At 39.6% G+C, this 62,573-nt stretch overlaps 3 protein-coding genes and 1 pseudogene across 3 annotated transcripts; 2 read left to right on the plus strand and 2 right to left on the minus strand.

Annotated features, from left to right (window-relative positions):
* Positions 1–21,356: 21,356 nt before the first annotated feature.
* Positions 21,357–22,419, minus strand: LOC119693852. Its single transcript, XM_048631285.1, has one exon. The coding sequence runs from the start codon at positions 22,318–22,320 to the stop codon at positions 21,577–21,579; it is 744 nt and encodes a 247-aa protein (XP_048487242.1). The 5' UTR covers positions 22,321–22,419; the 3' UTR covers positions 21,357–21,576.
* A 12,498-nt stretch (positions 22,420–34,917) lies between these two features.
* Positions 34,918–38,477, plus strand: LOC125490828. Its single transcript, XM_048631174.1, has 2 exons — positions 34,918–38,085; positions 38,433–38,477. The coding sequence occupies exons 1-2, from the start codon at positions 34,918–34,920 to the stop codon at positions 38,475–38,477; spliced, it is 3,213 nt and encodes a 1,070-aa protein (XP_048487131.1).
* A 6,716-nt stretch (positions 38,478–45,193) lies between these two features.
* Positions 45,194–46,065, minus strand: LOC125490885 (annotated as a pseudogene).
* Positions 46,066–47,959: 1,894 nt separating this feature from the next.
* LOC119691531 (uncharacterized protein K02A2.6-like) lies at positions 47,960–51,775 on the plus strand. Its single transcript, XM_048631175.1, has 3 exons — positions 47,960–48,529; positions 48,647–50,259; positions 50,728–51,775. The coding sequence occupies exons 1-3, from the start codon at positions 47,960–47,962 to the stop codon at positions 51,773–51,775; spliced, it is 3,231 nt and encodes a 1,076-aa protein (XP_048487132.1).
* The last annotated feature ends 10,798 nt before the right edge of the window (positions 51,776–62,573 follow it).

Below are 62,573 nucleotides of genomic sequence, written 5' to 3' on the forward strand. Positions count from 1 at the left end.
CACTCAATTGGCAAATATATTTTTTATACCAAACCAAAATTAAGGGGTCTTATCATAGGTAAATTAGGCTATGTACCTAATGAACCAATCTGCATATAATATAGTAGAGATAGGTGTCTATTTTTTGGTTCAAATCGGAACGACTCCCGAACACTTGACTAGTGAGAGTTTATTTATTTATTTCATTCTTTATTGCACAAATATATAATAAATGCACAAAGGTGGGCTTAATGCTAAGAGCATTTTCTACCAGCCAACCTACAGGAAGTTCATTTATTACTACGGGACCGTATGCCACGGGTTATTCGAAGATAACTCAACTTAAATGGCTTTGAAGTTTGAAGCAAAGGTACCGGGTTCAGTTCCCGACCAAAACAGTTGATTAATATAAAATAGACAAAGCTATATTGGCTATTTTGTTACTTTATAATATACTAGCTGTTCCCGCCTTAAACAGTTTTCCCGTGGGAATTCCGGGATAAAAAGTAGCCTATTTTCTTTTTCAGGGTCTAGACCATATGTATGCCAAATTTCATTCAAATCCGTTCAGTAGTTTTGGCGTGAAAGAGTAACAGACATTCAGACAGACAGACAGACACAGTTACTTTCGCATTTATAATATTAGTAAGGATAGTTAGGATTAGGATAATCCCTACACGAAACTCAAAACGCTATGCGAAGCTCGCAAGGAAAAGCTCGGCAAACCAAAATCTCGGCAGACCCTAGAACAAAGCTCATTTGAAGCGAACTTAATAAGTACATACCGAAATTAATACATACTTTATACCGGACATCACCAAACGAAACAGGCATATTTTTACTTTTCTGTAACGCTAACATTATGAATAAATTAAACATAATATTATATATTTAATGAACCATTGCAATACCCAGCAACTTGCAATATGAATAATTAAATTGTTCTTTCGAACGTAAAGTTATTTTGTTCGATTGTTATTCGCAACTTTGTATTAATAATATAATTTCTGAAACATTTTCACTTTGTGTAATTATACGTCTCTAAGTTGTAATTAAAATGTTATGAATTTCAAAACGACGAGCAATTGAGTTCTCGAGTTGAGACTGTGAATACGAATACGAATGAATGTGAGATCTAAACATCTAAACAATGCATGGACTTATTTATTTTATAATTTACTTAACTTAGGTATTATATTATATGGGTCAATCTATATGATATGTTCTAAATAAATAATGTGAATACTAGCGGTACCCGCGAGCTTCGCTTCGCTTTTAAAATTTTTCATGTAGAAATTCCACAATAAAAAGTAGCATATGTGTAAGGTTAGTCAGCTAACTCCATATTAAATTTCATTAAAATCGGTTTTCGGTCGGTTTTGACGCGAAGAAGTAACAAACATACACACTCACACACACACATACTCACAAACTTTCGCATTTATAATATTAGTAGGATTAGTGGGATTCTCTCCCTATAACCATTATCATGCCTACATAAGTACATTCAACCTATGGGTACAGTATCGGAAAATTGTTAACCGCAGGAATAAGGGTCAAAATGCAACTGCATAACACGAAGTGGCCAGACCAGATTCTACTAAACACAATTTATACGAAGATATGTCATTTCATATAATTTAGTTTTAAAAACTGAAAATACAGAGTGTTCCATATTTAAGTGCAAATCCGAAGGATAGAGACACAAGTCGTCATTCTAAACAACTTTTGTTAGAAGACTTTTAAATATTTACCTACGTTTTTTTTTTACTACTCAAGTACTTACTTTGTATAAACTTTGTGGGTCACATTATTTTACTATAGTATATAGTGTAGTTTTTTAATGAATATTTCCCAAAGTCGATTATATGTCCTACCGAATAAAGAAAATTTCACATTAATATCTTAGTTGTACGCTGCGATAGCTTCATTCAAAGTTGGGGTAGTCGAAAATGTCCCTAGGTACGTTACGTTACCCTACTTACTGATAAAAAAATCAACAATAAATAAGATATAACAGCTATGTTAAGTAAGAATTGACTTGCCTCCGTTCTTCTCCTAAGACAGAAAGAGCCCCCCCCCCCCTTATCCGAACGGAGAGTACCAACCTAATTTGTAAAAAATTACGTTCATCAGAAAATTTTATATTCATACGATGAATACATTGAATAACATTTGACTTTGAATTAGAATAGCAGACGCAATCCCCAGGATGCAATGCAGACCCCGGGTTCCGTAGCGGGAAATGAGTTCACTCTGACCGACCGCGTCCGTGGTTCGATCCAGCAGGGTCACTCTCTACATCCACGAACGAATGAACGAGAATTTTCACGTAATCTACATGCTTCATCATCAGCCTATAGCAGTCCACTGCTGGACGTAGGCCTCTCCCAAAGCACGCCACTGGATGCGATCTTAAGCTTTCCGCATCCAATCATATCCAGCCACCTTTCGTAAGTCGTCACCCCATCTAGCCGGAGGGCGTCCCACACTACGTTTGCCTAGTCGGTCGAGCCGGCCTCCACTGTCTGCATGCTTAATACAACGAAATAGAGCCGTGGTAAGTGCAGCGACCCAAAGCTTCGGAGTCGATCACGTGATTAAAATGTGAGACTATATTTTGACAATCGATTTAAAAAATAGTGGGTCGTACAATAAGTAATTGGCATTATTTTATGTATCGCTTTAGTACTATAAATAACCATTGATTTGGTACGTAGAAAAAAAATGCATAAACGTGACAGTACAAGATCTTCTTAATATTTCAACTTTATCTCGTTTATTACGTTAATCGCTTTAACTTCATAATGATGGGTCGAGCCTTAATTGTATTTGAAAAGCTATAAAGATTTTTTTCAGAACTCAAAGTGCCAATCAGATTAAGAAATCTTCAGATGGATTAAACATTTTCAATAGGTTCTTATTAGGTCTTCATCTCTGATTACCATTATTATCGGGTGTCGAATATTAAATAGCTTTAGCTTGCCTTTCAGTAAATTAAATTCCATTTCAAGTGATTCGCGTGTAGAATACCTATGGGTGAACTGGTACTTAAATACGTATGGGTGCATTTTCGGTAAAATTATTTCTGCCATGTTATACTACTTAGTTCTATTGAATAGGTATATTGTATATCATCATCATCATCATCAGCCAATAATCATCCACTGCTGGACATAGGCCTCTCCCAAGGAGCGCCACAACACTCGGTCCTCGGCCTTCCTCATCCAACCACTAACCGCCACCCGCCTAAGGTCGTCAGTCCAGCGGGCAGGAGGGCGTCCCACGCTGCGTTTACCTGTTCGTGGTCTCCACTCGAGAACTCGTCTACCCCAACGGTTATCGGTTCTTCGGCAGATATGACCAGCCCACTGCCACTTCAGCTTGCATATTTTGACAGCTATGTCGGTAACCTTAGTCCTCTGACGGATAACCTCATTTCTGATACGATCCATCAGAGAAACCCCAAGCATAGCTCTCTCCATAGCACGCTGAGCGACTTTAAATCGGTGGACCAGTCCTACCGTCAGTGTCCACGTATATTGTATAAGAAACATAATACACTCAGGACTTATTCACTGAACGTGAGATTATTTCCTAACTAAAAATCTTTTTTTTTTTTTTTTTTTTTTAAATCTAAATTCCTAACTAATATTATAAATGCGCAAGTAACTGTGTCTGTCTGTCTGCCTGTCTGTTACTCTTTCACGCCAAAACTACTGAACGGATTTTAATGAAATTTGGTATACATATGGACTAGACCCTGAGAAAGAACATATGATACTTTTATCCCGGAATTGCCACGGGAAAACTTTTTAAGGCGAAGCGAAGCTCGCGGGAACAGCTAGTTTCATATAAGTATTTAAAGAATTAATAATACTTTACACCTATACTTAAAATACCTATACCTGAGAAAAGTACCAACCTTATTTTAACTCTATGTACCGTAGGTACTTTACTTAGCTAAGGGTGAGGTCACACAAGCGTAATTTTGTGAGTCGCGTAATTTCGGTCGCAGAAATTCTGCCCAGCGGAAATTCTGTTGGGCTGCCAAACGGGCGCATTTTTTTTTTAGCTTTCCATCGTTTTTCCTAAGTTTATGGGTGAGGCCACACGAGCGTAATTTTGTGAGTTGTCTCGAGTTGTCGAATTCTGTCGGAATTGTGCGTGTGAGTCGGCAGACTTTGCGTCGCCGTGAATGTGAATCAAAATTCAAATAAGACCCACAACTCACAAAATTACGCTCGTGTGGCCTCACCCTGAGCACAGTACCTACCTCTGACAACAAACTTTCAAAGATAAAAGCAAGGTAGAGCAAAACGGTCGCCATTTATTTTGATTAAAATGTGTCATGTCTCCTCAAGCAGTTTATTCAAATTAACATCTCCCCCAAGAATCTCATAATTGTGCAAATTAATGGAATATCGACAAAGATAAATATATGAGAAGGGCGGGGAGTTTAATTTGATTTATTACTTTTTCAAAAGGCATTGCTGCAATTTGTTCTCATGTTTTAGTCAATCGATCGATACAAACATTCATTTATATAATTATGATCTTTGCATGGATGTAGAAAAAAGGCGGAAGGAATATCGCTAACTAAAAACTGTGGCACCATAAGTAAGTCACTGTCGTTGTTACGTCGAGCCCGATACACACACATTCACACTCAAAGTAAGTCATTTTGCCGCCGCGCGCCAATCACGTCGCACCCACACACTCTTACGTCGACGCCATTGTGGTGCCTCAGTGTTTTAGTACCTAAGCGAGATTCGTACCGCCTTTTTTTCTACATACATCTTTGTATTCTATATTAAATAACTTATTCTCATGAAATCCATTCTTTTTATTAAATCACAAAAAAAAAACAATTAAGTTAAGTAGTTATGATCGGAAGATACATGATATATTATGATATTGATGTCGATTCTGAAGGCAGAAATTCTAATTTTAACGCTGTCAAACTAAACATTTGCTAGCGTAAAATGACATTTACGGAAACAATCATAGAGTCGAATTTTAAACAAAGAAATTAAGGTTTTGACAGCTCTAAATTTAGAATTTCTGCCTTCAGAATCGACATCATTAATGGGATAAATAATCTATTCCTCATAAATACTACGCACGTAACTATTCAATAATATCGATATGAGACTGTGAATGAATTAGTTAGCATATCAGCGGCTGCTACACGGGTTATCGACGTAGATAAACGTCACTATATCGCGATTCGACATATAATACGACGCTGTGATTGGTGAAACGCGCACTAAACGTATAGCGGCAGTAGGCCTGAATGGACTCACTTGTGGGTGTTTATTGCAACTCATTCGATTTTTGAAATATCATCGCTCGATGATTGGGACGACGCGAATGAATCGCTATTGACGGTGACTGGCCAACAATAAACAGGTTCCTGACCTACTTATAAATTATAAAGAAGTGTTTATTTTTCTGCTGTATTCGAAATTTAAAAAGGGGTTCTTTTCGATAGTTTTGGCAACCTGAAAATAAGAATAATAAATCATTTTCACGTATCAGGCACGTTGAAGAAGTAAAAATATACTTAGGATGGACCACACACATATCCACATGATTCGATAACCAAATGTTACTGTCAGCATGAATGGAGCTATCAATCAGTGCGGTCCACCGACTGTCTATTGTTTAACTAATTATACTCATGTCAATAACAGCTTATACATATCTTAAGGTTCAACCACAGACTATACAGCGGCCGCTACACGGGTTCGTTATCGACAACGATAACTCGTTTCATACGCATTTTACCTATCACAGCGCCGTATTATCGTTTATCTACGTCGATAACGAACCCGTGTACAGGCTTCAATTCCAAGTACTTAACTAATTTGTGGGATTAAGATCATATTTTATGCATTGCAATACTTACCTAGATACTATCCAGGTATAGTAAAATATACTTGCCTGAATATCCATAAACAAAATATCTACCCTATGTACTCTTCAAACTCTTGCACCATTCTCATCACAACTCATCACGTCCCCACTGCTGGCGCACGGGACTTCCAATTAGGGAAGGGTTTGGACCTCCACACAAGCAAGCTTGTTATGAGAGAGTTTTCGGGTAAGTGGTCTGTCCGACTGTCACATGTTTTTCAACTTCCACCACTACATCAAATCAAAATGATATCATTAAAATCGGCATCATTGAATCTCCTATGACTACAACACGCGAAATAGATGGTAATATCGTTACATTAATTACCAAATCGAATTCCTAATGCAATGGACATTAAATGAACTTAATGCAGATTGATAGTCCAACAATGCATCACTGTATTCGCCCTCGATATACCTGTGTTCAGTGCTCACTGGGTGTATTGTTCTGTAATACGCTTCTAAATAATTGGGTTATTAACCGTGTTATTCTGAATTAGTTTAGTCGGATGTGGGTTGTAATGTTCTAATTGCATAGTAATACTTACTACGTTGGTGTATGACACAGTGTAATGGGAAGATTTCCGTGAGCACATATAAAAGAATGTATATAACTAATTCATAGATGGTATGTGGCACCTTGTATTGACGGCCGAATGGTATAGTGATAACCTTGACTGCTTTATTTGTACTCGGGTCTTGGTGTTAATTTATGTATATTCTGTGTAGACATATCAGCTGCCCGATCGATACCCATATTAGAGACTCTACCTAGTTTTGGGTCGGATGGCCATGTGTTAGATGTTCCCAAATATTATATTATAGCATAAAATTTTAATTTTAACTACCAATAGCAAATTATTATTTTTTGGTGTGGTTAACTATGTATTTGATTTTATTATTTCGCAAAGATGCCGCTTTATTGCTATACCGTCCTTAGTATGTGATGTGCGAAACGCTATTCTGATTTGACGTTATATTATCTGACGGGGCTAATCCACTGCTTGCTGGGTTGGAAACTCGTAAGTAAAGCGCGCTCCACACTCGCGCCGCGAACGCCCGCGAAAGCGCGAAACGCGAGTGTAGATGTTGTTCGCGCCTTCGCGTTTGCGGTTTACGGCGCTTCCCGTCCGGTGTCGGTTTTTTGGCCCGAGAGTACGCAAAGCCCGAATGCGAATATTTTCATTGAAGTTGCGAACAACACTGCGAAGCATCACGGAAACATCACGTGCTTAGTGTCTGTGAACGAATTAATAAATTTATATTTGCCCTAAGAAAACTACGTAGTACCTCATCATTAGAGACTGCACTAGCTGCTTACCATGGATATGTCGCATCCGTCCTGAACTACGGCCTAATACTATGGGGAAACTCAACTGATGCAAATAAAGCATTTGTAGCACAAAAAAATGCATTCGTGCACTTTGCAAAGCACGAAAACGGCAGTCTTGCAAAAAGTTATTTAAAAAACTAAAAATACTCACATTATGATATGCAGGTATGTACGTACATAAAATATATATATTTTAAGTAAACTATTGTAGGCCTTTTGCATTTTTTTTATAATATATGTTTACATGTCAAAAACTTGCCAGAAAGTGCTGGAAAAATTATGAAAAAGATCTAATTGTATTATTACCACTTTTACGCAAATAGGTAAATGATTTTTACTTTACTTTAAGCTTCGTGAGTGTGGAGGGACACAGTTGTGGGTGAACCGCTGTGTTAATTCACGCCGCGAATTCACGGCGCGAGTGTAGAGCGCGCTCAAGACGTAATTTGATGCCTTCTGACAGCCGTGCGCAGTCACAATAATGAAGCTGTTATAATCGGTTAATATGAGTTTACATCTAGACACGCGGTAGCGTGTCAAGCCAAGTTCGAGAAACAGAACTGGCGAGCCGCACCGTGTGTAATATTACAGGAACCATTTGCAGACACTTTTGACCCCCTCATAAATCAAAAACTGTTTAATATATAAACGAATGAAATTTGGCTCATAATATTGACACTAGCGAGATACATATCTGTTCTAAATTTCATAAGCGTATTTCAAACGGTTATTTAGATATTAATGTCCAAAAAACCTCATTTTTAACATTGACTGACTCACTCACTCACGTATAGATCAAAACTCTTATGATACTATTACTATCATAATATGCGAAAACTATTAAATGGTTTTGAAATGCATTTGCATAATATTAATGTTAACTAGTCTAACATAGCTGTTAATAGAATGGAATGGAATGGGATCGGATCAAATCGGATCGGATCGTATTGGATGGAATCGGATATGTACGGATCGGATGGGATTGGATGGGATTGGATGGGATTGGATGGGATTGGATCAAATCGGATCTGATCTGATTAAATCGGATAGGATAAAATAACACTGACAGGAAAATTATAAGTACCCCGTAAACGTAGGAAAATACAGTAATAATATTGAATATATGATATATGTAGGTTGAGTGAATAATTATCCTTTTTAAAAGTCTAGGGAATTTAAAGTTTTTTTTGATGCATTTTTAAATTTGTCTTTTTAAAAGGACCTACGGCGTTAAGAGGATAATATATGATTATGTAAGAAGATATGATTATGTAATACTGTTACTTATAAATAAATTTCAGGACTGACCATTGAACTTGGCACCCATTTAGATCTCACTTCTTTTGTCGTTGAAGTCAACATTCGGCATTTAGGTAAGTATAATAATATTGAACTTGGACCTCATTTCACATTTATGTTTTTGATTGGATTAAATATACTTAGGGCCTGTTTCAGAATGTCTGGATAATGTCTATTTTTGGGATAAAATTAAGACATTCCGTCACTGTCTAAAACTAGTCAACAGTGCGACAAACTTATCTGTTCCGGTAAGAGCGAATTAATTTGATCGATATCTAATTATTTACTAATGAATTATATACATATCGATATAGATTACATTTATTAAAACCACAAGAGCGAATTACTTCTACTGGCAAGCTTAAAATGATATAAAATTAAGGAATATTAGACATTTACGTGAGCTCTCACCGGAACAGATAAGTTTGTGGCACTGTATGAATATTGTGCACATGTATACTTTAACCTTTGATAATTTTATTTATGCCTATACGATGACATCTGCCGATAGGGCAGGTTTCTTTTTATAATAACTTCATGTCATTTTTCTTAAAACATTACTCTAAACAAGTATTCCATTCGCCATTTCTTCTATTTCATCCAGATCTAACTTTACTTTTATAATAATTTGAAGTACTTTTAACTTTTAGGTCCTACCATCAAATTCAAAGTAAGTAGGTATGGACCTACTTATTCAAATTTCAAACCTAACTTAATTATTGGACACAAACCTGTCCAAATTTGCAGTAGCAATTATTTATGTTAATAAATTTTACATGAAGCGACGCAAATTCGACAAAAGTTGAAAATTTTCGTCCGGCGCTCCCGATAGCAAATATTTAGGTCAATTTGAATTTAAAATCAACAATAGCTTTGTACGGAATAAATTTCAGGAACTTTTCCGCTTGCCACGAAAAGTTGGAAACTAGAGGACAAAAAGAGCAAAAGAATTAAAAAGTTGAGTGTTCCAACACTTTCCGGGTCCTTACTGTCCATCTCTTCACTTCGCCTTAAGTAATGCATTCTTAGATCCTATTTAATACTATAAAGGCGAAAGTTTGTGAGTATGTGTTTGTGATTTTAATGAAATTTGGCATAGAGTTAGCTGACACCCTGGATTAACACATAGAGGCTACTTTTTATCGGGGAATTCCCACGGCATTTTTAAAGGCAAAGCGAAGCTCGCGGGATCAATTAGTAAAAAATGTAGTGCTACGGAGAGCATGGATGTCTAAATAACTAGATACCCTAAACTACATCACACATTATGGCCCACTTCAGAGGCTTAAAACTATAAGCTAGCTGCGATAGATATAAAAAACGACAATGTAATGACGACGAATCTTAGAATGCATCCATTCCATTTATCTCGAGTTTTTTTCATTTGGACTAATACTTTTGATATTTTTAATGTTTTTAGACTTGATCGGTAGATATACTTTAATATACCTACTAAATACGAACCGCTGCAACATGTGTGATGTAGGTACTATAGGTCAAAATACTATCAACATAATATATGATATTTCATTGCATACAAACTAGTTGGAAACTTCGCTACAGGGACCCAAAATTGTTGAACCGAAAACCTGTGTGATGAGATTCCAGCATAAACGTGAATTATGCGCACAGTTGTACTCAACTTTAGTACATAAATAATAATAATGTTTCCTTTAGCATTTTAGTCGAATTGAATTTGTAGTGTGGCGACCGCGACATGACTTCAAGGTCCCAGGACTCTTCTAGTGATGTAATTTACATACAAAATTAAAGTTATTACGTCTTTAAACAAATATCTGCCCAGCCCCCCTACTTTTGAAAGGCAATGTATTGCACCTGTCTTGCGTTGTCAACCTTAAAAAATCATAACTTCTCTTCAAAAGCGTTTTTACAAAGATATAAGCCTTTGGCATAGCAGTCAAGGTCACTAACCACTACACCATTCGGTCGTCTCGACCCCATTCGAACTCCTCGCGATGCATTTATCTCTATAATGATAAAATACAATTTAGAACAAAACAATATTTTGCCCCGAAACAGAAAGAAAGTTTGAATAAGAAGCGAAATTAGTTGGCCCGGGAGAGATGTCGTAAAACCCACGAGTTGGACTATAAATAATTTTACGCTGTAATAAAAATGGCGGGCGAATCTCCGAGTGTTGGTGGAAGTGGCCGTTAGTTGGTCATCTGTAGTCGTAAAATATGACATAAATATAATAGGCCATTATTGAGGTGGGGTCCTCTAATTTAAATACGTATGAATAGGGCATTGGGTTTTGCAAAAAAATTATAATTATTTCAGCCGAAATTAAAGAAAACCCTTTAAAAGTCTTATAATAAATGTTAAATCATTACTTTTAGGCTTACTGACTACTGTAGCCTTTTTTCAACAACCTGTATTGTACTTAGATCTCTTTTTTGTGGATGATTATATTTTTTATAGTCATTGTAGCAATGGCAAGTAAGAATTCGTAGTTTTTTAAAAATACTAGCTGTTCCCGCGCGCTTCGCTTCGCCTTAAAAACATTTCCCGTGGGAATTCCGGGATAAAAATATATTTGTTCTTTTCCAGAGTCTAGACCATATGTATACCAAATTTCATTCAAATCCGTTCAGTAGTTTTGGCGTGAAAGAGTAACAGACAGACAGACAGACACAGTTACTTTCGCATTTATAATATTAGTTAGGATTGGTGTTAGCCCTGCATTTTTAACCCTTTATGAAATCGATACGTCAAGCTATAAATTCTTTTTTTGTTGCCAAACGCAAATGCAGTGAACCATTAACTATGTTTGGTTTTTGACGTGTATTCGGATAGTCGGGGAGTGATGGCTCCAGCGAACGGAATTTTCCGAGTGAATTATTCGATACAGTATTATTTGAATGCGAGTCTGTTCTACAGTTTTGTTATTTTGACAAAAAACTTTATACCTACGTGTTGAATTTCGGTGACGTTCGGGAAATCAGGATTCTATTCTATTCCGTAGACAACCGAATGGCGCAGTGGTTAGTGACCCTGACTACAGAGCCGAAGGTCCCGGGTTCGATTCCCGGCTGGGGCAGATATTTGTTTAAAGACAAATATTGGTACTCGGGTCTTGGGTGTTGATATTTATTTTTAATATGTATGAGAAAGGTCCTATCGTGGGAGTGGTAGATAGGAATCAAACTCAGGGAATACACAAGGTTCACTGTATATTTTAGGTTCTACAGACACGTAAATAGCAGTTGAGGTAGTCTTTTGCGTATAACTAATAATTCGCGAAGGGGATGCAAGCGAGCGTGATCCAGCCGGGAATATGGTTTAGCGCCGACTGCCTGCGCGGGCTCCGCTGGCCGGTGGCGCGAGCGGGAGTGTGCGGGGGTGAAGAGTGAGCGCGCGGGACGCGGTATGCGCAGAGAAGCTGCGCAAGAAACGGCGAGGCGGCGTGGGACGCTAACATTTTAGGCGCGCGATTTAATTTCGCGGTAAAACTAAAGATAGTGATGTTACATCCTCCCCCTCTAATCCGAACTAAGCGCCCTCGCGTTCGGAGTAGCACACTGAGTAACCCTGGTCCTCCCCCTAAACTGATCGTCGTCCTCGACGGTGGTGGGGTGGTCTGCACAGGCGTTCTTGATAAGCCTCCCCCTGAACTAGGACAGGCCTGAGGTCATGGTCGAGCCGAACCCGTGGGTCGTGTTTCCTCACAGGGTTGGTATGAGGCCGGGCGTCGCTGGCGTGGTTCGGTATGACTCGCCTGAACCACGTAGGAGTCTGCCGGTGATGGGTAATATTAGGTGGATGAGTACCTACCTTTATGCCTGGCCTAATGTGGCCGGTAGTGGTACGAAGTCGGACTGCAGTCTCGAACTTGTACTGACGTGAAGGTGCGTCGCCGAAAGCCCAAGCTCCGTGTGCTAAGTTTAGCACTATGCCGGCGGTGATGATGGCGTCCCGCCCCAGCGTCGTGCGGGTGTTTGAATCCGGGAACACGAGGAATGAAACTTCGAAAGATCTGCCTTCTATACTTACCTGTGTTGCACCGACCAACGTTCGTTTCAGCTGTCTCGATCCGTCGGCCAGGTACACGGTGTGGAAAGTGTCTTCGAATTTCACCCCGTTTTTGCACATGATGTCATATAGCATGCTGCTAGCAATGCTATGTGTTGCACCTGTGTCGAGCACGGCTGCACCGAGCGCACCGCCAACTTTGATGTTGACCAGTGGACGCGGGTCGTACTCACCTTGAAATTCGGCGGATAAAAACTCGTGCTCGCCTCCACTGTTTGCTCTATGACCCGGACTATTATTGCCAGCTCTCTCTTTGACGTGACTATGCAGGTTGGTTGTTGGCCTAGTCTGCTTGTTACAGGTCTGGCATCGCGACCTAACAACTCCTAACTGCCCACAGCCGTAGCATCTCAAGGGAGGGTTACCGGGGGTCGATTCTACAGTTTCACGCTCCTTTGTCCGACAGTCATCGACACGATGGCCGAGCCTCCTGCAGTGTGCACAACGCGGCCGTACTCTGGTAGCGCCGTTCGGGCCAGAGGAGGAGGAGGGCGTCGGTAAATTATGTACAGGTAGGTATGTCGGTCTGTCAGTTAAAGGGTTAAAATTATTTGAAAAAGGCACCGCACTTGGCGGGTTAAGACAATTATGGGTCGCGGCCGAGGGATAAACATTTTGTGGAGTATTATTCGAGGGGTTACTAGAATTGCGCACCTCGCGACTCGCCTCTTCAACCGCCCTACATTTACAAATTAATTCGTCAACGCTTGTAGCACCTTCACGGGGAATGCGTTTTCTTATATGTCTACTTAACAGTCCATAAATTATGTCTAGCTTCGTAACTTCTGATAGCTCATACGGAAGCTTCGCAATAAGGGCGCGCAATCGCGATATGAACACTTCTGAACGCACTTCGTTTTGCTCACTTGAAAATATCGCACGGAACACTTTGTAGGCCGGGAGTGGGGTGCCGTACATGGCGCGCAGGCGCTGCAGGGCCGCGGCCCAGCCGGCGACGGAGGCGCGCACGCCGCGCCACCACACGGCGGCGTCGCCCTCCAGCAGCATGGGCAGCCCGCGCAGCGCGTGCTCGTCCGACACGTTGGCACACTCCTTGTACACCTGCACCGCGTCGATGAAGGCGTCCAGCTGGTCCGCGCTGCGGCCGGCTCCGTCGAATCTCGCCGTGCACTTGGCGAACGTCCCCGGCGGTGGCGTCTGGTAGTCAGACGCGGTCGCGCGCGCGGGGGGGCTCGCGGCGCCGGGCCCGCGCCGGGCGGGCGGCGTGCAGGTCCGGGGGTCGCTCGACATCCTCTCCAGAAGGATGCGGTTGGTCTCGGCGGCCTTGGCGATGGTGTCCAGCAGCACGGAGAGCTGCTCCGCGGTCACGCAGGCGGGCGCGTCGAGCGTAGCGGCGGCCGCGGCGGGGGTAGCGCGCGCCGCGGGGGGGCCGCGCGCCGCGTGCTCGTGGGGCGCGCCGGGCGTGGCGGGAGGGCCGTGCACGGTGGTGGAGGCGGCGGGGGCACGCGCCGCGGGCACGCTGAGCGCACCGGGGCGGGTCATCACCGTGGTCTCACCGGTGCGGCTGCGGTCGTCATCGTTGTCGAGGTTGCAACGCCTCGCTCGTCCTTTCTTCGGTGCCATAGTTTTTCACAAAGACACTGGCGCACACTTACTATTCGTATCTCCACTAGTTGGGCGCCACTATGAGAAAGGTCCTATCGTGGGAGTGGTAGATAGGAATCAAACTCAGGGAATACACAAGGTTCACTGTATATTTTAGGTTCTACAGACACGTAAATAGCAGTTGAGGTAGTCTTTTGCGTATAACTAATAATTCGCGAAGGGGATGCAAGCGAGCGTGATCCAGCCGGGAATATGGTTTAGCGCCGACTGCCTGCGCGGGCTCCGCTGGCCGGTGGCGCGAGCGGGAGTGTGCGGGGGTGAAGAGTGAGCGCGCGGGACGCGGTATGCGCAGAGAAGCTGCGCAAGAAACGGCGAGGCGGCGTGGGACGCTAACATTTTAGGCGCGCGATTTAATTTCGCGGTAAAACTAAAGATAGTGATGTTACATATGTATCTATCTATGTATTTGTGTAGATATATCAGCTGTCTGATACCCATAACACAGGCTCTGCCTAGCTTGGGGTCGGATGTCCGTGTGTGAAGATGTCCCCACATATTATATTATTATTATTATTCTCTGTGGGGGTGTAAGTACCTGCACCTGGCTCTCTCGAGTGGAACCTTTGTGCATATCCAAAAGGTCTAAACTGCCTTCCTAAGCTTGGACCATTTTCCCACCACGCTGCCGCTGGTCCACTGCAGGTTGGTGGGTTCACATATCTAGATGTGCTAAATCTATATATGCAGGTTTCCTCACGATGTTTTCCTTCACCATAAGAGCGATGGTATACATTGTACCTACTTAAGTTAAAAGAACTCATTGGTACATGTCAGCGCCGGGAGTCGAACCTGCATCTCTTGCGTGAGAAGCGGGCGCATACTCGACTGAGCTACTACCGCACCGTAATCAGGGTTACCTACATAGTTATAGAAAGTTATAGACAAGGGAAGGCATCCAGTGCCCATTCGCCACTGTGACCTAAAAGATCTATTGAGGTCAGTGTTCCATATATTATATTTCGCAAAATAAATATGTATTGCTGCACTATACAATCTTTGTCGTGTGTCTTTGTGCTTAGTTATTTTTTTTACTCAACCGAAAATAAGAATAGAATTGTGCTTATTATGGCAAAAATATTTATTTTCCAATTTCCAAAAAAACATAGGTAAGTATAGTTAAGTATGTAGCTTATAATTATACTACACGTAACAAAATTAAATCAAAACTAGCTAAGCAATGAAATTAACTTCTAGATTCAGAAGACGGAATACTTTTATCACGTTTTGTCGTGCGCGGCTTGCATCCCATGCTAGGTATGCTGTTTATGAAACCCTTCTCGCGTTGACGGCGGCACAGACATTTAAACTGACGAAACGGTAGCTTTTGAAAGACAAAGCCTTAGTTTAATCTTTTCCTTAATCTCCTTCTAGTCTTAATTAACATCCTTCTGTGTCCGGACTCTTGTGTACGGGAGGTACAGTAGATAAGCCATTGTATCCGTATAAGATGGGTCTTGGATATACCTGCTAGATGGTTTTAAACTCGACACATATTAGGTACATTATGAAACAATTTCGAAAAGTGGGTGCATCGACGCACGCATGCCTGTCCTTCTATATTCCATTTCACGGTGAAATTCATCTGATACAAACAAAAACTACCCTTATTCGAATGTAATAAGGGTTCCGTCAGATGTCTTTCCCCGTGAAACAAGGTATAGGGAGGGCGATATTATAATTTAATTTATTAACTACTGCAAAAACGGTTGATAGGTAATACAAATGATGTCTTTAAACCTAAATGTTTAAGTGAATACATAAACTAAAATATATCATTTTATTTTATATAAGTCATAAATTGGTTTATCATCACATTACTATATTTATTAAGTGTTATTAGACAAATAAATACAGGAAATAGGTACCTCTGGAGTAGCGAAATACTCTTTATTTACATTTTATATTAAAACAGAATTGCATTAGGCATTAGGGTACAAACGTCTTATCGCTTACCCTCCTTCGTCCAGATAATCTTTTACTATCCTAATCCTAACTAATCCTAACTAATCCTAACTAATATTATAAATGCGAAAGTAACTGTGTCTGTCTGTCTGTCTGTCTGTCTGTTACTCTTTCACGCCAAAACTACTGAACGGATTTGAATGAAATTTGGTATACATATGGTCTAGACCCTGGGAAAGAACATAGGCTACTTTTTATCCCGGAATTCCCACGGGAAAACTTTTTAAGGCGAAGCGAAGCGCGCGGGAACAGCTAGTAATATTATAAATGCGAAAGTAACTGTGTCTGTCTGTCTGTCTGTCTGTCTGTCTGTTACTCTTTCACGCCAAAACTACTGAACGGATTTGAATGAAATTTGGTATACATACGGTCTAGACCCTGGGAAAGAACATAGGCTACTTTTTATCCCGGAATTCCCACGGGAAAACTTTTTAAGGCGAAGCAAAGCGCGCGGGAACAGCTATTAATTAATAATTATATTAATTTGTACTAAGTATACCTTTTCAAGTAGCAGTCGGTAGTCATCTAACTGTACATTCTCTACAACTGTCCGTAGTGCATAAATTTCGCTGCGAATTAAGTGAGAGTTAACACAATGAAGACCTTAGTATGCTTCAGATGGCATTTAATTCCTCAGAGGAGTGTCTTTTAGTCCCGCGAAGGCTTTTTAACAGATTAAAAATGATATTTTATTTTAATTCCTTTCTAAGCTCTCTTCGTTTAAACACAAGATATTTCCTACAACCTACGTAGATGACGATTGTTCTCAGTTGATAATAATTATAGTAATAATTTGTAGTTGGTAACGAAATGCTACGATCTAATTTTGCACATTTTCCCACTTCCTAAGTTGGAACTTGGAACTAACTAACTTGCCAAAAGCGAGTACAGCTTAATGTACCTTTACTCTATTCTACAATATTGGGTATTGTTTGTAAGAAATTACCCAGATTATATTGTTAAAAATTACCTATGTACCGAAAGGTACATATTTTTATATTAAAATACGTTTTCCTGTTCCGGTATTGTTAAATATTGATATCGGTCAATATGCAAATTCACAATAACTAGCCAGTCCATTTTCATTCAGCAATCAAACTTAAAATAACAAAATTCCAAATTCAAAAATATTCGACTCTGCCGATTTTTTAACGTCGAAATAAACCGACCGATTGAAAATGGAATTTCATTCACAGTATTGTTGCTTTCCTCGTTATTTCCAAAGATGAAATATTTTAGAGATGTTGACGACTAATGCCGAATTGCAGAAAGGGTCTTTAAGCTAATGTCGACATTAAATCTATGTCTGTCCCTTTCTGTCCGTATACTGTCAAAGCAAGGCAACAATACATTTAATGCCGACATTAACTTAAAGATCCTTTCTGCAACTCAGTGTATGAATACAATAATTACGATTAAAATGGACTGGACAGTCAGACTAGCGTCAATCGCCGTCTGCTCAGCAGGGTTACTCTATCTATACTGACGAAAAACGAACGAACGAAAGCTATCGTGCAATCGGTACGTTCAATACAACGAGTTCGCTCGCGCAGCAGCGCTTCGAAACTTTATGTTTCTTAGATAGATAGATAGAATATTCTTTATTTGTACACACACACATAAAAGAAACTTATATAACTTAAATACCTACTATTAACTATGTACAAAAATGGCGGTCTTATCGCTTAAAGCGATTTTTTCAAGACAACCTTAGGGTGGAAGGATATTTTGATTAAAGAGGGGTCAAGTGTACTAAAGAAAAATAAAGGAGAAATTAAAATAATTATTTAGTTATTATATAAGTCCCTACAAACTAAGTCTTTAAACTTACATGTATTTATACTTATATACCTAAAATAATAATATATATTTTATATTAGACTACATAGACCTACATAAATATAATAATCAGATTTAATAGGATATCTATATGTAAGTCTGAAATAATATAGGTAATAAGAGCTCCGAAAACAAGACAACATGTGCAGTTAAATTCTAAGATAGTGTTCCTTCAGCATTCTTTTAAATGAGGCCAGTGATTGTGCTTTACGGATGTCTAATGGGAGATCATTCCATAAAGTGATCGCCTGTATAGTAAAAGAGTTACTATAAAATTTTGTGGAATGGGGAGGAATATTTAAGCGTAAGTTGTGGGCAGAGCGCAGTGTGCGGTTGTGTGATTCGTACCGGAACTGAAAGCGCTCTTTAAGATAAGCCGGGTATGATGGGTTAAACAGTATTGAATACAAGAGAGAAAGAATGTGGGTATTCCGGCGGAGGCGAATGGGGAGCCACTTGAGCTTGGTGCGAAACTCGGAAACATGGTCATATTTGCGTAAGCCAAATATGAACCGTATGCAAACATTTTGGAGGCGCTCAAGTTTGTTAAGTTGCTCTTCGGTAAGATCGGTGTAACAAGAGTCGGCATAATCTAGAATAGGAAGAAGTAAGGATTGAGAAAGAACAATTTTGGTGGCCGTGGGTAGGAAATTCCGCAATCTCCGGAGTGAGCCTGCAGAAGCGAACACCTTCCGGCTCACCTCGTCGAGCTGATTCTTCCAGGTCATAGCGCTGTCCATGTAAACCCCCAGATTCTTCACACATTTACTCCAATGTATGTGGACTCCGTTAAATACTATTGGAGGCAGGGTATTTAGGTCGACGAGTGACGTAAATCTGGGGCTGCCTAAAACTATGACCTGCGTTTTGGTCGGGTTAACCTTCAGACCGTGATCTTTACTCCATAACAGTATATGTTCAAGGTCAATATTCGTTTTGCGGATCGCAAGTGGTAGGTCTGAAATTGACGCTTGGTTATATATTTGTAGATCATCTGCATAAAGGTGGTAGGAAGAAGAGATATTGTCGGATATACTATTTATGAATATAGCAAAGAGAAGAGGAGACAACACGCCACCTTGCGGGACACCGGCTGTGGTGCTACACCAGACAGAGTTGGACTCTTCGATGCGGATTCGCTGCCGGCGGCCATGCAAGTAAGTATGAAACCAATCAATTACCGTAGGAGATACATTAAGAGAACGTAATACCCCCAATAGGATATCGAAATCCACTGTGTTGAAGGCGTTGCTGAAGTCGAGCAGTGATAGCACAGTCAGCTCACCGTTCTCCATACCCTGGCGAACGTCGTCCGTGATTTGCACCAATGCCGTTACCGTGCTATGACCTGGGCGGAAGCCAGACTGATAAGGATTCATCAGATCATTGCGAACTAGGAATCTGTTCAGCTGATGATGGACTAGACGTTCGAGGACTTTGGAAAGGAAAGGAAGTATGGAGATAGGGCGATAGTCGGAGAAGGATGGGTTGGATTTTTTGGGCAAAGGAGTTACTTGTGCATCTTTCCAAGTGGACGGGAACGTATTAGAGGATATAGAAAAGTTGAGTATGTGGGAAATAACGGGAAGGATAATGTCCAGGATAGGGAGCACCATCTTCCGACTTATGCTATCACTACCGACAGCGTTAGAAGTGATGGCGAGTATACTTCTCTCAACGTCACCATCAGCAAATTGACTAAAGTTGAATTCGGAGAAGTCAGGAGTTGGTTTTGAAGAAAGAGTATTCAATGTTCTATTTTTAGTGGCACTATCCATGGCTACTGATGACGTGAAATGTTGATTAAGAAGATTTAAATCCAAGTCTTTAGGAATAGACTGAGAGCGCGATTTACCAACTCCTAATGACCTGAGGAAGTTCCAGACTTTGGCTGGATCACCATTTTGAACGGACTCATGAATGTGGCGTCGTTGTGCGTCCCTACACACCTTATTGCAGTGATTACGTAAGGCAATATATTTGTCACGATTGGAGTCAGAAGGCTGACGTTTGAACTTTGACTTGGCACAGATCTTGCGGTTAATGATCACTTTAATTTCGTCAGTCAACCAGGGAGCCGGAAGATGCTTCATCCTTACAGCTCTGACGGGTGCATGCACATTGTACAGACGGATAATTAAAGAATTAAAAGCCGAAACTTTTTCATCCACTGTATCGGCATTGAACACCGCGTCCCAAGCTGCACTTTGCGCATCACTGCGAAGATTTTCCAGCACCATTCCACCAAAATTGCGTTGAAGGAGAGTTCTAGGTTTAGCCTTAGGGGGACGAATTTTGTATGATAGATATATCAGATCATGATAGGAAAAGCCATCGGCGCCACATTGGCCGTGCTTAGCAACATGATTTGGAGATGAAACTAGTATTAAATCTAGGAGAGTAGGAATACAGTTAGGAAAATGATGGGTAGCACCGAGGGGGAGAATAGTCATGTTGCTAGCTTGTGTTAAAGACAGGAATGAAGAGGAGCGCACATCCTTCTTCAGCAGGCAGGTGTTGAAGTCACCCATTATAATAACATGATTATAGATAGGGATATAGTCTTCAAGCACTTTCTCAAATGAATTATAATAATTGTTGTACATGGACGGATTGTAATACACGCCCAGCAATGTTTTAGTCTGAGAAAGTGTGACCTCTATAATCAGATGTTCTCCTGCATTGTCCGGCGGTGGCTGAGCAGACATACTCAGAACAGAGTAAGGGATATGGGAGCGTAAATAGATGGCAACTCCTCCACCACGTATACCAATACGGTCATTACGGATGAGAATAAAGCCAGGTAATGAATATGAAGTTGTAGGTAGACATGGTTTTAGCCATGACTCCGAAACAAGAATGGCATGGATATTTTTGGTATCAAATGACGCTAATAGTTCAGAATAGTGAGCCGGAATACTTTGTGCGTTTATGTGAACCACATTGAAATTTTTCGGTACATCAGAAAAAGTTGTGTGAAGAGTGTCGGATAGTGAGGGAATACTATGAAAGCTATCAATACTGTTTAACTCATCATCGGAAGAAGAAAGGCAATCAAAGAGATTTTCACTATCGCTGTTTTCGTTATCAGAACTCATATAATATAGATATGTATATAAATATTATATTGTATGCAATTTAAAATAAATATATATATATATATATATATATATAAAATAATTAATAAATATACTATTTTAAATTATACGGCCAAGTTGGTATCTAAATTAAAATACCATTCCACCTGCCAGTTGTTCAAGAGAAAATTAAAGCAATTTCCGAACGCAACTTACATAATTCCTACAAACACTGACTGACAATACTCTCTATGAAAAAAAATAATAAAATAAATGACACACAGAGAAGAAAACGAAAACAAATTTGACAAATAGATGACATTGACAGTGACACTGACTGACATTTAGACAGAACAACAATGACAACAACGAAAAATATTGAAACACATTTCCTAAAATAAAAACGAAAATTAATTGTTAATAGAGGGTATTCATATTCACACACAAAACACTATAACGAAGTTGCAAAAGTGAACCTTAACTACACAACTACTTCTTGGAAACGACACGCTTCGCTCTGCCAGATGCCACTGGTGCATCCGCGGCTTTGCTGCTGCTAGCCTTAGGCGCCACCACATCGACGTTCTGGCTGGCCGGCGGACAGACCTGGTCCAGCTCGGCCAGCGACACGACGCGATGCTGCTTCCCGTCAGCGCCCAGCACCACCACGCAGCCGTCCCGCGTCCAGCATTGCTTCACGCCGACCCGCTGCCGTGCCGCCATGAATGCTTCGTGACGCGGCCGGGTCAGGAACTCCGACAGTGTGACTCCACTACCCTTCAACTTCGTCTTGGAGTACCAGACCTTGTTGCGCAGAGCCAAGTCTTTAAACTTTACGAGAATGGGTCTTGGCTTGTCTCCTATGCGTCCCATTCTGTGGCTGCGAGCGATATCGTCTAAGCACAGTAACTTAGACTCCTCATAGCGACTTGCAAGAGTCTGGACAGCTGTGTTGGCCACATCCTCCTTCTTGCCCTCGGGGACCCCGTGGATAAGGAGGATCTTCCGGCGACTGCGCATGTCAAGATGATCCATACCCTTGGCCATCATTTCTACTTGCTTATTGAGCATGTTGAATGCTGACATGGTGAAGCACCTGAAAGCTGCGAATTCAGCAGCTAGTCCTGAAGCTGAAGGAGATGCCGGCGACTTTGCAATCTGTGCTTCAAAGGCGGCCATTCTTGCATTTAGCTGACCCATCATATCAGTGATTGTGTCCTTAATATTCTCCATGGTCAGTTTGTGAGGTTATGTTAGTGCAGTTATTGAATAAGTGCAGGAAATGTTGCTTAATGTTGGAGATAATAATTTATGGCAGGTATTAAAACTTATACTCTCCTTTCTTCATAATATAGAGTGACCCCCTAAGGAAGCGTCAAATGTATACAGGGTATTGCAAAATTGGTATACTAAGCCGAAACCTACATGTGCAGCATGGTATATCTAAGCCCGAAACTGAAATCAGAATTTGGAAATTCGCGAAAAAAAAAAAAATTACCATAGTAAAAAAGTCACGTGACCAAAAAAGTTTCTATGGAAAACGAAATTTTTTTTTGGCGAATTTTCAAATTTTGATTTCAGTTTCAGGCTTAGATATACCATGCTGCACATGTAGGTTTCGGCTTAGTATACCCTTTTTGCAACATTCTGTATAAGGATCTTTGTGATACTTCAATCGATGGAACTACTTTCATACACCCCACGTCCTAAAACTTATTCCGATATTAAAAATATTTCTTAATAAAAATAATATTTAGGTATCCAGTTACAGAACTTATTGCCAATAATCTATTTATTAATTGCAATATATTTGTTTATCTATATTAACGTTGCTATAATATAGATATCCGGTCAATTATTTGGAAACGAACGCTCTGTTAGGTTTCGTAGCATTTTGTTCTCAGTTTTGTTGAAATAAAAACTATTTAATGGCGCAGCAGTAGCTGAATACTGTGCCGAAGGTTACAAGTTCGATTCCCAGTCAGCACTAATGTGCGTTTAGTAGCTGAACGCCGACTTTCTGAGTAATAACTAGCAAACACCCGACTTCTACCACTGAGCCCTTATTTTGAATTAGATTTGATAATTAGAAAGAAAGAAAGAAAGAAAGAAAATGGTTTTTATTGCCAAACATAATAAGTACTTAATCCTAATGATTTTACACATAGATACCATAAAATTTTTTAAACAATAATATTATTATAGTTATATAAAACAACATCAAAATTTACTTACTTACTACTTATTCATAGGTGTACACACTAGTTTGTTCCGGCAATTGGAAATACGCTCAGCAAATGCTGCCGGATTCACAAATATACTTATGATCCATACAGCGCTGATTTTCAGCGTATCCCTGTAGTGGATATAATATTTTTTTTTTAATTATCTGACTTTATTAATTCATATACAATGGTTGTCATTATGATGATCTAAAAACGGTTTAACAGTAAACAAAATGCGGTCAATTTTTTTCTTTGTTGTTGTATGTGACACATCGTGTTCGTATATTGTTATAGTGCCACAACCTTATCTGTTCCGGTGACAGCTCACATAAATGCCTAATATTTCTTAATTCTATAAGATTTTCAGTTTGCTCGTATTGTTAATTCGTTCTTGCGGTGTTAATAAACCCATCTAATCTTTTACAATACACAATTCATTAGTAAGTAATGAGATATGGATCATTTTGGTTCGCTCTCACCGGAACAGATAAGTTTGTCGCACTGTAATCTAAGGAACAGAGTTTCAATTCGTCACAGAATCTGTAAACACGAAGACAAGCGCAAGCATGTTTAAATTACAGCACATTCTGAACATGTTTCCCCCGAAGCAGGCAAAATGTGTATGGTTTAAAAATGTATGCCGGCCGGCCCTGTACTTTGTCTTCTAGCTGAGCCCCGATTCTCATATGGACAAATTCATAATATATATATATAGATATTACTAACGCTAGTAGGTAATAGTCAATGATTGTATCAATATTTATTAACTCACTCTCTTCCATCCAAAGGTTGTCTGGTAAAGATTGCTTTAAGCAATAAGGCTGTTTGACTGTTTTATTTGCTTTGTACTGTTTTATTGTATGTATGTAAGTTTTTGTCATTTTTGGTCTTGTTGCAAATAAAGCGCACTGTTGTAAAGTATAGTTATATTGTACATTTGAGAATCAGGGCTCTGTGTCTCAGGTGTGCTCTCCAAATGACGTATTCGTGAGGAACGGTACGGGAAAAGAAATATTATGTGTCGGGCGTACGAATCTTGCCTATTATCCGTCTTGTTCTTGGGTAAAAATAAAATAAACGCATGGGAAAATTGGGCTGTTGCTGCATTGTTTTTTTTTTGGTTTTTTGTGATGAATAATGAAGGGGTTTTAATTTAAAGACAGTGTTAACTACTGAAGTAGGTACATTGCAGCAGTAAAATTTCTTTTCATTTTTAATTCACGTGGATGAGCCGTTGACCTATTTAGGCTCTTGTTAATAATTAAAATGCGTCTTTAATCGTACATGGCCAAATTAGAGATATTAATATTATTACTTAATAGAATTAGTTACAATTAGTATTTTCTTTATAAGTATAATAAAAATGCTTAAATGTATTAATTTAGTAAGTATTCTGAATACTTAATCTTCCATAAAATTACATTTAGAACAAGTTATTTGGTAGCCCAAAATAAAATAAACAACTGAAGCAGTACATAACATGCCTCAACGAACAATTTACAGACGACTTTGTATCTCAAGTGCCACTTCAGCGAATCCGGAATAATTTGTCTACTTTTTTTTACAAGAGCACAAAATCCTACAGCCCTTAATAAAATTTTGGCTGTAGGGATAAAAATAAGTATCTAGTGTCTTGGAATTTTTTTGTAAATTATTTATTTTACGTCAGAGGCATCATTATCCGAATTGATTCTTGCATTGATCTTACAAACATAAATGTAATGACTCAAGGTTTTGTTTCATATTATTGTAACTTTTGCTCTATGTTTTATATAAATCGAACTTTACGATTATTTATTATCGTCATCATCATCATCAACACGTACTCATATACATAGGTCTAGCTCTTCCAAGCAGTGCCACAACACTCTGTCCTCGGTCTCCTCATCCGGCCACTACCGGTCGCCTGTGTAAGCTTGTTAGTGCAGCGGTCCGAGGGGCGTCCCACGCTGCGTTTGCCTGTTCGTGGTCTCCACTCGAGAACTCGTCTACCCCAACGCCATCCCACGCTACGCTTATTTATCGAAAATATATTTATTTCATTCTTTACGGCACAAATATTATAAATAAATTTACAAAAGGAGTGCTTAGTGCTAAGAGCATTTTCTACAAGCCAACCTACAGGAGGTGCAGGAAAATTTGTAAAAATTTATGCAAAAAAAATATGATGGCGGAAAGAACTAAAAACAAATTAGTCACTTAATAATTTACTAATTATACTTAAAGTAAAATAATTGAAATACATAATAATATAAAACTAATAATATATAATTAATTGAGATGTATGAATCAACATTGTTTAAACAACTAAAACGCTTCATATAGAGGTCAGTGGTCGAACAAAATTATTAGCCTAAAGCCTTAGGCAACAAAAAGCATCGTTAGACTTAACTTTGACCGGGGAAATGATCCGTTATATTCGAAATAACGCGGGCTATAAAAGTTAAGCCTCGACACCACTACTACATACTACAACCAATGATAGTGCGTTGTACTTGTAACTACGAAACAGTATTCTCATAGCATAGTTTATTTTTTAGTCTGTAAAGCAAAAGCCTTTGCCCAGTAGTACGACTTAGGGCAGATTCGACCAACGTCGAGTAACTTTTTACTCGAGAGTAAACTACCAGTTACTCGCGAGTAAGCAGATTTTGCATTCTACCAAACCTGAAACCAAGATAAGTAGCTTATCCCAAGAATAAAAAGTTATACCGCCAAAATTGACCGTGTAACGAGCTTATCCGAGAGTAATTTTGTAATGGCGGCGGCACATCAGCTGATTAGAAAACCGTCATATGACATATGTATGACATATAAACACATCTGTCAAAACATAAACAAAAGGCAAGTTCTCAGAATAACAACAGCGACTAAAATATTAAATCATAGACAATTTCATACTTTTATAATCCATTCAAACTAAGTTGGGATGTCATTTCTATTGCATGCTTTGAAAACGCATCCATTTTTATTTTAGTTGCCCTACAGTTTCGTTCCTCGTTCATTCAATTAAACATGGTATAACTTGGTAGAATGCAAATGTACACACGGCAACGTTAAATGGTTGGCAGGGCACACTAACGTGGGTACAGGTAGTGTATGTGTGTGTCAGCGACGTCGACGTAATTATTTAATTCTGGGCAACCCACACACGGATATTGTAAGCATGTAGTTGTGCCAGTGACAATGATTCATTGTTTTTATGATATGAAGCAAAATTTTGCAAGGTATTGTAATAGATTGAATGGCTCAGTTGGTATGATACAAGACTTACAATAATCGGTATGGTGGTTCGAATCCCTCTGAACTTACAAAATTCCTTTTTTGTTTTTTTTTTTTTAGATTTAATTTATTTTTTAATATGGCTAATAATAGTATTGTAGTATATACGAATAAAAGCAACACAGAAAGTAAATGAAACAAGTTATTAAGTGTTAAAATTACAAAATTTATTCTTGCTGTAACATTAACATTAAGGATGTTACGTTTTTGTTGTTTTTCGTTTTAAAACATAGTTGTAGTTTATATTAATAAGGAAAATTTTCAATTAGCAGTTTTAAATCATAATAAACATCAGAAAAGGATGGACTGGCTGTTTTACTAAAGTAAATAGGCAAGTCATTAGTTATATGAATCAACATGTTAATTAGCTAGAAATAAGATAACTTATTCCAACCTCAGTAACAATAACATCATTAACACATTGGCTTACCCATAATTGTAAATAATAATAAGTATTTAACAAAATAACTAAAATCTTATACAAATGTAAAAATAAAAATTACTGAGCTAACCCCAATAACTATAATTTTCACCACTTTTTCGCCATAATATCTTACCATCCATCCTTGTCTGACTTAAAGGACTTTTCATCACTAAATATCACCACATTGTTGCACCAATCAAAGTTTAAAATAGTCAGTCTCAAAACGCACTCTGTTTCGACGATGCTGATCGGTTAGAGCAATTTTCTTCGTCGGCCTCCGACACCGCAACCCAGCAGCACGCAAGTGAACCCATACGGTTTGTAGGGATAGATTATGTGTTGTGGCCGTAGAACGGGTGCTGCAGAACGGATCAGCGCTATGTGCAGCTACGATTTCTCGATGGCGTGGTGATGCATCCGTATAGACGACTACTGTCTACATGTCCCGAATCTGCGTATTGGTGAACCCATAATTGAATCCTCTGCAAACAAAAAAAAACAAATACTTAGCTTATACAAATACAAATATTCTAACAGTCAAATAAAATATTTACAATTCTATGTTACTTACCGTTAAACGTCTTGCGATTTCACTAATTGTAATGTTTTGTTCATATAAATACGATTATCTCCGCCTTTTTGAACATGGTTAAGTGACATTCTATACTGACTGCGAAGAGTAATTAATTAAATTGACAAATCACAAAGTGAATCACTTTGCAGACGCAGAGGTGAATTGTCACTAAAACTAAAAACAAATTTCGTTTTTTCATATTGTATGAGGGTAGAATGGTTTTAATTCTCAAATGAAGAACGAATCATATATTTTTGGCGAAGAGAAATAGTCGACAGCTATGCAGCTTGTAGTCATTTGTCAGTTTCAAATATATTAATTTTATACGTTTCAACAGCGTTTAAATGAACGCAAAATTTGAATTAAGTTAAATAAAAATAACCATCCGTGGACTCGAACTCACGACCTATGTTTCATTAGTCTAACATTCTACCAATGAGCTACGAAGTGTATAGACACAGGTAGTGAAATTTTGCTTCACATCAATTTTATAACTGTTTCACTAACACTACCGGTTGATATTTTTATGTCACAGCTGGTATACGGGCGTTTGCCTACGCACAAACTCGTTTGTGTTGTTGTGTGTGTGTGTGTGTGGTTTGTTACTGGTGTGTAAACCGATTTCTGCGTTTATGCACATATAGACAACGTTAGTGTGCACACATACACTACGTTAGTGTGCCCTGCCAACCATTTGACGTTGCCGTGTGTACTTATCCCAGATATTTACTCGCGTATAAATTTTATTCCGGTATAGTTATTCTCGTGTAAGGTGATGGTTGGACGAATTCGCCCTAAGTAGGCTAAATAAAAAGAACAAAAGATTTTTGAAAGAAATATTCATCTGCCATGCACCTTGCAATATTACTCGTATTATCTCGATTGAAAAATAGACACATATTCATTCAGTGCAGGAATTGTATCACTAAACTCCCAGTTGGCTGGCGAATGTACTAGATGTGATAATATACCTATAACTACTTTAATTATGCGGTCAACTCTGAAATCGCTGTACTAAAATTTAATACTTACACGGCCAAAATGTATGGAACATCCTTTGGTCGTGAATTTAAAGTTTTTCAATCTGATCAAATCCGACACTATGGACACATTGATAGTAACTATAAAAATTTTCCGTTTAAATTATTTTATTCTTCAACCCACCATAATTTCAAAACAAACTCCAACTAAACTTCTTTGTGTTTCAGCATACATACATAATATACTCACCACTATAATCCCCGAATGCTGGGTAGTCAGAGGTGACTCGCAAGCGAGCCACCCGCTTTTCGCTGCACATTTTATACCTACTCACGTGTTTCAATTTAGAAAGAAAGAAACATTTTCTTTCTTATTTCGTATCTATCCAGTATAAACAAAACTCAAATGAATATACCATAAACCGTAAGTTACTGTTCTATAATGTACGATAGCAATAACGGCATAGCAACAGTTGGTTGCAGTGACCCATTTGCCGAAACATATGGATGCCACTACACAATGTGTTTTAACAATGTAGAGGCGCCATTGAGATCGGAATTGCTATTCTACGTGTCTGGTGGGTTCCGAGAGATTTGTACACGGTATTTTGTTAGTTTGAAACGGCAGTTGCTGGTTGAGGGTAAAAAAATAGTTTAGTTTTATTTTTAGGTTAGTTTTACGCAAAAAAAAAAACGAAGACACGGTTAGCGTGAGGGTTTTGGATTCATCTAGATTCTAGACCTAGGTTCATAATTCACTCGAGAGCAAAGAAAAAGTTTCAGTTATACAGGGTGTTGCAAAAAGGGTATACTAAGCCGAAACCTACATGTGCAGCATGTTATATCTAAGCCCGAAACTGAAGTCAGAATTTGAAAATTCGCGAATTTTTAAATTCTGTTTTCAGTTTCGGGCTTAGATATAACATGCTGCACATGTAGTATACTTACTAATTTTGCAACACCCTGTATAAAATAAATAAAAATATGGTATACATAATGGTCTTGACCCTGAGAAAGGACATAGGCTACTTTTTATCCCGGAATTCCCACGGGAAAACTTTTAAGCGAAGCTCGCGGGAACAGCTAGTACCTACCTAATATATTATAAATTAGCCTACGTTCAGTTTCATTTCGACATCTTACTCAATTTTCAAATTCAAATTTTGTTACTTCCTGTAGTCTCTCATGAATTTCAACGGAATTATCAAAGATTATGTAATTCTCTGAAGATTATAATTATAATTTTGATAAATTAGAAACCATCGAACATCAAAGCTGATGTATAAATTACTAATTACTTTTAGTAAGTATTGAGTAGGTATTAGCAGTACCTCTAAAATAAATACTTATACCTGAGTAAAGTTACCCAACAACTCTCTCAGCACACGCTTGCTTGTATTGGGGTCCACCAACCCGCACTTGGCCAGCGTGGTGGACTAGGCCTAAACCCTTCCTTCGTTTGAAGGAGACCCGTGCCCCAGCAGTGGGGACGTGATGTGTTGTGATTTGTGATGAGTTAATATAACTGTGATTGCTAGTGATTTTTGTATTTTGTATTTTAGAGGCATTGAAGTCTATGGAGCTGTGAAAAAATCAACTTGCAATAGTTGCAACGATGACTTAAAAATAATTATACATCCATGTAGGTATGTATGTATGTGTGTATGGCCTGTTTTTAGGGTAAGTATTTTCCGAGAGCCTAAATGAATAAAGTTTCTGATTTACATAAATACAGCGCATATTAATGTAAAATGAATTAATGATATTATGATAAGAGCATAGCAAAGTTGCGTTTTGCCATTTCGCACAATGGCACCCTACTTAATACAAAAAAATACTTATGAAGTCAAATTTAAATTTAAAATCGGGTCAGAAAGTAATCCCAAAATCCTGAATGTACACGTACCTGTATACAGGGCGTTTATTATCCCTCCGCATCAGATATCCAATTAAAAACGTTTTGAATACGCATCACCGGTCTTTCATATTCAGTAAATGATCTAGAACAGTGTGTTGGCTTCGAGTAGACAAACCCGCTAAAAAGGGTTGGCTGTAATGACAAAAAAAATAATTCTTTATAGGGGTTGATTCTGTCCGTCCATCCGCCCGTCCAATCTATCAAAAGTGGCCAGATTCAGCCCACTGGACATTTCTTGTGTTTTACATGCAATACTTATCTTTGGGCTGATTTTCAATGGTAAATAAATGTTATCTGAGGGATAAAATTGTCCCTGTCGCTGTCTAATAGCAACATTCACATGCGACAGCATCAGAATGAATCCTCAGGTAACTCTTATCTGACTTTTGAAAAATCAGCCCTTAGAATATGAGGTTATGCCCTCTACAGCGAAAATCCAAAGGCCAGTGGGGCAATTTCCACTTACTCGACATTCCCTGTCACACTAAATATCTAGAAAATAAAGTAAAATATTGGGTATAGCCCTCAAGGTATATAGCGTGTAAAGATATTGTTTGTCGTTTCGAGTTACGGAGATAATTTTATATGAGTTTCACGTTAAATTAGTCATTTAAAGGGACATGTTAGGGGAGATTTCGAACGGAAATATATCTTTCGACATGAGATTTATGTCCTAACTACCGGACATGAGGTCCAGAAGGGCTAGCACGGGGCGCAATTAAGATGTGACAAAAGTTTTGCATCGCAAAGACTCAAGAGCGAGCGCGACGGACAACTTTTGTCACGTCTTAATGGCGCTTCATGCTAGCTTTTCAGGTTGTCCGTACACTGTCCCTAATTACACCGTGATATAGGTCTACTGCGTAACTAAGTGCCTGCGGTGGGTGAACGCGGGTTTTGCTACAATCGGCCGACACTGAATCGGGTATTGTGGTTTAATCAATATTGTTCACTAATAAATTGTTGGACGGACCCCGCAAGTAATGTGTTTTAAAGTGGTCGGTTAATACCAGCTGGGGTTGTGTTGGCTAATAAATATTTTATAGGCTGCGCTGCGCCACTGTTTTTATCGGGTAAGTTTTCAATGAGACGTTTCGTTTGGTTTTATGACTTTTTAAGGTAAGTACAGTGCCACAAACTTATCAGTTCCGGTGAGAGCTCACATAAATGTCTAATATTTCTTCATTCTATAAGATTTTATCTTTGCTCAGTATTCAGTATTCTTGGTACTTATAGAAATTCAAATAAGTGCGTCCACTTCAACGGTATTGCCGACGCCATTTCTCCATACGTTTATGTAAATCCGTATCGTCCGATACGTACGATACCTTTAGGTGGATTCCAAAGTTTAATCAAAATTGCAAATTTTAGGGTAAGCTCATCTAACTAATAACAATTTGTTATAAAACAATTTTAAAACACAGGTTCTCCATCAGGGCTTGGTTGAAAAATGTCTTTTCAATTACGATAATTTCAGCTGACGATGAAACAAATTGAAATTTAAATGGACGTCACCTTAGTTTGCAGTTTAATAAATTCGAAGGCAATAAATAAAGTTTCAATCATCTTGCCCGTTGGCCTATTCCAAGCAGCTCCACGTTTCTAAAGCGATATTAAGTTTGTTTCAAGAGCTGTCATTTCTTGCGCTTTTGCTTGGCTTATTCGTGAGATTTCATAGATTGCGTTAAAGCTATAACGGTGGCAGGTAAAATAGACAGTTTATCGCCTGGTTATTTCTCACGATTGGCCGTTAATTTATTACGAAATAACAACATACATTTACATACATAATAATAATGTATAATGGTCTAAAAGACCTTGCCTTTGGATTTGCACAAAGGTTCCATTCGAAGGAGCTAAGATTCGGCACTCCTACAGAGAATCATCATCATCATCATCAGCCTATAGCAGTCCACTGCTGGACGTAGGCCTCTCCCAAAGCACACCACTGGATGCGATCTTTAGCTTTCCGCATCCAATCATAACCAGTCACCGTACGCATGTCGTCACCCCATCTACAGAGCATATTATATAGCAAAACTATCACTTTAGAATCGCTGAGATGTCAGGAATACGGCGCCGGGGACGATGCAACTTTATAAAAGTAGTAAGTGGTAATATCCGCAGGAGAGGGAACTTGGAGTACAGACAGCAGAACAAGCTTTTCTTAGGAAACATAATATAGCTGGCTTTCGTTTAAGGTACTGTTTGTAAATTATTTTCATTGTTTGAATTATTTTTATTGGTTTTCAAAAATACAGAGTTATCTGTCTATGTATTTAAATTACGTAAGTGTACTGTACAATAAGGCACAACATCATCAAGATTATCATAAAATTCTCATAGAATATACTTAATCAACAAAGTTGTGATGTGTGATAATGGTCTTAAAAAGTTTCCGTTATACCTATATTTTAACATATAAAATTATCAAGCATTTAAAATTAAATTATAGCACTGTATAGCTGAAACTTTAAAGACCAGATTAAAATAAGTTAGATCAGTAATTCTTTCACTTTTTTTCCCTTTTTTCATCAAACTTCCAGTACCTACTTCCCTTGTATTTCTGTAGTCGGTCCCGCTAGTAACAGGCGATCTCCGCTATGGTTATTGGCCGCGGCAAGTGGCAGTGCGGTACCTAGCTGCCAGGGCAGCTGTCAAAAGTGTCACTTTTTAACCCATTTATGAAAAAAGAGGGGTGATATAATGTAACATGTCTGTGTCTCTGTCTGTGGTAACGTAGAAAAGTACATTTAACTAAGCATCAGAATATTACCAACTAAATACGGTAATATTGTCCTAATATTAAATTAAATTTTTAAAAAAATTGGGGTCGTTTGATGTCGGCATTTTGAGAGTGGAACTTTTTCATTGCCTTTGAGTGTATATACATATATCCGATACTGTATATCCGTACTACCTACTCATGATCAAATAATAATCGTTCTTAAAGTGATAAATTCCTCTACTTTAGTCTGAATTGTAAAATCTAGAGTTTAATTAAGAACCTAACCTTCACAAAGTTAAATTTGTTACCCGCAAGCCGTCATAAAACAAATTGTTTTTGTAAGGATTGAATTATTATTCTGAGCCCTCCGCTAAACCTAGATTTTAGGGTACTAATTTGAATTGTAGAAACGTTACGTAATGAACATTGTAACTTGACTTTGTTTAAGTCTTTACTTTGTACCTATTTGCTAAATTGCAAAAAAGCTGTATTGAAACTGCAAAAAATTTGAAAACTAAGGTTAAGGTTAAATAGCCGTAGTTTATTTGTTTTTTGAACATGTACTTAGTTTATTTTATTTATAACTAGCTGTTCCCGCGCGCTTCGCTTCGCCTTAAAAAGTTTTCCCGTGAGAATTTCGGGATAAAAAGTAGCCTATGTTCTTTCCCAGGGTCTAGACCGTATTTATACCAAATTTCATTCAAATCTGTTCAGTAGTTTTGGCGTGAAAGAGTAACCGACAGACAGACACAGTTCCTTCCGCATTTATAATAGGTATTCGTATTCATTAAAATCTGATCATGGCATAATTTTATTGGTCATATTATTAATTTCTCGTGTGGCCCGTTTTGGAGCAACATAATTATTGTCACCAAACTTATAACAGTCGCATCTTTCCGCCGGCGGTGAAAGACACACATCGGTCTTGTATTTAACTAGTTGCCTACAATCTTATTTCTAAACTAAGTACAAACTACTAACACATCCCGGCAAGAAGTTGCTAGACTTGCGTATGCAGATTGCCTTATGTGCAGCGGTTCTCAAACCTTTTTTTTTAATATTATGTAAAAATATTTTAGCGAGTGACATATCAATTCAATATACCTTACCTACATATCCGAAGCACACTGGCAGGAAAAAAATTATCGCTGATTTGATAGTCTAATCATTGTATCATACACTCGCGAACAATGAAAAAGTTCCACTCACAAAATGCCTATACCAAAACCTTAAACAATTGTAAATAAGGACTAGAACAAAATCACTCGTAAGTCGTATGCTACTGAATCTGAGTAATGTATATGTCGCAGGCATCTGGTTGAATCTCCTATTTGATTGAACCACTAGCCCGTTCATTGGATGGCGCTATTCAGTTGTATGCCGCCCCTGACAAACAGATATTCGCTATATAATACACATTTGATATTTAAAGCTATACCTGTTTGTCAGGGGCGTGCGACGGGTAGTAATTTTATTAATCTTAACAATTTTTCTATGATCAAAGTTAGTCTATATTCGAGACCCAAGCCCGCCGCACGCTCCTCTTGCCTTTTAAAGTGTGAAGCTACCTTCGGAAATAAATAAATTGTTGAGTTTGTCCAAAAAATCGGTCTTTCGCCTTATCTACGCCACCATCCACTTTCCTACAAGTTACAAAGTGGTCTTCGAACCGGATTAACCTATGCAAGCTCCAAGGAAGATGGTGAACACCCGTAGTGCCCTTCGCAAGGAGATGGAGGCACCGACCAAGGCGCATTCGGACACGCTCGTTACGCAACGATTATTTGTTTCACCAAACGAAGAGAAGCCCACCACCAGTGCACGCAGCGTGAAAACAGAAGGACAAGCGAAGGATTTGTCCAACTTCAAGTTGCCGACGGAAAAGGATCGGAAGTCAAAATCCAACAGATCCTCATCATCTGCAGCTCTGGCACAGAAGAAGAAGTTAGAACTTGAAGCGGCAACAGCAAAGGCTCGGATCCAAATGGAATTAATAGACGCAAAGCTAGAAGCAGACCTAGCAGCCGTAGAAGAAAAATACAGTTCACTATCGTCGAGGAGTACCAACGGCAGTGACGGCAAGGACATCGAGAAATGGCTCGATCAAAGTCAGCGAGAACTGGAGAAGCACAGGGCCTGCACTGATGGTGCAACCGCAGGTCCCGCGCGCCCGCCGGCTGAGGCCGGCACTGATGGTCCAGTTCAGCAGCTCACCGCCGCCGCCGCCGCTCCACCGCCGGGTCAAGCCGGCACTGATGGACCCATTCTGCAACTTGTTAGTGCAATGAAGGAGCTAGTTACCAGCACGGTCGCCGGTAACAACAACAACCTACTTACTAGGATCAGCACACCTAAAGAGCTGCCACCGTTCTATGGGGATCCAACTGAATGGCTAGCGTTCAAACAAGCCTACGAGGAGTCCACTTCACTATGCAACTTCAGTGAGAGGGAGAACGTCTGGCGATTGAGAAGGTGTCTACGCGGCGCCGCGCGAGAGACCGTGGCCGCCCTGCTCATGACCGCCGCCGCGCCGCGCGACGTGATGGCCACGCTTGAGCTACAATTTGGGAACGCAGACATCATATTATCGAAGATTATGAGTGATATTAAAAAACTAAATCCAGTTTCACCAGAATATCAGAAAGACATTGTGCCATTTTCAATAAAGGTGAAGAATTACGTGGCCGCCGTGCGCGCGCTGCACCGCGATGAGTACCTGGAGGGAGTCAGCGTAGTCAACATAGTGCTCTCCAAGTTGCCTACAGTACTAGTGTCGAAATGGGCTGACTACAGTTACCCGCTCATCACACAGGGATGCAAGTCACGATTGGATATAATATCCGACTTTTTAAATGAAGAAGCAGTGAAAATATCAACATGTAGTGCTAGTTTGATGAACATTCGTGATAATAAACGTAAACAAATGGAGAACAGTTATTACAACCAACCACAAACAGTTTTAGTACAAAGTGCACAGTACAAAGACAGATTAGAAGAAAAGTGCCGGTTTTGTCGTATTTCAAAACACAAGTTAACCGAGTGTAAAAAGTTTAAACGTTCATTACGTAAGGACCGCTGGGCGTATGTGAAACGAACGGGACTTTGTTACAAGTGTTTATCATCGTATCATGATAGACAAACGTGTCCAGCCGCCGTGTGTGACGTAGACTCTTGCGGTGAATCTCACCATCGTTTACTACACTACGTACCTAGTTCGCGTCAAGACAATACCGTCGCCGTGCAAGTGTCGCAAAGTGAACAAAATGACTCTGAACAACAAAGTGAAAGTCACGAAACTGTTACCCATATAAATTCAAACAGCTGTTCAGTGTTACTAAAAGTAGTGAAAATAAACATTCATGGACCTAACGGTGTTATCAGTGCTACCGCATTACTGGACGATGGTTCTACTGTGTCGCTGATAAGCGCCGCCCTCGCCGCGCGGGCCGGGCTGCGCGGGCGCAGGCAGGCGCTGCGCGTGCGGGGCGCCTGGGACAATACCGACCTTGTGTGTGATACCGAACTAGTAGACTTTACTTTATCTAATAAACAAGGAACAATACATAAAATCAGTGCGCGTAGTGTGAATGAACTTAACTTACCGGTACAGAACTTAACTCAAATAAACTGCGAGAACTTTAATTACTTACGTGAACTGAAAGGTGAATTGTGTACTGAACATTTAAAACCGGAAGTGCTGATCGGCCAGGACAACTACCACCTGCTGCTACCGCTGGAAACATTAAGCGGCAGTCAGAATGAGCCGTGCGCCACCCGCACGCCGCTGGGCTGGTGCGTGCACGGCCGTGTGCCGCGCGCCCGCGGCCCCGCCGCCGCCGCGCCGCTCACCACGCATTCTACACTCTTCATCAGCGACGAAGCTGAACATCATCACAATCACGACAATCTGCACGAAGTAGTACGCCGCTCATTTGAGATCGAGTCCATGGGCGTGTCCGCCTGCAACCCGCGGCAGAACACGCAGGACCAACGAGCCTGGGAACATCTGGAACAAACTTCCAGGCTTGTGAATGGCCAGTGGCACGTCGGCTTACCCTGGAAGGATATTAATTGCGTAATGCCCGACTCTTATCAGAATGCTATAGCTAGATTGAAAGGAGTAGAACAAAAGATGAACAAAAATGAAGAATATGCCGAGAGATATAAAGAGAGAATTCGGCACCTATTGAATAACGATTATGCAGAAGAGCTGGAAAACTGTGAAGTTACACCTAAGACATGGTACTTGCCACATTTCGGCGTGGACAACCCCAACAAAAAGAAACTGCGCCTTGTGTTCGATGCAGCAGCTCAATCTTCAGGGTTGTCACTGAACGACTACCTACTAAAAGGACCGGACCTACTCATGTCACTATTTGGAATAATGTTACGGTTCAGAGAGAATAGAATAGCCGTAATAGGAGATATTAAAGACATGTTTTTGAGAATTAAAATTCAAAAAGAAGACCGAGATGCCCTACGCTTTGTTTTTAGAGGAAACCCTAACACTGAAGATAAGAACCTACCACAAAAACAAAGCACAAATAATGAGTCATCGCCAGTGAAAACCTATGTGATGTCATTCCTAATATTTGGTGCTAATTGTTCACCATTTGTTGCACAATTTATAAAGAATAAGAACGCCCGCCGGTTTGAGCAATCCATGCCCGCCGCCGCCGCCGCCGTGGTCCGCCAGCACTACATGGACGACTACATCCACAGCGTGCCAGACGAGCAGACCGCTATCAGGCTTATCAAACAAATTACCTACATACATTCACAAGGTAACTTTGAAATACGCAACTGGAACAGCAACAGCGAGAGTGTACTAAACAGCGTGCCAAAAGAGACCCTCGGTGAAGCGGCCGTAAAGTTCAAAATCGGACAACAATATGAAGGCGAACGAACTCTCGGATTGATATGGCACACAAAAGATGACTCACTAGGATTCGATATCTCATTCAAGAAAATACCTGAAAGCATAATAAATGGAAAACAAAGACCAACCAAACGAGAAATGTTGAGAGTTGTAATGTCAATATTTGATGTTCATGGGTTCTTATCACCATTCACTATCAATGGAAAAATAATATTGCAAGATACATGGAAACTTAATAATATTCAATGGGATAATCAAGTACCAGACGATATATACTCGAGATGGCAACAGTGGATTTGTTTACTACAATCATTACACAATCTGCGCATTCCAAGGCACTATGTAGCTGCGAAAACAAGAGCAAGCGAGACAGAGAGTGAACCGACAAGTTATCCGTCCTCCTCGCACTCAGGCAGCGCCTCACAAGCCGCTACGCCGCTGCTACGAAACCAGTCCGTAGCATCCCCGCTCCCACCTGCGCCTACGCCGCTGCTACGAGACGCTACGAGCGATAAACAGCTGATAGCCGATGCCAACTGTTATAGAAACCTACAGATGCATATATTTTGCGATGCTTCAACAAAAGCGTTTTGCGCCGTAGCTTACTGGCGCTGGATAAATAATGATGGCCGCGCGCAAATAGCATTTATAGCAAGCAAATGCCGAGTGGCGGGAAATAAACCCATAACAGTGCCGCGCTTAGAACTACAGGCCGCAGTGCTGGCCGCCCGACTGGCTGATACTATAACAAAAGAGCACAACATGACTGCTACACGCAAGTACTATTGGAGCGACTCGACTACAGTGCTGCATTGGATTAGAAATAACGCTCGCAACTATAAAACTTATGTGGCGAACAGACTGGGTGAGATCGATGAACTTACACAAATGAATGAATGGCGTTACATACCTACCAAGATGAACGTCGCAGATGTCGCTACTAGAGAAAGCTATGATTGCGAAGTTTTGCAGCAGGAATGGTTGTATGGACCTGCGTTCTTGAAGGACAGTGAAGTTGATTGGCCGCGTGACGTCATTGAACCTGAAATAAATGAAATAACATTAGAATGCGTCACAGTCGTACAAACCGAAGAGAAGAACTTACCTGTACCTAACCCCACCGCCTTTTCTTCGTGGCTGCGCCTGCTGAAATCTACCTACAGGATGATGATATTCTTAGACTCAGGAATACTGGCACTGAAAAGAAAATTCAAAGACAGAAAATACACTTACGACCTTGACGGCAGCATAATGGAAAGAGCTGAAAGATTACTGATACGGAACTCACAATTTGAGTCATTCAGCTCAGAAATAACTCTCCTGAAAAATTCAAAAGGCCTACCTGCAGTAAACTACTTACCTTATCGCCGTACCTCGATGAACACGGAGTCCTGCGCGCTGGCGGCCGTATCGACGCTGCTCCCGATGATGTGTCACCTGAAACAAAAAGACCTGCGATACTGGACGGACGAAATTACATCGCACGATTGATAGTCAGGCATTACCACGTCGCCGCTGCGCATGGAAACCAAGAGACGGTAGTAAACGAGCTGCGACAAAAGTATTGGATCACTAGATTGCGACCTACAGTGAAAAATGTCGTATCTAAATGTATGGTATGCAGATTAAGGAAATGTAAACCGGAGATACCAAGGATTGGTGACTTACCTGCGGCCAGAATGGCCCATCATCAGCGCCCATTCTCCTTCTGCGGCTTAGATTTATTTGGCCCAATGGAAGTGACAGTCGGAAGGCGCCGTGAAAAGCGATATGGAGTTCTCTTCACTTGTCTCACTACAAGGGCGATACACATTGAGACAGTGCCCTCGCTTACTTCCGATTCCCTCATCATGGCAATCCGCCGGAAGGCCTCGAGGAGAGGATGGGCAACCCAGCTGTTCTCTGATAACGGCACGAACATGAGAGGAGCTGACGTTGAGATGAAGAAGGCAATAGCTGAGTTAGACCAACGAGCTCTGATAGATGAAGCCATGAACCACGGCACTAAATGGACATTTATACCACCCGTCAGTCCTCATTGGGGTGGGGCCTGGGAGCGGCTGATCCGATCAGTGAAAACTTCTCTGAAGGTCGTGCTGAGAGAACGGGCACCGAGAGACGAGACATTGTTAACCCTGTTAGCTGAGGTCGAGAACATAGTCAACAGTCGCCCACTAACACATGTCTCAGTGGAAGCCGGAAGTATGGAAGCCCTAACTCCAAACCATTTCCTTCTTGGCTCATCATCAAATTTGCCACAGATGGGAGTTTTTGATGACTCAGACCTGTACCTGAGGAAGCAGTGGAGAATAGCACAGCGATTAACCGACATGTTCTGGAAAAGGTGGGTCAGAGAAGTGCTGCCAGACATGATACCCAGAAAGAAGTGGACCAAAGAGGCGAGACCCTTGCAAGTGGGAGATCTTGTGTACCTCGTTGACCCAGATGGACCAAGAAACTTATGGCCAAAAGGCCTAATCCACGAAGTGTGCCCAGGCAGAGATGGCCGGACCAGAATGGTCAAGATAAGAACGAAGTCGGGAGTACTCACCCGATCTGCTGCACGCGTCGCTCGAGTTCCCATTGAGGTGGAGTGCTGCTAGCCGCACTGGGGTGGGGCATGTTAGCGACGCACAATTTGATATTCGCTATATAATACACATTTGATATTTAAAGCTATACCTGTTTGTCAGGGGCGTGCGACGGGTAGTAATTTTATTAATCTTAACAATTTTTCTATGATCAAAGTTAGTCTATATTCGAGACCCAAGCCCGCCGCACGCTCCTCTTGCCTTTTAAAGTGTGAAGCTACCTTCGGAAATAAATAAATTGTTGAGTTTGTCCAAAAAATCGGTCTTTCGCCTTATCTACGCCACCATCCACTTTCCTACAAGTTACAACTAGGCCGAATGTTGATTCTACAAGCGTCACAAAACGTCCAACTAGTTAGCTGACTTAAAATCAGTCAGGTGGTGAATAAAACAAATATGGCGTCTAACAGCTAACAGCTGACACAAAAAGCACTTATATTGTTAGTTTTTTGCAAATAAATTAGCTTTAAAGTGCGTTATTTGTGTTAAAATACTGTGACAACATGGATTTACCTATTATTACGCCGCGGGCGGATAGTTTCAAAGAAAAAATTGTGGCGAAACTGGAAAGTTATGAACAACAATATGAAGGTACGTTTATTGATTTGTTTAGTTAATTTGTGAGATAAGAGCTTTGTAACATAGTCTTTTTGTTGACTCTTGTCTGGTCATATTCACCCTAACCAGACATAACATAGTTGCTATTCTATATCCCATTCAACGACTTCGCTGAATGACGTTCAGTCAAGACATCGAACGTTACAATCAACGACTTGACGAGTTGTCCTTTAGTCATACAACTGAATAGCGCCATCCAATGAACGGGCTAGCGGTTCAATCAAAAAGGAGATTAAACCAGATGCCTGCGACATATATAACCCTTAGCTTCATGAAGTGACAACACATAAATCTATAAAGAAATAGGCAGCACATATTCTATAAAGAAATTCGCAACACATGTCATATTCTATAAAGAAGTAGGCAACACATTACACCAAAGCTCAAGTCTACACTAACACGGTCACTTGTAATTGCTTCACCAATTTGTTTGGCTATTAGTAACATAAGCCTGTCCTTTATGTAACCCCAGCACTAAATCGTCTATAATGTGGACACGGCAACCTCAATTCTCACTGAGATCATGTTTCAAGGAGATAGATGGCGTTATGGTAGCGTCTATTATTTTATACTAGCTGTTCCCGCGAGCTTTGCTTCGCGTTAAAAAGTTTTACTGTGGGAATTCCGGCATAAAAAGTAGCCTATGTTCTTTCTCAGGGTCTAGACCATATGTATACCAAATTTCATTCAAATCTGTTCAGTAGTTTTGGCGTGAAAGAGTAACATACAGACACAGTTACTTTCGCATTTATAATTATTTCATAAAATAGCTGTTCCCGCGCGCTTCGCTTCGCCTTAAAAAGTTTTCCCGTGTGAATTCCGGAATAAAAAGTAGCCTTTGTTCTTTCTCAGGTTCTAGAACATATATATACCAAATTTCATTCAAATCTGTTCAGTAGTTTTGGCGTGAAAGAGTAACAGACAGACAGACAGACACCGTTACTTTCGTATTTATAATATTAGTTAGGATTAGTTAGGATTAATACTAGCTTCCGCGCGGAAACCATGTGCCTTCAAAGATACTTTTGTAAAAAAATAAGAACGTAATTTTATAAGTTTTATATTTACACTTTGAGAGCCGCTGTTTCTCAAGTCAACGCACAGGTGCACTATAAGTAGTGTCCAACTAAAACAAAGTCCCTCCAAGTGTGTACTAAAGGATTTAAACTACCTCCTGATATCATGACGTATATGGGCTTACTTTGGCTTATGTTTCTTGAGGGTTTCTACATACACAGAAGATTATTTTCTATTTTAAATGAAGGCATTTCAATGGTAAAATTACTTTAATATGCCTAGTTGAAGTGGCTGTATGCTGATAACTGATAATATCTGCAGATGACCACAATTGTAGCGTGGGACACCCTCCAGGCCGCTCAACTAAACATCCTAGACAACCACATGGTAGCTTTTTGAAAAGAAAAGTTACTTATACAAGCTCACAAACACTCGCTTATTATCGACTATCTTGTATTGTTATTTGTGAACAGTTGACCCTGTCTGTTTAAAGAGCTATTTTAGAAATTAGGTCAACTATACAAAGCCTTAATTATCCAATTTACAAGCCCGCTCTATTGACATTAATTTCAATAGTAATTTTCGAACTCAAATTGTTTAATTTCTTCTATTTTATGTTTATAGGAGAGGTAGTGGGAGGTATAACAGATAAACGTTCTCTCATTATGTTCGTTTATTGTTTGTTTAGTTTTTGAACCTACGTTTTTTTTTCTTCAAATTAATGCACAAAATTCCCTATTTAAAAAGGTATACGTATCATAAGTTTGGTCAGTTGGACCATGAATGTAATGTTTGAATAATTGAAAGTACTTATGGGTGATTCTCAGATGACGCGATTTAGGTATGTCCAAGCCATAAAATACATGAAATTGATAGTTTTATACCAGGATGTATTTTTTTTTCAATAATGTATCTTGTGACCGTTTTTATACATTAGTAATGTAATGCATAAATTTATAAAGAAAGCGACAATGATTTTTTAAAACTCAATATCATAAGTTCTTTGGCGCGTCCTTCACTTGATTTTATTTTTAGGTCAAGAAAAACTCACTTTTTAAAGTAAAATAAGCTTATGATTTATATGTTATCATTATAACAGATACTTATGGTAATTGTAAATTAGGTTTCTATTCACTCTTAGGTTTAGTTTTCAAAAATATAACGCATTCAATTTTGTCGGAGAAAAAAAACTAACTTCTTTGGCGTAACGATACCGTCTTCCTACTCTGCGTTTAAACGATCATCGGACATAATCACCATGCGTCCCTCACCCTTCAGTCCCCCACTATCTTCAACCAGGAGCAGAGGAGCGTAAGTTTACGGAGTATGACGAAAAAATTTTTTTTTTTGCGCCATAACGGGTTTTGGTCAGGGAAGTGCCTAATTTCTTCGATTGTTACTTTCATGCTATTATTTGTTTTTGTTGCATACATATTTTTGTCCACGTATGTCTATTCAAACAGTATGCACGTGTCAATAAGAGGTTCCAATTGTACATCAGCTTTCTGCAAAAATAAATTTTAAGTGATGATTTCTAATTTCGTTGGCAATAATTTCTTTGGATTTCTTTGGCATTCTGCGCCAACGAAATTAGTTTTGATACAAAGAAATTAGTATTGAGTATGAAACACCATTAATAACGCTAACTTTATGCATTCAATGTCTATTATGGTTAATTCTCTCATCAGCCAATGATCATCCACTGGACATAGGCCTCTCCCAATAAGCGCCACAGCACTCGGTTCTCGGCCTTCCTCATCCAACTACTACCGGCTACCCGCCTAAGGTCGTCAGTCCAGCGGGCAGGAGGGCGTCCCACGCTGCGGTTGCCTGTTCGTGGTACCCCAACGGTTATCGGTTCTTCGGCAGATTTGACCAGCCCACTGCCACTTCTGGTTGCATATTTTGACAGCTATGTTGGTAACCTTAGTCCTCTGACGGATAACCTCATTTAGGGAGTTATGCTTGGGGTTTCTATGGAGAGCCATAGCACGCTGAGCGACTTTAAATCGGTGGACCAGTCCTACCGTCAGTGTCCACGTCTCAGCACCATACGTCATCACTAGCAGGACGCACTGGTTGAAGACTTTTGTCTTCGGGCTCTGAGGAATGGACGAGGAGAATATGTGACGAAGTTTCCCGTATGCAGCCCAACCCAGTTGGATGCGCCTTGCAGCCTCCTTGTCCAAGTTGCTTCTGCCTAGCCGAATAGTCTGCCCGAGGTAGACGTATTCATGCACAACTTCGATTGTTGCCTCACCAACGACGACCGGCTCCGGTTTCATGTGAGCATTGTACATGACTTTCGTCTTGTCCTAGTTCATACCGAGGCCTACACGTCGGGAAGCAGCATTTAGGCCACTTAGCATCCAGCTAAGTTCCTGCAGAGATTCTGCCATAATAACGATGTCGTCCGCGAAGCGGAAATGTGACATGTACTCGCCATTTATACATATGCCATGTCCTTTCCAGTCCAACGTCTTAAAGACATCCAGTGAATTGGTGAACAGTTTCGGAGATATCACATCCCCCTGTCTCACTCCACGTTTCAGTTGGATAGGTCTTGTCTTGTGGTCCTGTACTTGGACAGTCATAGTAGCGGCATTGTACAGACACCTCAACACCTCGATATAGCGCCAGTCGATTTGGCATCTCTGCAAGGATTCCAAAACTGCTTAGGTCTCGATGTAGTCGAAGGCTTTTTCAAAGTCCACAAAGGCTAGATACAGAGGCTGATTATACTCTTCGGTCTTCTGTACAATCTACCTTACTGTGTGCATGTGGTCTATTGTAATAAAGCCTTTTTGAAACCCAGCCTGCTCCGGGTGCTGAAACTCGTCTAACTTTTGGGCAAGACCATTCGTGATAACCCTTGAGACCAGCTTGTATACATGGCTTAAAAGCGAAATCGGTCTATAGTTCTTCAGAAGGGTTTGGTCACCCTTCTGAAGAACTGTAGTTCTCTCTAGAAGCTGGTGTTGACAGCTCCAATTTGGTGCAGTGTGGGACGAAGGGTCGCTTCACCAGACATCTCCTCTCCAGCTCGAAGTTGATATTCAGAGTGCCTCGGAGAAGTCGGTGATCACTCCCAGTTTTAAACCTATTGATCACTGGGACATATCTGAAAATGTGCAGCTTGTTAGTCATAATGAAGTCTTTTTCGTTTTTCGTTCTACCATCGGGGCTTTCCCATGTCCACTTCCTCTGGGGCCGATTCTCAAAGAAAGAATTCATCAGAAAGAAAGCCCCTCCCTTTCGAGGAAGTCTACAAGCATTTTCCCTCTCTGGTTTCTGCTACCAAAGCCATGATGATCGCATTCTTATACTCCCACTTTGGCGTTGAAGTACCCCATCACAACGGTGTATTGGGTCCTAGGAGTACACGTGATGCCCTAGAGATATCCTCGTATACTGCTTCGACTTCTGTGTCAGAGTGTGCGGAGGTTGGTGCATATAACTGTACGACCTTCAAGGAATACCTCTCGGTTAGTTTAAGTACTAGGTACGCTACCCGATTTGACACACTGCTGATCTCCACTACGTTGTTGACAAGGGTCTTGTTGACGAGGAATCTTACGCCACCTTGGGACAGTTGGTCGCCCTCCTGATGGTAGAACATGTGGCCGGACTCCGGGGACATCGTGTCCTCGTCCTCTTTACACTTTTTTATACCAGTGACGCTGCTGCCCATCGCCGGCCTATGGGATTTAGAGTAGCTGTTTTTGGATGGTTATACTGCCATCATCCGGTCGCCAGAGCCTCATCTGTTATTTAGCAGAGTGCACCACGGGCAGGTGATGTTGGCAATTGGTTCATTCGGATGTTTAGAACCCTTGCACCCTTACGTGATCAGGTATTATGTTAAAAACAAATAAAGATATGTGTGATTTTTAGTTTTGTTGTGTATTATTAGCAATCTACATATAAAACTAATTTCTTTAAAACAATTTCTAATTTCTTTGTTCTTAAAACTAACTTCTTTGGGACCTTTTATAATTTCTTTGGTGTGTTTTCTAATTTCATTGGTCCCAATCTAATTTCATTGGCCCAAAATTGTTTAAAATCGCTGTAACTTTGAATCGGCTCGATAGATTTCAGGGCCAATAAGATATAACTAAAGAGGTCTAAAGCCTCTACAATATGTGGGGTATAATATTCAAACAACATGAAAAAAAAAATGCGCCAAAGAAATTATGCTTTTCGAGCCATTTTTTGAGAATCACCCTTATCATCATCATCATCACGACCCATTACGTCCAGTGGCGGCTGGTGCCTCAGATACCCGGTGGTGCACTTTATGGGTTTAGTATTTTTTTGGAGAAAAATAGATTAACTATTACAATTAGAAGTAAAAAAATTATAAGTATATTTTACCTTATTTATTGACGCGAAATAGCTTCTCCGCCGAAACGAAAACAACACACGGAAAGCAAACTAAAGCATTTAGTCTCTCACATCCACATAACCATTTCTTTTTATTGAACATTTCACTTTTGAAAATTCATGTAGGTATACTTAAATATAAGTTTCATTTTTTGTTTTGCACTAAAGGCCGAGGCGGCCCAGCAGATTTAATGTCCAGTCTTTTTTGCAATGTCCTATTGCTTTTTATGAAGTCAATATTGTATTTTGCACTCATTTTCACTCACACACACACATGTATACACACTCACGAAATCTTTACTACTTTCTTAGTTAATAAGCAATTAGCAAATTAATTACGTATTCGCGCGCGAAAGGTGAAACTGACAATGACAATGACATGACAAGTGCATCGTTCGTAGGTCACGCCACCGGTCAAGGCCACCGCCCGCGCCTCCCGACCCGAGTCCCGTAGCGTCATTCGTATTGTTTCGGCAATTTCCGGTCGCGTGCGGCGCACGAATTTATCCTAGAACTGCATACAGTTTGTACTGAGCATCTTCCGTCTCACGCGCCGGGCGATTTCCATCCTGTTCCATACTACATGTAGGAGCTCGCTCCGTGCGAAAATCCGAGCGCACGAGGCCGTATTTGTTCAAGCAAAAATAAGATCTAATTCTTTCGCAGTAGAAATCAAAATAGGCCAGCTCGATTTAATTTAACTCGTAACGATAATCAGATTTATGTAATTTCTGTTTAGGGTAGGTATTACGGTTGTTATATAGGTATTTTTTGTGAAGTTTTTTTTTTTACGTAAGTACCTAGTATGGTATAGGAAGAAGAAAGGTACATATTTAGAAGGTTTTTAAATGGTAGTGCGTTGCACGAGCGCACTTGATGTGCAGCCGCCACTGATTACGTCCACACTGCTGGGGCACGGGTCTCCTTCCAATGAAGGAAGGGTTAAGGACTAGTCCTATTTCTATAGTAATTCATGAAAACATTTGAGAACAAATATGTTATAGAATAACTTATTATAGGTGAACTTGAACTTTTATTAAATAAAACAGAATAAAATGTGATCTACGACTACTAAATAATTATTAGTAATATTAATACTACTTATTACTAACTGATATTATTATGTATTTGAACAGTCTCATGATAATTTGTATTAGAGGGTACTTTAATAATAAATCAGTTTGGCTTCAACCTACAATATTGTTGTATCTTTTAATGGCGACTTCGGTAAATTAATTGTTTTTGTGAGGATAATGGCGTCAAATCTATCTAATATTGTGTTTCCCGGTCAGTTTAACCCAAAGACTGATAAGTGGTGTGAATACAAGGAGCGGCTACTGTGTGCGCTCGACGCCGCGGGGGTGTCCGCGGAGCCGGCGGATGAACAAAGAGCGCGATCATTGTTCCTATCTCAGTGCGGCAAAGATACTTATTCACTTATAGTGTCACTCCTAGTGCCGAAAAGACCGACCAGTGTTGGGTTTTATGACATTCTCTTGGTGTTAGATAAATTTTATGAACCTGAGGTGAATGAAATACTTGAAGCCGGGAAATTTCACAAACGCCTACAAATACAAGGGGAGAGCGTGCAGGACTTTGTATCGGCCATAAGCCTCATGGCAGCTAAGTGCAACTTTGTAGATTTGAAACGACAGTTACGGGATCGACTAGTGTTGGGCGTGCGGGACGATCGCCTGCGTCGCGACCTGTTGAAGACTACGGACCTCACGTACGAGAGGGCTGTGCAGCTCTGTCTCAACTACCAGGCGGCGTTCCATGACCTGTACCCCGACACTAGCGAGATGAAGCAAACTCCGTCCAGTGTCAGTGAACCTATGGACATTGGTAGAATAAAATCGATTGAATGTCGACATTGTGCACAGAATCATAAGGCTGGAGAGCGGTGTCTTTTCATGAAAGCTAAGTGCTTTTACTGTTAGAAATTTGGGCACATTGCCTCCGCCTGCATGAAGAAATCGGGAAAGGTGCATCAAGTGGGAGGTGACGACCAGCCGTCGACGCCTTCAGAAGATATGATGGGTGTCTACGTCTGCTCGGATAATACTTATCGGGCACCAATAACAGCAGAGCTGTCCATCGACGGCGCCAAGCTGAGCATGGAGGTGGACACGGGCGCCTCGAGGAGCATCATCTCTGAAGAAACCTACCGCAAGCTGTGGCAGGTGGCGCCACCTCTGCAGTCTACCAATGTAAAACTAGTGACATGGACTCGTGAGCCTTTGAAAGTGTTGGGTGTGACGCACGTGCGCGTGGTGCTAGGCAACAAGGAGGCCCAGTGTGAACTGTTAGTAGTGTCGGGTAAAGGGCCGAGCTTGTTAGGTAGGAACTGGTTTCAAGCTTTGTGTTTGGATGTTGCGGGACTGTGTTGGACTGATGATAAAATTTCAAGACTGATGAGTGAGTTCCCGGATTTATTTAATGAGACACTTGGTGAATATAAAGGTCCTGAAATCTCATTACACGTTCGTCCTGATGCAAAACCAAGGTTCTTGAAAGCAAGGCCGGTTCCATTTCCCTTGAAGAAACAAGTCGAAGAGGAGTTGAATCGGATGGTGGAGAGCGGTGTCCTGACCCCGGTGCGATACTCCAAGTGGGCGACCCCACTGCGGCTCGTCAAGAAAGATGACGGCGCGTTACGTATCTGCGGCGATTATCGGTCAACCGTCAATTCTGCCATTGATGTCGATACGTACCCACTCACAGCCGCCGTCGAAGCCTTCGTGAACCTCAGTGGAGGAAGAGTCTTCAGCAAGCTCGACTTAAAGCATGCGTACCTACAGATGAAGGTGGATGAGGACACAGCAATGCTCTTAACACTGAATACGCCTCTCGGGCTGATGCGGATGAACCGCCTGGCCTTCGGTGTGAATGCGGCTCCCGGGATCTTCCAGCGCGTGATGTCGTCGGCGCTGGCGGGCATGGCGGGCGTGGCGTGCCTGCTGGACGACGTGGCGCTGACGGGCCGCACCGCGCAGGAGCACGACCAGAGACTACGAGCAGTCCTACAGAAACTGACAGACATGGGTTTTCGACTGAATCTGAAGAAGTGTGTATTTGCTTCTAACAGCATAAACTTCTTGGGTCATACGATAGATGCTGAAGGTCTGCACCCGTCACCTGAAAAAGTGCGTGAAATTAAAGATAAACCGGCACCTACAAACAAAGGCACGTTGCGTGCTTTTCTGGGGCTGTATAACTTCTATGAGAAATTCCTGCCTGATAAAGCAACATTACTAGAGCCACTGTATCGCCTCCTCGAATCAAAGAGACCTTGGGTCTGGGGCGATGTGGAACAGAAAGCTTTTGAGGATGCGAAAAGCTTACTGTCATCTGATATGACTCTAGTCGGTTATGACCTGAATAAAGAGCTACTGCTCATTTGTGATTCATCTGAATATGGCCTTGGGGCCGTGATAGCTCACATTATGGAAGATGGGTCTGAGAGACCAGTAATGATGGCGTCCCGAACCTTGCAACCGCATGAACGCAGATATGGGCAAATCGATAAGGAAGCGTTAGCCATCATGTATGGGTTGGAAAAGTTCCGTGAGTTTTTGATTGGGCGCAAATTCTGTATTATAACAGATCATAAGCCGCTAGTTGGACTTTTCAATCCTGATAAACCGATTCCTGACTTTATTTCACCACGTATGCTGAGATGGTCATTGAAACTTGGGTGTTTTGACTATGTCATAAAGTTTAGACCAGGCAAATTGATTGGGCAAGCTGATGCCCTCAGTAGATGGACCGCAATAAATTGTTCTGGTAACAAGGAGAATACCCTGGGCGAAGTGCTGTTACTGGCGGAGCAGCCTGAGGGATGGAACCTGGATGTAACTAGGATTGCGACTGAAACAAAAAAGGATCGCGTGTTACGTAAAGTTTTGTTTCACGTTCTACACGGCTGGCCACGTGCGAATACAGATCCAGAGATGCAGCCATATTGGACGCGCAGAGAGGCTCTTTCACACGATAAAGACTGTTTATTGTGGAGCAACAGAGTCATTATACCTCAGTCACTTCAAAAAGAAGTGCTAAAATTATTGCATGAGCCGCACGCCGGCATAGTCCAAACAAAAGCATGTGCTAGAGGATACGTATGGTGGGCCGGTATGGACCAACAGATTGAGAGAGTGGTGGCTGAATGTGAAGCCTGCCAAGCCGTGAGAAACAACCCTCCGAGAGATCCCCAAACCTGGATTGTTCCTGAAAAGCCATGGAGCCGAGTCCATGTTGACTTTGCCGGTCCGTTCCAAGGAAAAACATTCATTGTTCTGATAGACAGCTACAGCAAATGGTTCGAGGCTGAAATAATCCAATCTATGAGCAGTGGAACGGTTATAAATGTTATGCGAAAGATATTTGCCTCACAAGGACTGCCGGATGTCCTGGTATCCGATAACGGTAGGGCTTTCAGTTCCGTTGAGTTCAACATGTTCTTAAAGAAAAATGGGATCAGACACTTGTATTCCCCGCCTTATCACCTGGCGACCAATGGGCAGATTGAGAGGGCTATTCAGACATTTAAGAATAAGCTCAAGAAAATGAGCGAATCTGATATACCATGGAGCGAGAAGATGCCTAAAGCGCTTTATGCGTTGAGGACGGTGCCGAACAGCTGCACCAACAAGAGTCCGGCGGAGATGCTGAACGGACGCAAGTACAGGACGGCGGTGTCGGCGCTACACCCCGCCGCCGCGCCCAGCGCCGCCGCGCGCCAGGCGGAGGCCGCGGCGCACAGCGCGCCCGCGCAGCCGGTGCTCGTGCGCATGTACCAGGCACCAGACAAGTGGCAGAGAGCCACGGTCGAGCAGGTGGAGGGACCAAGCTCCTACATGGTGAGGACGGAAGATGGGGAGTTGCACCGGCGACACGCTGACCAGATGTTAGCTCGAGCTGTGCCTACTCCAAGAGTGGAGACTCCACTAGCACAGATGCACAGACCAGCTGTCTCCATGCCATCTTCACCTTCAACCTCTGATGAACCTATAGTGATACCTCCACCGGATATGTGGCCTGATATTATTGGCATACCTAATTCTTGTTGACTTTAACTTTTGTTGATTCTTGTGTTTAGTTTAATTTCTGTTGATTAATGTTTAACTTTATGGTTTAGTGTTGATTAACCGTCTGTCATTATATTGTCTGTTGATTGTGTGATAATCTGTTCTTGTTTATGTATTACTCTAATTTCAATCCTGTTCATTATGAGAGAAAGGTATATTATGTATTTGAACAGTCTCATGATAATTTGTATTAGAGGGTACTTTAATAATAAATCAGTTTGGCTTCAACCTACAATATTGTTGTATCTTTTAGATATAATAATATTTGGTACCTAAACTTTGTGACGCATCATTATATTTGGTAACAATTCCAAAAAAATCAACGAAACATAAATAATTCACAAAAAACTTCAAAAAAGCTTTCTTCACTCTGACTCAGCCTTAACTCACTGCATCTACTCTTCTCGATCCAGTTGAATGTTGAGAAACAAAAACAATGCATCCCAGTGCTTTATACCGCAGTTGTGTTTAGAAGAAGCGGGAAGAGGACAACTTTGCCGTCTTCAGCCGTGTTTCGTGGGTTTGGACCGCTTTGAGCGTTCAGTGGACCAGTATTATTTTTAAGTCCAGTCGAAACAAAGAAGGGCTGCTGTTGTAGCTTAGCTCCGAAACGTGTGTCGTTCCATTATGTGCTGAACACCCTGTAGGTAGGTAAGTAATTATAATGTTTTTGTGGTACAATTTCTGCAAAACAGGTCGACTAAGTTATTTTAATGCAGTTTTTACATTAGGCAAACAATTTTAAACAATAGGGCACATATAATATATTCTAATTTTAGAGCTGCCAAACTATAAATTATTCTAGCGAAAAATTAGAAACATGAAAGTACTCATAGAGTAGTTTTTTTTAACAACAATAAATAGACGTTGTATCTTCAGAATCGACATCAATGTACAGCCATATTTTTTCTTTCAGCTTGAATAATTACTATGTTGTATCTTTTCCCAAAGCCAAGTAGAAGGTCTAATCAGTAGCAACCTATCTTTGGAAACAACAAGTCCAGTAGTGCCTTTTGTGTATCCTGAGGCAAAGAATTATATTTATACCCGACAGGAGAGTCAGGTACAGCACGATATCAAAGTTTTTTAGTAACTGTGATCAAATTTAAAAAAAAATTAAATGAGTATAAATTCATAAATACAAAAAAGGAAACACCGATGCAAAACAGGTTTGTTAAATTGAACTTTTATATTATGACCATGCTACGCGTCATTGTTACAATTTTCAAAAAAAAGTTTTAGTGGTTTTATTTTAGGGGAAAACTTAGTAGTAGCAATAACAGTACCAGGGACAGTTTATAACCTGTTTAAAATTTTCAACATAAGAACAACACCCTGTATAAAATATTATTATGCAGATGACCATCTCCACTGCACACGACTGTGCTGTGTCTCAGGGGATCCGGAAGACTGGGACCTTCTTCAAGTCGGAACTAGTGATAAATGTACTTAGTTGGGGCTAAGATGCTTGTTAACCCCGGCTAAGTGCATTTTTGGGGGCAAAGTTTTAATCATGTTTAAAAGGAAACACCTAGAGTTATCTTGTTAATTTATGAATATTTGCGCTGTGATTTACAAGGTATTATAATTTTATTGTTTTAATTCATTGTGATTCTGGTTATTTTTTAATGTACCTTAAAATATGATGCCTTTCTCAACTCTATTATCTCTGACTCTAATGTAACTAGGTATAGGTAGTATTATACCAAATCCATTATAAACATTCCATAATATGTATCGCAAAAGAGCATTTATCAACTATTTTTATAGTAGAGTTTGTAGCACACTTACTGTAAGACTATTCCAGTTCAGGTGCTAGCTTAAAAAAATTTACATCGACATTTAAAATACCCATTTGTTCGAAATGCCACCCCAACTTTTATACCACAGACTAGGTATATACAAAAGCTGCATATTTGTCAGTTTTTCAGCTTCAAAATATGTGCAACTGGCTCCCGTCGCGTTTTAATTATAACTTCAAAACATAGGTACGGAATGTCATGAAATTTTAACTCGGGGAATCCTTTTAATGTAGAGCTTGAGCGGTGTGACTGTGTAAAGGCTGTTTTTTAATCTCAGATACTAAATTGACACCAACCCGCACTTGGCCAGCGTGGTGGACTAGGCCTAAACCCTTCCTTCATTGGAAGGAGACCCGTGCCCCAGCAGTGGGGACGTAATGGGTCGTGATGAACTAAATTGACAGATTCTGAACGGTTCACCAACAGTCAATTGTCAAAATCAAAACGAAGTAACATGTACGAAGTTATCATCACGACCCATTACGTCCCCACTGCTGGGGCACGGGTCTCCTTCCAGCGAAGGAAGGGTTTAGGCCTAGTCCACGTGTACGAAGTAATACTTAAGTGTCAAATTCAATACAATTTGACTCTGAAAATTGGAGGCCAGATAAGAAAGATTTTGAAAGAGGAAAGTTGGTGTTGATTCTGGTTGTTATGCATTCATGCAGTCTAGTCAGAGGCCTTCAGGCAGCTTGAAAAACATCTGACAGACGGGTTGCCCACTTACCCGACAACTTCAGTGCATTGTACTCATTCAAAAACGGCGATACGGCTGGCGACCTATCACATGAGTACAAATGTACAGCGAAAAGCGGGTGACTCGCTTTTAAGTCACCTATAACTTCATAACAGTCGTGAGCATGTGTATGTATGCATTCATTAGAATAAAATGACTTTTTCTTACTTATTAATTTGGGAAAAAAATGTCGCCATTTAAAGGTAACAATTACCTAGGTACAGTGAAGGTCAAGATCTCCTGACTCCCCTATATAGCTATAACTACAACCCTCCCACTTAGGCGCCACCTATATAAAATAAAAAACCTTGAACTACAAAAACCTTGTTTCGTTACTAAGATTTCTGTGTGTGTGTTAAAAGATGGCGCTAAATATCGAATTTTATTAACATAAGCGCCATCTTAAATCAAATATTAGAACTAGCTTCATAAAGTTCATGCCAGAATGTTAAAACCTGTGTTCTTCACTTTTAACTATTGCAAGCCAGCTCAGTGTGATACGAAGTGATTGCATTTTTCACCAGTTTAATTACTTGACGGTGTGGTCTAATCGTTAAGGTATTCGGCTTCCAATATGGAGGTCCAGAGTTCAAATCTCTGGGAGGAGTGACTTTTAAAATTTATTTTTATGTTTTTCTTTGTTAATCATTATAGATGGGTTATTTTAGACTATCTTTATCAATATGAACAGAAAATAAAATAAAAACATAATATATAAGAAAAAAAGCTTTATTTCACTAAACAAGTAAATATTATTAGTCTGTATGCAGAATAATAATGAATAAAAGTAAACAAATTCAAAAATGGTAGAATTACAACAAAGAGAACCAACATGTTACTAAATTTCACAATTTACATCTCTTGTTGTTTTCTACAATTAAATTATAAATAAGCAACAATTTTATTACTAATTACTTATAAATATGTAATCAATGATCTTAACAGTATGAACAATTATCTTACTAGTTACTAAATAAATTTTACTCATACTTAAACTGGGGACCCGTTAAATACCTACTAAACGTATAATAACATAGTTATAATGTTCCATTTCTTCAATGCGAGTTGTGCTGTTATCGTGTAGAAGATATTTCTCACTCAATGCAAACAGCAACCATAACATCATCTTTAAAATTCTCAAATTGATTCTTGTCATGCGTTTAGCTATTTTATAACAGTTCTTCAGGGCCCATCAAGGACATCCATCTTCGGTAACCTTTAAAAACAATAATTTGATCATGCCTTAATGAATATAATAATTGTGACATTATTACTATAGCGTAAAAAGAATATTATAATAATCTATAAGTAAAATAAATGAAAACCAATAATACTTATTAAAGTAACCAATAAAATTATAAACATAAAATACGAACCCAATGTTGTCCTGGCACTTAACTCAAATAACAATAACCTTGTTAATAAATTCGTTCGTCATCGTTACAAATTAATAATGTTGATAACAAATTAATAATGTGTATTATAGGTAAATATAAATCAGATGGAATTAACAAAACCCATCTCAATGCAACAAAACATTCTCTTCAAGTCTACAATTTCAATTGAGAAATAAATTCAAAATACCCTCTGCGCTTATAATATTTCATATTGTAAACAATTATCACTACATAGATTATACTTTTGCTAATGAACCGCAACATATTCACTATTTTGCTAACGAGTTTAACAAGCTTCGTGGCGTAGCGAGCAAATGGTTGGTTTGCGGATAGTTGAGGCGCGGCCGCGGGTTCGAGCCCAGATAAAAAGCAAAAAGAATTTAAATTTTGTATTTCATAATATTATTGTTCTATGAATTTGTTACTTTGTGTAAATGATGGATATTATCTAAATGATGGATATAAATAGGAGAATAGTAAAATAGTTCTATATCTGTCTATAGACACGAGCACTACCGCAACATACGTCACACCGACAAATTGGCTTTGCGTAGTTTGAATTTCTATTTGAAATGCAGGGGGTCAGGTTTTCTTGCACCTGACTGTACCTACTCGTAGGACGATTCTTAAAGATTGTGAGACCTTCATAATCCAATATAATATCGTACGTAAGAATGCTTAAGTACTTAGTATGAAACAAAATCAGCCATTTACGTCTGTCAGTAATCTACATTCTCTAGATATTGCAGACGAGGGAAGGTTTTCAAAAATTTACGCAGTCGCCCCGCGCCCCTATAGCCATTTTCATAGTAAGCACACTCATTATTATTTCAGTCTGAGCGCCGGGTCACATGTGAAGCGTCAGAATATAATATATCGTACTGCGATGAATAAATCTTCATTCGAGAAAAAACATATTTTTTTGCGCCGAAGCAAAATTGACGAATTGTTGCGTGTGCAATGCGATATGTTTGTGGAGGCGAGCTTTTTTGATCTACGAAATAGGTACCTATGTATTATTGTTATATTATTCCTTTCATTTTAAATCGTGAAAAGGAAAAAATATCTATTAGTATATGGAAAATTGTTCCTTTTCTAACTTATTTGAGAATCTGTTTCTGCTATACAAACTTTTCTTTCAAAAGTCCTAGCACAAAAGTTGCTCAAAATGGCAAGCTAGTACCTCCTTTCGGCTTACTGTAAATATTATTTACACTGTTGCATCATCCTAGGTGAACATAAAATAACATCCTCACTTCTTATTCTTCTCTACGCCCGTGCGAGGAAGGCAGGAGTTGCATTGCTGCATCCAAATTTAATCAATGTTGTGTTATAAATGTACAATCAGTCCGAACGTATAATAAATTAATAATTAAACTCATTTATTCTAGTAACAAGACTCAGATATTGTTAGTAGACACGAATTAAGTTAGTAACATTAGAATAAAATAACAACAAACAAACAACAGACAGACACAAAAATATAATTAAAATATATCGTGCTATAAAAATATAAGTAAAACTGCACGATAAATAGACTAGATACAACATCAATAAAATAAATATATTTTTAAGTAGGTACATTGCATACAATTAGCTTCATTTGCAACTACGGTAGAATAAAAATAGTGATTTGAATTAAAAGTTTAAATTACAAATGGCTGGCTTGCCTCACGTAGCGTTGGAGAAAAAAACGTAATTGCTCCGTCATTTAGACATTAAAAATACATTCTTTCTTGCAATGCTTTGTGGGGTTTTTGTCTTGTTGGGGTTTTTGTGCCATTGGCGACGGGGCATTAGTGTAATGCATTATGCTGCAATGTATTCTGTGTTGTTTTTTCGATATTGGTTGGATTTATTTAGGGCGAATTTATTATATGAATTTTCATCTAGTAAAGGTTGTATTTTAAGCCGAAAAGGAGCTAAGCAACTTGTGTTCCCAGGAGCTGTTGTGCTCATACAGAAACCCCATGGATGTTGCATACGCCCTAAGAGAAGTATACTCAGGCATATACGCAGCCACAGCGCGTATCCAATCTCTGCAGCTGAAAAGGTTTACAGACGCAGCAATTCGGTATGTTAAGTAATTTAATGGTGATTGTTTTTATAATTTTAAATTGAAGTATGTTGGAATTTGAGACACTAATTTGAATATTTTTTATTTTACTGCTCTCGTTAATTTAATAAAAAATAATTAAAGATCGGTTCTTCGACGATTTTATGACGTCATTCGCTACCATGCAGCCGCTGACGTCATCAAGATCGTAACTGTGTGAATATTTACACTTTAGATTGACAGAAGTGACATTTAACAATTGAACATTTTTATTCTCTTTGGTTGAAACTTTAACCTTGCGCAGCGTCTTGAAGGACAAATTATATTTTCATTTTTGATAAAATAATCGGAATCCTGGAATATTTTATATTTTTAAGAATGAGACACTTATTAAGAAGATAATATCTCGAAACGGTTTTGGAATTAGCATCAATTTTTTTTACTTAACATACCGAATTCCAAAATCCCAAGCCAACACTCTATTCCTGACGCATACACAGGAAGAAAAAGAGACCCTGACCAGCCAAGGGTTTGGAGAAGGAACGGGATCACGCGTCTTAACCATACACGAAGGACAGGGATTGACGTACGAATCCGTCATTATCATAAAAACAAAAGATAAAATAAAGTTGCACGATAGCATAACTCACGCAGTAGTGGCGCTGTCGAGGCACACCTCCGCCTGCACCTACTATGCGGATGACACCGAGGACGCTATCGGCAACCTCGCTAAAACGGCAATAACAGCACCGAAGAAACGGATCCTCGAGTACAACCTAAAGATGGCAATAAAAAATCGGGACAAAGAGGTCGTTGCCCAGCAATCAAGGCTTTTGGCAATGCAAAATGGAGCGGAATAGGAGAATTTTGATTTTAATTTTATATTGACGGCCAGTATTGCATGTATTTTATAGTTTTGTTATGTATAGTATATAGCATGTATTGTATAGTTTTGATATGTAGGTTTTGTGTAGTATATCATGAATTAATATTATCTGTTTAAGAACTAACCAATAAAATTAAGATAGTTTTAAGAACACTGTCACACATTAACACCAGGCAAAACAACAGCGATGACAAAAAGAGTGTGTGGCCACTGACAGGCGTCTGTTAAGTTCTCTGAAGACAGCTGACACTGGCCCTACCCTTCAAATGTTTGTTGCCATTATAATTGTAAGTGTGACTGTGTGAAAGAAAGAAAAAAAAAAAAAAAAAAAAAACAAGAAATGCACAACTGGGGGTTTTTAGTCGGTTAAAGGCCGACACAGTGGATTCCGGATAGTTGTGGTATCGGTTCCAAATGGCTGGGGTGTTGGTCGTGGTAACAACTTATAATAGAAGAATGCCCCATTTCTTGTGTGCCAATTTTATCGTTCTGTTTGAAATTCGTTGGTCGTTCATAATGCCATTGAAGGGCGTGTTGGTGCACCGGCTGAGGGTGCTAGCATTGTAGAGTGATGCTTTCTTTTTCCTATTTTGCTGAAGTGGCTTTGCCTGTCTTTGGACAAATGTGGAGGCGCGTTTCGTCGGTAACGTATATTCGGGTTGGGTCATTAATAGCGTCATTGAGGTCTTGTTCGCCAAGTGCTTTTGTGCTCGGGGAACCAATTTCATCTGGTTCACAAGCGCTGGCATTGTTTAGGTACGCCTTTAGCTGTTCTGAAGATAGCATTTGAGTATCTTTTCAAAGAGTGAGATGGTGAAAGCCATTTGTCTCCTGGTCTTGCATTCTTGAAGGGACTGCTCCAAGGATTATCTTTAAGGAAAAATGGTGACATCTGTCTTTATCCTGGAGAATCCACATTATCCTAGGCTGATAGTATGCTCCACTAGCGTTTTTATCTTTCCAGATTCGGTATTAGCTGATGAGGAAGATAAAAACAAACTTGGACTTTGTGTTTGAATTCCTTATATTTTAAAAGGTGCTTGTATGGCACCCTGAATTATTTTGGAATGTCTTGTTGATCCTAGTTTGTCTCAGACAAGTGGAATTGCCTTTTCTATACTTTTTTTGCTATCTCGGCGCTTCTTCATCTCGCTGAAAGCTGTAAAAATATGTCATATATAATAATACCAGTAACTGACCACCAATTTAACCAATAACTGACCACCTATGTCAGTAAATGGAAGGAGTGAAGATAGAATGCTCATATTTTGACACAAGAAAATAGCACATATGAGCTTTAATATTACGTTCTAATTTTTCCTAAATTCAGCTACAACCAAAAATCCCAATAACCGACATAGGTGGTCAGTTATTGGAAAATCGCTGTTTTGTCGTCCAGTAACTGTCAACCCCATTAAAAACAATCAAACGGGAAATAACAAGCTGAATCTTATCAAAAACGTAATCTTTATAATTAAATCTATATGGTATAATTTTTTTTTTCATTGATTTCAATTTTTTTAACGGTAAAATTTACGATCAAAAAATTTACTTACCTTAACAAATACGTTAGTCACAACTGCAATTTACTCGGTTCGCTCGCCAACTGAACTTTTTCGATCGCTCACTATCCATCTGTTGGCGGCTGGCAAAATCTTTTGTATCAGTAATGCTCTCAATGAACCACAAAATAGACTGGATGTTCACTAGATGGCCCTGCTTGGCTATATTTCTTATTTTTTGGAGTTGAAGAGGAAGGTGGTCAGTTATGTTAGTAATGACATAACAGGAATCTTTCAACTTTCTCAAACTATTGACTAATGAGGTAATTTCCACCCAAGTACCTTTGAAGGCTGTTTTCTGCAAATAATACCCCATTAAGCAATAGTTTATTTTTATTTTTATGTTATATTGGAACCTTGCGGAGTTTTTAAAATTAATAAGGGACCATGAGAATATCTAGTTCAATTTTTAATTTCAAGTTGAAAATTCAGAGCAGTTTAGCTCGATGATATAATTTGAACTTTCGATATAAAAATAACTAACTTACATTACAGCTAGGAAGCTGAAACTTTTATGGTTAAAAGAACAACTTAAGAGGATGACACAAAAATAAAAAATAATTTAAAAAAGTTATCCAAAAAAATAATAAAACATAATTGATCCACTGAGGTCGATTTTCGTAGAAAATTAGTTAAAAAAATCATAACTCCTAAACTACAAAAAATTGCTGAACATACATGGGGGTGATTTGGCTACCCCTTGACCTAAGGAATCAAACATTTTCCTTTGGACGTCACTCTTTGGGCCACCCTGTATATATATATATAAAAGATAAAATATATATATTATAAGCTTCCACATTGAGTAGTGAGTAGTTAAAAGATGAAGATAAAAAACAACCAAACACTCACAATATATTGATCTCTCAAAAAGGCACGGACATAAAGTCTGTGGAGTGATAATAAAATCTTAAAAAAAAAAAAAAAAAAAACTTGTGTTCTGTGACTTTTGGATGTAGGTAAAAAAATCTGTTTTTCGCGAATATTAAAGTTGTTCAAAGTCAAGCACTGTCACACATGTTTTTTTTCTTTTACGGGAAGTAAATCTTTTCGTGAAGGGCTATGAAGTTACATAGTTATAAATAAACCAAGCATTAACTGTCTACTCTACAAATGTTTACTAAATATCACTAAGCAAATTAAATTCTATCAAGGTTGTAAATTCCTAACTCTTGTCTTAACTACTTCCATATTGGTATCTGATTTAATTCAGCCTAGTCCCAAATAATTCATTCAACAAATCCTGTGTACATAAGAGGTCTGAATACCCTTTCCTTCAAACCCACTCGATTCAATCTTAACTGAGGTGAAACTCGGAATGATCACTTATGAAACCTATATAATGAAAAAACCTAACATCAATAATATAAACATTAGACAGGGTTTTACAAAAGTGGTGTGTCCAGTCATTCAGTCGAAAGACTCAGTGAGTAAGGGTTACTCACGGTGCATTGGGAACAAGTTTTGTTCTACGAGATCTTTTTTTTTCACCCTCGACGGAAAATAGGGGTGTATCTGTGTCTGTGTATCTGTATGTGGTAACGTAGCGTTTAAACGGCTGAACCGATTTTCGTTTTGTTTTTTTACCCCCTTATTCATAGAGAAGTTACAAAACGTTTTAACTAATAAACTGTTTTGTCCTTCTCCAACAAAGAACAATTTGTTCTTTGACAGAGAGGGACAAAACAGTTTATCAGTTAAAACGTTTTGTAACTTCTCTATGAATAAGGGGGTTAGGCTCGTAGATAAAGTTACCCCGAGTGTACTTAGCCATGTTTCGTGAAAATCGGTTCAGCAGCTCAAAAGCTATACTACTTTAGTGTTGAATAACCGATAGCGGAATTATAATGCATCGACACGAATTTGAATAGAAATGTAAACACAATGTATTTTTTAACTCATTCCATGTGCTGTAATTGCATTTTTTTCCATTTTTAATAAATTTTATATAAAATAATTCAATTCAATTGTGAAATTAATTTCTAATGTAACCCGTTTTGCTCAACACGGCTTAGATAAGACCGACGGGGGCCCATTGTGTAAACTGATTATAATTAGGCAGTTTAGGATAATATTCCAAAAGGCCCTTTATTTACTAATCACAACCTTGTTGAAAACCATTTAATTCCTTTTATGTAAAGCTTTTACGAAGGATTGTACGAATATGAAGCTGCTATTAGAGCAAATATCGCTATAGCTAAAATACGAAATTATCTGTCTGTCTGTTTGTTTCCAATACATTATTATACAGGGTGTTGCAAAAAGGTATACTAAGCCGAAACCAGTATGTGTGGCATGTTTCCATACAAACTTAGTTGGTCACGTGACTTTTTTACTATGG

The sequence above is a fragment of the Plutella xylostella genome, chromosome 28, assembly GCF_932276165.1.
Source record: "Plutella xylostella chromosome 28, ilPluXylo3.1, whole genome shotgun sequence".
Lineage (NCBI taxonomy): Eukaryota > Metazoa > Arthropoda > Insecta > Lepidoptera > Plutellidae > Plutella > Plutella xylostella.

Excerpts from the sequence above, each read along its gene's own strand:
- LOC125490828 (XM_048631174.1), top strand. The coding sequence starts at position 34,918 with ATGGTGAACACCCGTAGTGCCCTTCGCAAGGAGATGGAGGCACCGACC. Across the intron at positions 38,086-38,432 it reads AGACCCTCGGTGAAGCGGCC|GCACTATGTAGCTGCGAAAA; the intron begins GTAAAGTTCAAA and ends GCGCATTCCAAG.
- LOC119693852 (XM_048631285.1), bottom strand. The coding sequence starts at position 22,320 with ATGGAGAATATTAAGGACACAATCACTGATATGATGGGTCAGCTAAAT.
- LOC119691531 (XM_048631175.1), top strand. The coding sequence starts at position 47,960 with ATGGCGTCAAATCTATCTAATATTGTGTTTCCCGGTCAGTTTAACCCA. Across the intron at positions 48,530-48,646 it reads TGAAGCAAACTCCGTCCAGT|AAATTTGGGCACATTGCCTC; the intron begins GTCAGTGAACCT and ends TTTTACTGTTAG. Across the intron at positions 50,260-50,727 it reads GCGTTAGCCATCATGTATGG|AGTCATTATACCTCAGTCAC; the intron begins GTTGGAAAAGTT and ends GTGGAGCAACAG.